Raw genomic sequence first — 72089 nt, forward strand, 5'->3', positions numbered from 1 at the left:
CAACGGGATTCAACAATAATTATAAAAGAAGCCGACAAAGGAGGCGCAGTAGTTATTATGGATAAACTCCATTATAGAGAAATGGTGTTGAACGAACTAACTAATTCAAGTTTTTATCGTAAATTATCAACAAACGAGGATCGACACACAATGCTGAGAGTGGAGAAACTTATTAAAAAACATGCCGAAAACCTGACTAAAAATGAAATTGATTACTTGACAAACTTTGAAGTAAAATCCAGTAACTTCTATGGATTGCCCAAAATTCACAAATCTAAGGAAATCCAAGACGCGGTAAAAAATTGTGCTGATATATATATTAAAATACCTCAACCAACCGACTTGAAAATTCGTCCTATTGTCGCTGGACCAGCATCAAGCACTCAAAGACTAAGTAACTTACTGGACATTATACTGAAACCTCTTTGTGAATTATTACCTAGTTACGTCAGAGATGATATGGATTTTCTGAACTATATTCCTAAAAGTGTTGATCCTAAAACAATTCTCGTCAGCTTCGATGTTATAAGTCTTTATACTAACATCCCACATACATTAGGACTAGAGGCCATAAATTACTGGATAGACAGACATCCAAACACTCTAAATACTCGGTTCTCAAAAGAATTCATACTTGAAGGACTAAAATTAGTTCTGGAAAATAACCACTTTCACTTTGACGAGGAATTCTTTTTACAAACAAAAGGTACCGCTATGGGGACTAAAGTTGCGCCCACATATGCTACGTTAGTAATGGGGTATTTAGAAAATACACTTTTTGAAAGAACATCAGAAGTGTTTGATGCCGAACTTAGTACCTATATAGGATCCAATTGGAAACGCTATCTTGACGACTGTTTCATTTTCTGGACTAAAGGGGAAGACGACTTAGAGAAATTTCATTCTTTACTAAATACTTTAAATGAATCAATACAATTTACGATGGAGAAGAGTGACAAGGAACTTCCATTTTTAGATCTACGTATTATAAAAAATGGGTCATGTATAACAACGGATTTATACTGTAAGCCCACGGACACACACCAATATCTGGATTTTAGATCATGCCACCCTTCCCACACAAAACGCAATATTCCGTTTAACTTAGCACGGAGAATTTGTACAATTATCACAGACAAAACCTTACGATCTAAACGTCTGGAAGAATTAAAAATATTTCTGCAACGTCAGAGATACCCGAAAAATTTAATCAACGCTGGAGTAAAAAGAGCGACACAAATTCCATTACATGTTCTACGTAATCCTCGCCGGTCTTCTAATAATCGCAACAACGACGGGAAACTTGCTTTTGTTGTGACCCACAATCCAAGGAACAGAAATATTCTAACAGACGCAAAACGACTTTACCCTATATTAGAACAGTCAAAAAATATGAAGAAATTATTACAATCCGAGGACATAATCAGTAGCCAACGACAAGCACCAAATCTTAAACACATATTGACCAAGGCCCGATTTACAATGCAGGAGGAAATTCCATCTGTGAAAAAATGCGGCGACCCGAGATGTGGTACATGTGCCTACATAGAAGAAGGAAATACAATTCTACTAAAATCTGGGATGGAAATTCGGGCCAATTCGTCGATGAACTGTAAATCGGAAAATGTTATTTATTGTGCTATTTGCCCAACATGCAAAGAATTTTATATTGGACAGACGGGGAAACTAAACGCGCGTGTTCGTGTCCACAAGCAACAGATTAAAGACCCGAGTGTTCGTAATACTCCATGCTGTGAACATTTTGCTGAATGCGGCCAGGGAAAATTTACCCTATTCCCATTTTATAAACTTCCAAATGAAAATGAAATACTGCGCTTAGCCAAGGAAGACCACTTTATTAAATTATTTAAACCAAAACTTAATCGCACCCAGTGAACAATTTATTATATGCATGTGATATAATTGAATCATTTGTTATATTTGCGATTATTATTTTTTTAGCGCCTTTTTGCTCTGTGACTCTAACTTTCCGCTACTTTAACGTTATTATGACGTCACAATGAACTTTTGCTTATTGACGTTACTACGTTACATATTAGTCATTTGTACACAACTGCCTGAAGAGCCAGGAATGGCGAAAACGTTTGCGGTTAATAGGATCAATTTGTGATTTTATTCTGGATATTTATCATTTTTAAATTATTTAAAACTGTGCCGATTTATTTTTTGTTGTATTGGGAAATTATATATATATATATATATATATATATATATATATATATATATATATATATATATATATATATATATATATATATATATAAAGCACTGAATAAAATCAGTAACACTAGGCATCTTTAAAGTGTCGGATACTAAGCCAGTAAACTGAATATATAAAGCACTAAAAATGGCTAACGACACGAACAATAGAAATTGTCAAATTTTCGGGACAACCCATCCCTTCTTCAGGACCAAAAAATAAAGTACATAAGTAAAAAAAAAAGAAAACAAAATCTTAAGCTACTACTAAACTACTTAAGGTAGGTCCCTACTCAGGATTTTTGTGGTTAAAGTAAGGATATTTTTCATTAATCAAGTAGAATAATACCTTATGTAATAAAAAAGCCCCAAAAATACACGCCTTAACTATTTACTTTTATCACTAGAGTCTCTTGAAGATGCATGCTCCCTTCTTCGATTACATGATTTCAACCAAAATCATAAATAAGCTCATATTAAAAAAATATCAAAACAAAATAAAGATTCAAATGTTTTTTAATTAATCATTAAATATGTAAGAAAGTAATAACAAGTGTGATTATCATTATTTGATTGATTAAAATTAAATTTTAAGATGAAATGTTACAAAAATGCTATTTCAATATTTTTACATAATTTCACATTTTTTAACTTATCTTAAAAATGTTTTGGTTAAACAACATTTTTTAAACTTTAAAATATTAGATTTATGTCTACTGTAACTAAAAAGCAAAAAAAATATAGTACTTCGCATGCTTATTTTTTTTCTACGACTTTTAAAACACATATACCCCCTTATCAAATGCAGTTAAAAAAGTGTTACGAACACAATTTAAAAAATACATCAGAAAACAACATTTTATTTCTTTGCTTTGATAAACCCTAAAAGTCTTCTTTCAAAACTACACGTATTTAGTACAAATTAATTCTTTGGATAAACAGTATCTTTCCTCTGCATATATAAACACAAACGTACTAAAATCTCTGTACAAAATTCACGATTTCCAACTATAAGACTCAATAAGATCAAAACCTATATATATATACTTGTCGATATTATTTACACTTGACTGCTTCTATCAAATCCAGAATTATCAATTAAACATTAAAAATTAGGGGAAAAAACGGTAAATCCGAACAAATATCGTTTTCGATTTTTAAGCTTTTCATATCTGCTAAATTGATGACGCGTCTGAGTAGGGACCCACCTTAAGAAACTATAAAAAGAACAGCTACATTATACACATCATTTGTTCACATTCTTAAAGAAGGTGTTGATACTGTCGCCGATCGCTCTAAAGTAATCAATCGACTGCCAACTTCACGCCTGATTAAGTTAATTAGCTAATTAAAATTTATGTCCGAGTTAATAAATGAAAATTTGAACCCCCGTTGTTAACTCGTACGGCACTTATGGTATAGACTCGAATTTTTGATTAGTAAGAGAAAAAATTTAATAATAAATAAATAAATAAATAAATAAATAAAATTAAGAAAAAAATAAAAGGTAGTAAAGGAACTAATAAATGAAAGAGGCGCATTTGACAGATTTGATGAAATTACTATGTGGGTGTCAGGTGATGTATGTATATATACATATGTATGTATATATATATATATATATATATATATATATATATATATATATATATATATATATATATATATATATATATAAATATATGCCTTCATAAACAGTGATTAACGTATTAAAAGGTTATGGGTTTCATCCATATTGTTAAGCTTGTTTTTGGACCCGAATCGTCAGAGATTCAGAGGCTGGATGAATATGGTAGACCTACATGAAGTTAAGGATATGTGAACCTGAAAAAAACAAAAGTCATTGCCCAACGCGAACTGTCGTCTGGCGATGAGCTGTCGTATTTCCACATCGACGGTTTGTTTGCTTAATTTAAGATTTAAAACAGTGATATAAAATGTGTAAGTTTATGAATTTGCATAAAATATCATTTATATCAACATTTACATCAAAAGGTTTTACTTTTTTAATCATTTACAAACTTAAAGTTTACGACCTACTTGCGCCGATTTCCGGTAATTTCCCAAATCTCGATGTAAACAACAAGTCGGAATGACAAAACCTGATAGATATTGTTAGTGTGTGACGAATATTGCGAACACAAACTGATGTCGGGTGTCATAAAAAGGGAATGGAAAAAAAGGACGAGCCCATACACCAGTTCCCTGTGATCTAAACCTGCTATTTGCAAAGCAGTAAGCATGGTAGGTGTCTTATCATGACATGTGCTATTGTATTATGTTCACATTACAGATTATTATGCTCGTATATTATCCACGTGAAAACAATATCGCCTAGCCTATATGCAGAATAGATACACAATAATCCTAATTTGTTCAAACATAAAAATTATTCATTGTTAATTCAGTCAGTGTTTGTAATTAAAATAATCACAATTTTAGTTCGAATTTTCTTAAATGAAATTAACCATCTGATGACAAATGGTAAGGTTAACCGCATAGAGGGCCCTGAGTTAACTCTAGCATATGACAAGCTTATTTACTAACATTTACTCACAAAATATTTTTAGTGTAACACTTTCATGCACATTAGCTTGAACAGTATATTTGTAAGGAATAGGTTATATGTTTGTATTGATGATTTTTTTTTCAGCACATATAGTTCATAACATGAAGAATTAATCTTTTATTCACTATCAGTAACTGATACATGTAATGTTGATTCTCTGAACTGTGAAAACATTTGAACAGCTGACTGATATTCACCTTTATTGAACTGTAAAAAATAGTTGAAAGAAAAATTAGTATATCATGGTTTATCGGTTGATAGAATTGCTCGTATCATATTTAGATTTCATGTGCTGGGTTCATTATTGTTACAAATTCTTATTTTTTCCCCATTATTCCCCATTATTTTCAAATCATTAAAACGCAAGATTTCTAAATACCCACAGTCATATAAGATATGAAATTGTCAAGTTAGGTAACATTAATTTAAATTTTCAAGATTAGAATAAAATGCTGACAAGTTTCACCTGATATCAAAAGGTGTTTATACTGACCAAGTGCAGTAATGAAGTTTGAAATGGCTATATACTGTTCATGTGGAGAAACTGGTTTTTAAAATATATGTCTTATGTTTATAATAATGTTTAATTTGATGATTGCATAGTATATCAAATCATCATTTCTGTCTATTAGTGTCTGTCTGTACATCCATTTATCTGTCTAAAGTCTGTTTTATTTTATAACCCTGATGAAGTTACTGATGTAGATCAAGTTGAGATCATCATTATGACACTTATTTACAACAAGCCTCACAGAAAATATCAGTCCTCTTAAATTACAGAGTTTTTGAATGAGTTATGAATGTATGGTTGAGTAAAATTTTTATTTTAATATTTTTTTAAATGATTTTTGTGAATAAGAATATTTTTGTTATAACTTATCCTTATCTATATTTTTATCATTTTTGCATGAAAAAAAATATACATATCCTAGTTAGGCCACACTAATATAATTTCTTGCTTATCGGACATTAAGTGGAAAAGGGTACAAGCGGGCGAGCGATAAAATAATAAGATGATTATTTTTTGTAGCCGAAATTTTTAGGCGGTCTGTAATGATATGATTTGTAAAGTTTTATTTAAACACGAGCATGCAGGATCCGATGAAAAAGAAATTTAATTGGTGTGGCCTTCCACATTTTTATATTTTTTAGTTCAAATTGAGGCTGAACCATTGTAATATATTACCCTGCATAATCAATTTGATAAAGTCTAAATCATACATTAGAAATAGCACCAAGACCAATATGGGGACCAAGGTAGGGTTCAAAGTTCAAAGGAATTATAGGATTGCATACAATCATGTATATACATAACGACAAATCATAAATCATTTCAGAATCTGCAGTGTTGTTAAGTCCAATATCAGATAATATGATTTAAAGAATTATTATGATTAAGTATCAAATTTCATTTTATACCTGTAATCATTTGAAATATTCTCCTATTTTCCGACACCCATTTTAATGCAATACCTTGCAAATCAGACAAAACTTTTAAAGATTGATAGAGGAAATTCAAATTAATTACAAGCAGTATATGATTTTTATGAAACCTGTGATTTATTTGGTTTGATTGTATTTTAAATCTTTCAACAAAGACTTAATAAAGATTGTGTGTATTAAAGTTTTCATGCTTGTTTTTCTTTTTTGTGTACAGAGACTAGAGTTTCTTGATTATATCAGATGCACAACTATGACACTCTGTTAATTACCATTAAAATAAACTCTTTAGGAAGTGAAAAAATGTTAAATGAAAGAATCATTTTCTCTTTATATGATTGGTTTTTAGAAATACAACCATTTATGGCAGTGTTGACTTTCATGAAGCGCGCAGGGTGATTTTTTGTAAAAGTCAGATCAGAGGAAATTCGGATTTTCAGCTTTTTTATTCAATTAATTGTAGTAATTGCAACACAACTCTGTGTTGTGTCTAATTCTGTTCTACAAGAACTTATGCAGGTTCACAGTATAACTAGTTGAAAGAAATTGCCATTTAAAACTGAATTATACGTCTTTTTTAACAGCATGTAGGGTTTTTAGCTTCTATTTCAATAGAGGTCAGAGGAAATTCAGACGATATTATCTTTTTTTCTAATTCACCAACATGCCAATTATTTATTATTAATTTTTTGCTATTTATCATTTCTTCAAAATTACATTAAAAAAATAAGAGTGTAATTATATGAAATAGTTTTTTTGCAATTTTTCTAGCTCTGCTCACGTCAGAAAATGTCACTTTTTTAGTGGTCAGAGGAAATTCAAACTTAAATAGCGGATTAAATAAAAGGAATTCTTATAATCCATTTTCAGATAAATAGAGTATTTTATTAACCTTTTTAATATTTTGGTGAGAAAAGTTTTCTAGTTAATTGTAAATATGTCTTTTATGACATTTTTAATTTGCATTGAAGGTTTTTTTTCTCGTTCTAATTTTTTGGACATGGGTAAGTTTGAAGGACTTTGCCATGGAAACGAACTCACGAACATATGCTTAAAATGTCTTTTTTGACAAAAACAAATTGATTAGAGTCTGTTTAAACAATTTTTTCAATTATTCAATTAGTTTCATGTCAGGTTCACATATCCTTAAGGGGGATGTCTCCACCAAATAAGTGTAGGAGATTTTTGTTGCATGCATTTGTTATAAATAATAGGCACAGTATTTACCAATAATAGACCTAAAAGTATAATACTCTATTTTTTAGAGAATTTTTAAAATATCAGTCTGCTTCCAGATAACCCCTTGTATGTCAAACTTTTAAACATTTCTATTTTAAAACTCTAATTAAAGTGAAATATTATAAAATTTGAAAATGAAAAACAAAATCATCATTAATAATGTTTGTATGATTTTTATCAGAATCCACATAAATATAAAACTGAAATATTTAATAATTCTTTAAAGGCAACTTGCTGGATAAAATCCCACAAAAATCTGAAAATAGAAACAATATTCGTTGGGTAATGAGATGAAAAAAGAAACTGAATAGAATTGAAAAATTAAAAGAAATACTGAATTATTGCAAAAATCTTGGTTTGAAAGATCCTGTTTAAGAGTTGTCTTTCTTGATTTTACTTGTCTCAAATATCTGCGAAAACGCAGTCGCGAATATATTGATTTCTCATTAACCGGTAATTTTAGAATTAATTTATATTCAAAACATTCAATATCAGATTAAGTACCGCAATGTAAATTGTTCCGGAATGTAAATTGTTCAATCGTGTCATTCTTTCCAATATGCATGTACACGTTTTGTTATGCCGATGATCAAGAATTATCTTTGTTCGTACGGAATCTACATTCGATCGTGAGTTATGAGTAAAATTAAAAAAATATAAATATGTTAATTTTATTTATTATAAATTAAAGATACTGCATTATAGGACCTTGCTATTAAGACACGTGCTCATAAACAAAGCTTTTTTGTCCTATCAAAGGACTTTTTTCTTTTACGTAACACGTCATTTCTTTATGACGTTATTTCTCTGTTTTATACAAAACGTCATAAGGACACTTTTCTCATGGGCACAATCATATATATATATATATATATATATATATATATATATATATATATATATATATATATATATATATATATATATATATATATATATATATATATATATATATATATATATATAAAGGCTTCAAGACTTAAAACAACACCCTAGACGACAGAATTACCCCGTGGAACTTATTAATGACGGAATTAACCGGACTATGGATATTCCTTTAGCACAGCATAGAAGGACCCGCCTTAAGGAGGAGAAACAAGATGAGAAAATTCCGTTTGTAACTTCACATAATCCCTGTAACCATAATATTTTTAAATCAGCAAAACTTTTTTTTCGACGTGATCATAAACAGCAGAAGACAAGCGGCAAGATCAGAGGAAAATTCTCTCCAAAGCAAAGTTCTCGTCCATCAATGTAATTTCCATCAACAAGTGTGGCACCCCCTGATGTGGAACATGTGACGTTATACAGTAGGGAGAAGGAATAATAATAAAAAGTGGCCAAATTTAAAACCTGATGCCCCAATGAACTGCAAATCGTCTAATTTGATATATTGTGCGACTTGTCCAACATGTGGAGAAAATAATATTTGCCAGACGAACCAGCTCAACGCCCGAGTGAGAGTCCACAAACAACAAATAAAGTACGAAACAGTGAGAAACACTCCATGTTCGGAACATTTTGCGAACTGTGGAAAGGGAACATTTAAAATATTTCCGTTTTACAAAATGTGGACTTCAAATGAAATCGCCCGAACTACAAAAAAGGACTATTTTTTAAAAATAATTTACCCGAAACTTAATCGAAAATAGATTTATGATATATCTGTATTTTAACGTGATGAACTTTAAAAACACGACATCATTGACAAACAACGTTTTTAATTTTGTATAACTGTCTGAAGAGCCGACATGGCTGAAAGCGCTAACAGTTAACAATTCATTTAATTTAGACTGTCGCATTCTGTTTTATTTATTTAAGTTTTTATTTGCTGTACCAAGGCTTTATATATATATATATATATATATATATATATATATATATATATATATATATATATATATATATATATATATATATATATATATATATATATACAGAGTTTCAACATTAGGGACACCGGCTGTAAATTTATATACATGTTAAGGGGACCTGTAGAATAAGGGGACACCAAACCGGGTTCCCTAATATTCATGCTTAATTTGTATGCCAAATCAACCTTGATTAATAGTAAATTGTTAATTGCCTTATAATTAAAGACATATCCTTACTGTAGCCTGTTAAAAAAATTTGTTCTGTTGCATTTTAAAGATTTAAAAGGTGCCACAATCATTGACCACATATATGTCAAAATACATAAAAATACGCAACAAGGGTACCGCGGAAATTCGACGATTTCTCCCAATTTTGCCATGTATGTAGTTAAAATTTTTAAATCATAAGTCACAGTGGTCATTTTGGAAGGTTTTTGGATGGTTTATTTCGTAATATGAAAACACATAAAAAATCGAATTTTTACCTCACCGTGAAGAATTCAATTTTGTCTACGGACATTATCATCCGGGTACTTCGTACATAATCCGGGGATTTCCAAAGAAAAATGGCATCTTGCATTTTCAATGTCACCGGTCACAAGGTGAGTAAATGTTGCTTTATTCTTTAAATTTGTTTATTCGTAGGGAAAACTACCTCAAACAACAATAAAGTTAATAGCAGACGATAATGTACATTGCACATCGCATCCAACGCCGCCACATGTACAATACACACAACCTTCTTACAAATTTCATACAGTGTTCTGTCTGTATAATAATTATTTCAACTTTCCAATGAGTGGGTTTTTTTTTTTATAAAATTTAATTTGCAATATAGAATATCTAACGTTGTATGACTCGCGGTGTGTGTGTTGGGGGGGGGGGGGGGGGGGGTCCGGAGTTCACAAGTTTACCAAGGGCTGCTGGGCTCAATTTGTCGTCGATAGATTTGATATTAATGAATTAAATCAAATTACTGATTCAAATAATTATTGTCGATCGATTAAGGTCTCGTACTCGCACAGTTTATATTGCTTGCTTGCATGTGTTTGGGTTTTAAAACAGAATTCGAATTCATTGATGTACGAGTTATTGAAATACCGTTAAAGAAATGGTAGACCACCATGAGCCTTTTAGTTTTGGGATCTTTCAACGGATCCTGGTAAGATATTTCAATTTATTTCATACCCTTTCAAACAATAACAAAGAGATAAAATGTTAACGCTGCGACCGGATATATGATTAAATTCACCCACAGGTTATTAATAAATAATGACTTTATCATAACGTCATCCGTCAATTTTTTACTTTAAAAAAAGTACTGGTACCAAGATTTCTATCATGGGAATCCATATATTGTTCCAAAATAAAGAGATTTTAAAGAGTTAGAATCCATAATAATGCCAAATCTTTAAAGAAAATTGACACCCGGTTACTATAGATGCGGTAGAACCATCCACCAGGCAATGCCATATTTTTCCCAGATCAAATGTCTACATCGGTGCACCACTTGCATTCTCTGTTAAGTCGGACCAAAACAACGTCGAACAATAACATAGAAGATCTCACACCGATGTTTAAAAATCTCGGTAGCAAATATTTGGGAATTTGTAAAAAAAAATATTAACACATTGCTTTCAGTGGTAGTATGGTATTTAAAATTTCAGTAGCCCCACAGTACAACCTTTATGACTTGTTTGGTAGCCTGACCACAAGTTTCAGTTGTCCCGGGCTAGCGGGCTACCGTTAGTTTCAAACCTGCTACATAGTATATAGATGGCAATAAATAACTTGAGCAAATAAAAATCTCACTACAGTACTGTGACATCCTCTAAAGAAATTTATGCATGTTAGATTATGTTGAAAAGCATATTTTAGCATGTTAAATTATAGGAAGGTCAGCCACTACTTGCGCCTTATGAAGTGTGTATATATGAAGTTAAACAACCATATATTGCGTCATAAACGATTTTTCATTGAGTTTTAGTTATTGTGACGTAATATTGTGAATTCGATGTTCGTAACAATCGCTCATTTTACATGCGAGATAAATTTGTGCGAAGATAATACGATCTGTTATCCCTAAGTACCACATTGGCTTATATATCAAATTACCACAGCATTTGCAAAAATTATACATACATATTATTTTTGTCGACATTTAAACTATGTTCATTCACCGGAAAACATTCATCAATGTAATACACGCAGTGGTGAAGTTTTCTGGTCAATTTTTGCATTGATATGTCGACCAAAGAAAGATTATTAAATAAATTTCTTAAAGGAAGAAAACCAGTGCATCAAAAAATAGGTGTTTTATTGACAATTTTCTATGGAAACCGTTACCCCCAGGTCGCCAAAAAGTTCATTTTCCCTGTTTATCAAATAAAGATGTCCCAACATAAAAACTGAACAAATATTAGCTTTATTTAGATTTCTACAACTATCTGTTCTTAGGCTTTTTTTCTAATAAAAAATACTAAATCTACTCACCAAATGTTAATTAAATGTCCAGAATATCCGTTAAGAAAGAGCAGTGTGAACAGTTTTCAATCTTTTAGTTTTACTATTACCAGAGTTGGCGAAATGTGCCGGATTGCAGGTGATCTGTGGTTGTTTTTATGTTTGTCCGATAAATGTTAGAACTCCGTTGGACATTGTGTCTGGTAAATTTTGAAACGCAGTATAGAAAACAAAATTCAATTGAGTAACTCAAAGATTGGTTGTTTGATATTTGGGGGTTTCCTCCATTTATCAATTTAATAAGACGTTCGTATCAAGTTCAGAGGAAGTTAAATGTAGTAAACATAAATGACCAACAACCATTTAATGATCGAGTTAACTTTGTTAAAAAAATGGCGTCCGATATGGCGGCGCCAATGAGATGCTTGAAACCCTAATTCAACTTCTATTTTTGAAAATGATTTTCTCATATAGGTACGTGTTACCTTTATATAAGCCTTGCTAGGCTCAGTATTTAAGGGTATTCTAACTTATTTTTAAACATCAGCAGTATATATGATTATGAAGCCTCTAGACTTTACCAAGATTCTACATAACATGAGAAGGCATTACAAAATTTGGACAAAACTGCAGCGAAACAAACACTGCAGAACCATTTTAGAACTGTTCATATTGAAGTATGGTAAACAGAATTCAAGCCGAGTGGCTTTAAATATAAACAATGAAAATGTTTTCACATATTAAACGTGTATTTTTGTCATTTTATTTCCTTGTCTGAATAATTTTCAAGATGTCTGGCAAATTTTGAAAATTTATAGGACACAATGTCTGGTGGATTTCTAGGCCATTTCTCCAACTCTGTATAACTATTAGATGGTGTAAATTAACATGTTAATGTTATTAAAAACACTTTTATATGGATTAAGATAATTAATAACTTAACTCGTCTTAAGTTTATAAAACTGAAATTGAATGTTGCAACTACTTTATTAACTTGTGAAAATTGTAACTTCCACGACAGCATAGTGAATGAGTGATTCAAACAAGAATTTATTTTAACAAATTGTCCTGATTGAGTCAAATGAATTAAAACTTCTTAAAGTAGAACATGAAACGTAGCCAGTACTCTTGGTTTGTCAACATGTTGTTTACAGTTCGCATTTCACTAAACGGGTCATTTCGGTTTGAGGAGAATCATGTACAGTCACTAATAACTGGAATTTAAGGAAATCAATGGAATCCTCAAAATCTTATTTCACCAAATGTAGTCATTCAAATAAAGGCAGGTTACAAACACCTATCCAACTCTGAAGAAATGTCCTCATTTGATAGCTGTTGTGAGATTCTTAGATTCGATAATTCAGAGAGATTTCGGTGTAAATTCAAATTACTGTCCATTACAGTTAGAGTTATTTCCTTTTATAAAAAGTTATTGAGTAGTCAGAGTTTATGTTGGTTTAGTGTCCTCTGGCGTTTTAAAAACTCTCCTGAGAATTGCCTACGAGAAGAATATTGTTGTATTTCCTTTAAAAGCATGATGTTGATGTTAAATCGCTTTCTGATGCTTTGTCAACATTTAAAGCATGAGAGAGAGAGAGAGAGAGAGAGAGAGAGAGTTTGTCAGTCATTACTGCACAATATGCATAATAACACATTTTTTTATTTATTAAACTAAATTGTGTAAAAAGAAAACAAATATGTCTTCCTGTCGATATCTATAAATTCCTGTTTAATGGTAATTAAATTGGAAAAGCATATTGTAGCGTAATAAGTGATATGAAATAACAGATGAATATAATATTGCAATAGAGTAAATATCACTAGACACAATATAAGCTTATTGGTTAATTTTTTTGTCTGGAGAACGTGCCGGATGAAATTTTTTACAAATAAATTTTTGACACATTGTTGAATTGAATTAAAAAGTAGCATCACAAAAAATGCCAATATTGAATATAGTATGAAAAGAAAAAAATATTTGCAGCAGAAGTAAAATTGCATTATTTCAGTAAAACATCATTCAACATAACATGACTGGCATATTAGGTGTTTCTATAGCTAAGATATTTTGACTAAGACAGATACAGAAAAGTCAGAAGATCCCCAGTGGTGTGGGTTTATAAACAACCACACCATAATCTTGATTCAAAATGGCAAATTCACAATTTTGTCTGAAATTAGCAATTCTTCTTTTAGCCAGCATCACAATATTTGTTCAAAAATTACTTAATAATGTTCTTCTACATAATTTTTTTTCTAGAGAAGGCGACTGTCACCAGAGGAGGATGCTAAAATTTTATATTCGGTCTGGTCTAGATAAAGACGGATTTCAAGTTAAATACATTTCTGATTTCGAAGGTAAATTTGAGGTTATACAATACATATTTAGTTCACCTGAATGAAGCTGTGTATTTAAGCATTTCATTGGTTCATAAGCAAATTACCAATATATACTTCTATCTAGAGACACTGTTGCTCAGGTGAGCTACCCGCAACGTTATTTTTTACAATCCTATTCTATCCTATTGTGCGTTAATCCTATCGTATCGTGTGTGTATATTGTTCTATCGTGCGTTAGTCCTATCCTATCGTGCATTAATCCTATCAGAATTATCGTTTATCCTATCCTGTTAATTGTATGCTGCCTTTTCGTGGGAAAGTGATTTTATATTCAAGTTAAAAGTCGTTCAGTAAGCCGCAAACGATAATTTATCGAATAATAATGCACAACTAGATAAAGCACTCAATCAGATAAACAATATTGAGTTATCTGTAGGCAATTACTTTATTTCAAAGATATTTTAAAAAGAAATAAACAAAATATAATCATCTCTACAAAATGGAGATAAATGAGTAATATGAGCAGTCAAAATTTAAAGGAACAAGGTAACATATTATTTACCCGTACATTTAATTTATTAAATCGTACGCGGAGAGTGTCTTACTGCTTCACACAACTTGTACGTTACACGATGTACATATTTTATGCAATAATCTTTAAAAAAATAATTATATTAATAATAGATTTTTTTATAATTCAGAACAAGATTGAATTTTATTCTAGGCCACTATTTTCCGTGCGAATTTTCATCAGGCTGAGCTGTTCCGCGATTGGCTGATAGGTAACGTAAACAACATTAGTGTATATGTACAATACAGATAATTTTAGCCCACCTCAATTATATTTTCAGTGTATTCATTTCAAATGAGGCATCTATATTTAGCAATACATTTTGTTTGAAAATAAAATAGAAATTCTGCTTATAACTTAATTGCTTCGTACCTTTTGTTTATCAAAGTATGCAAACATCGGGTTTAGTGTGAATATTGTATATACTCACTGGATAATGAGATTATCCTGAACATCGTTTATCCTTTCCTATCATGTATCAATCCTATCATACCATGCGTGTATCCTGCTCTATTGTGCGTTAATCCTATCCTATCGTGCGTGTATCCTATCGTTTATCTTGTAAAAAATAATGTTGCAGGTACTGTATGTGACACATATTGTTGAAAGTATAGAATGGTTTTCTGTTTAGGGGTGGGGCTTGGTTATAGACAAAGCATAACACATTTTCAATTGATATGCATAATTTACATTGGTGTAAATACTAGATTAACTTTATCACTTCATGGTATTTAAGAAAAGCCAAAATGACGCTAAATTGAAAGGAAGAAATTGAAACACTCAAAATATGTTATTCATTATCATCCTAAGGTTTTGGTGTTTTTGCAAAAGAACAGTTCAAAAAAGGAGAGTTTTTGCTGGAATATTTCGGTGAAAATATTTCACCAGAAGAAGCTGCTGTTTGTTCCAAGAAGCTGGATTGTAACATGATGTTTCTTTTTTTTATAAAGGAAAGCAATACTGGTAAGTTACTGTAGATTCATCAATATTCATTGAATACCAATATTTTAGTTTTCGTTGTTGAGTTGATCCATAAATTTATTAAAATCGAGAGTTCTTGTAATGCAATATCAAATAACAAGTTGAATTTAAAGGGTCATTACTCTACCCTTTAAACTGATTTTCACTTAAAACATGAAAATCAATATCGATGACTATTTACTTATCACAGTATCTTCATTTTTCATATCAATAAAAGTTGCCCAAAAAAGTTATACATGTATATAAGTAATTTACTACGTTAATGATGTATATAAATATATATATATAGTTATTATGATGCTTTCATTTTGCTCTTTATTTCAGCATTGATGCTGCATCTTGTGTTGAACATATTTGTCATTATGTGAACGACAACAATGTGAAGGACGCAAACGCCAGAATGAAACTACTGGATATCGATGGGAGGCCGAAACTATGTCTTTTTGCTACAAAGACATAGGAGTAGGTGAAGAATTGTCTTATCCATATGGAGATGACAAAAATCTTTGGTGGAGAAATAAGGCATGTTCTGTTTATTTTGAAACTTAATTTTAAAATGCATTATTTTTTATTTATTATGAAGAATTTTAATTAAGGTAATGCAATGTCTGTTAGTCAATATTTCAACTAGGAGTGTGATAAACGCCTGTTAAATTAAGATTAAAGGATAAAATCTTATTAGCTTAATGAATAGTATCATCTTATTTGATTTAGAGATGTTTTTGCTGGACAGGCACTATGCTTTTTTGGCTGGTTGTATTTTGTGCAAAATGTGCATTAACTGTTATAATTTTGGAGAAGGGATGTGATGTACAGCTGTACAGTTTAGATAGGGTATAATTACAGCTATTTACAAAAATTTTGGATGATGAAAGCATTCAAAGTTACATTATACACCCCATTTTCAGTGCAGAAATGGTTTATTATTAAAAAAAAAAAAAAGATTCTGTAAATATTTGAAACTTTTAGTTTAGAATATTAAGGCAAGAATTAACAAAATGCCAAAGCTCTCATATGCCAGTTTATGTTATTTTTCCCTTATGTTTGCATTGGAAATCTGTAACATTAAATTTTTGGGAGTTGATTTTAATCAACTCTCCTATGCACTTACTCGGGCAAAACGAAAGTGAAATAGTGTTTGGACCTAAGCACAAATCAGTACCGCTGACAACACTTAGTTCTTGAAAATAATCGAAATAAATTCGATGCTATGTATTCTGAAGCATTGTTTTTCAGGAAAACTTATTTATTAATACCATGAAAATAATAAGATTTATAAAAATTGTACAAACAATTTAGATATTTTTTATTTTAAAGTCGTATGTATTCCCACGCTAGAGTTCAATGTAGTCTCGTTCAACCAGACGCTTGGCTGTCTCCGTTAATATCCGACAAAACAGAGTCTCTCTTGTTTGTCGGAGATAAACGGAGACAGCCGAGCGTTTGGTTGAACAAGACAAGAGTTCAATCTTGCCTAAATCCATACAATTTCTCAGAAATATTTCGATTCCTGATACTACTTGCCATGCAAAATCACATATCGATGATTTTTAATAAATGATAATCGATAAAATCAACTCCCGTCAGTACTTCAGTACTTTGATTAATAATGTCAAATCTGACACGGCGTATGAGCACAAGTGAACGTTAAAAGTTTTGAATATATTTCTTATTGTAAGATTAAATGAAACATTCAAAGTTACATAACCAATTTGATACATACTTTTGAAAAATAATTGTTAAATCATAAAAATTCAATCTTAAAAAGAATTTTCTAGGCAATGTTTTTAGCAGCAGAAGCACACTGACACTGTTAACCATTTTTTTATTGCTGCTCCATTTGTTATTCATATTTCTGACAAGGAGCGTGTATAATGACTTTTTAGTGTGATACAAGAATATTTCATTACAAATAAACATAAAAATGAATGTAAATAAAAGCTTATTTTAGGATATCTTTGGTCCTACCCTATAACTCACCAGGCCATGCAGACAAATTATCATACCATGTCAATAATTAAGCAGTTTTTAATTTGTCTACATGGCCAGGTGTGTTATAGGACTTTAACAGTCTTAATATTTATCAATAAAATTAATGGTTAAGTCTTGCCAATTATCAATTAAATATTCATCCTTTTCTTTTAGGAAAAAATTATACCTGATTTGTATACCTATGGTAATTGGAAAATTCCTTGTTTTATTGTTGTATTATTTGAAGGTTTTACACCAACATTAATCTGCATTTAGTTGATAAAATAATTATCAGTTGCTCTATTTTTATGTTTTGATAACTTATTCCAGTTATTGTTTTATCTGCATTTAGTTGACAACATTATTATTTGTTGCTGTATTTCTATGTTTTGTTAACTTATTCCTGTTATTTTATCAATCTTTGATGGTCTTATTAAGTTATTACTAGTCATTACTTTACTAAACTTGCATGGATGACATCTTATGATACATTTACAGCTGACATGCTTGAATGCTGAATTTGACCCATCAATTTTAGATGCTGAAGGAGGTTAAAGTTTTTAGAGCAAGTGAAAGTTTTTTGGGCATGTGACCTTAAACAGAAACATCTAAATTATTGGTTTTAGCTTTACTATATACACTTAGATGGATGATACATCTTCTGATACTAAAGTACTTAATAGGCTTGAATGCTGAATCTGACCCATAGATTCCAGGTGCTTGAGTTGTTTAATGTTTTTGAACAGGTTATATTTTTAGGAGCAGGTGCCCTTTGATGGCCATTACTTAGTTATTAATTACTAGTCCTTATTACACTAAACTTGCATGAATGGTATATCTTATGATACTTTGAATGCAAATGACATGCTTGGATGCTTGGAATCTGAACAGTCAATTTCAGATGCTGGAGGAAGTTAAGGTTTTTGAAGCAGGTCAAATATTTGGGATCAGAAGCTTTTTGATGGCCATATCTAAGTAATTATTGGGTCTACCTTTGCCAAATTTTGCTGGATGATGCATCGTGTGGTAATTATGCACCACAAGAGAAAGGGGAATTGACCATTAATGAATTGCTGTTTTCCAAATAGTCTGTGGATTTTTATCATATTAATACCCCCCCAAAATACTTAATTTGTGCAATTTGGAGATTGAGTTATCAGGCTTTGAACTCAATATTATGCCAACTTAGATATATTCAAGATCTTTTACATAGAGTTTATGATATGAAAGATTGGTCATTGCAAATCATTTTTGTTACTAATCTTGTCAGTTGTGAAATCATAAGTTATTGTGAAAGAATGATTTGGGCCCACTTTTTTTCATTTTTTTTTTTATAACTGCTGCAAATCTATTTTTAGAAAAATGACATTAATGTATATATTTGTTACTTTCTTGCAGATAGTGACTCGGATCCATTTGACTTAAATGAGTCATCTTTGGTGGAAGAATCATATAGCGATAGTCTCTCCTCTGTAGGTAAGAATTCATCATACATTTCTTTATTCATCTTGAGTTTTTTTTAAGGGGACCAAATTAGAGACATTGGTATTGTGTATCTTCTGTGGGGTGATTAAGGAGACCAATAAAGTGATCTATGTGTACTTTATATTTTGTGTTTCTTCTTTGGGATGATTAAGGGGACCAGTTAAGTTAACTTTGTTATTAAAGAGTAGGTGATAATCATGTTGTTTATCCTAAATAGAATGATTATGGGACCTATTCATTAATGTGTTTTTTTTATCATATTAAATGTATCTTATTTGGGATGATAAAAAAACTAATTCAATAACTTATGTATATATACTCTACATTTTGAGTATCTTTGTTTGTATGATTATGGAGACCAATTTAGTATCTTTTGTTTTATACTTTACATTTTATGTATCTGTTGGAATGATTAAGGGGACCACTTTTGTATATCTTTGCTGGGATGATTAAGGGGACCAATTTCATATCTTTTGTTTGTGTACTTTAGATTTTGTGTATCTTTGTTAGGATGATTTAAGGGGCCATTTTGGGTAGCTTCCTTCCAAGTTGGGATAAATATAAGAGGACCAGCTCTTAGTCCTACGTACCCTATTCTTACTATACATAACTTAAAGGGAATTGGACATGATTTGAGGTCAACATTTTATCTTTAGCTCACCGAGACGAAGTCAAGGAGAGCTTATGCTATACCCTCGGCGGTGGCGTCGGCGTCGGCGTCCGGACCTGGTTAAAGTTTTTGTTGCAGGTCCTGTATCTAAGCTATTACTTGTCCTATCTTCACCAAACTTGCATGGATGATGCATCTGGACCTACTTATGGACTTGAAAGACTTGGATGCTGAATCTGGGTCCTAGATTTCAGATGCTGGAGGAGGTTAAGGTTGTTGGACCAGGTTAAAGTTTTTGTTGCAGGTGCCCTTTGATAGCAGTATCTTAGTTACTGCTGGTCTGTACTTCACCAAACTTGCATGGATGGTGTGCCTTATGATACTGATGCACCAGACAGGCTTGAGTGCTGAATCTGAGCTATAGGTTTCGGATGCTGGAGGAGGTTAAGGTTTTTGGAGCAGGTTAAAGTTTTTGTTGCGGGTGCCCATTGATAGCAATATCTAAGTTACTATGGTCCTAACTTCACCAAACTTGTATGGATGATGCGTCTTATGATACTGATGCACCTGACAAGCTTGAATGCTGAATCTGAGCAATAGGTTTCGGATGCTGGAAGAGGTTAAGGTTTTTAGAGCTGGTTAAAGTTTTTGTTGCAGGTGCCCTCTGAAGATTAATCTTAGTTACTACTGGTCCTAACTTCACCAAACTTGTATGGATGGTGCGTCTTATGATACTGATGCACCTGACAAGCTTGAATGCTGAATCTGAGCAATAGGTTTCGGATGCTGGAAGAGGTTAAGGTTTTTAGAGCTGGTTAAGTTTTTGTTGCAGGTGCCCTCTGATGATGATATCTTAGTTATTACTGGTCCTAACTTCACCAAACTTGTATGGATGATGCGTCTTATGATACTGATGCACCTGACAAGCTTGAATGCTGAATCTGAGCAATAGGTTTCGGATGCTGGAGGAGGTTAAGGTTTTAAGAGCTGGTTAGATAAAGTTTTTGAAACAGGTGCCCTCTGATGATGATATCTTAGTTATTACTTGTCCTTACTTCACCAGACTTCCATGGATGGTGTGTCTTATGATACTGATGCACCTGACAGGCTTGAATGCATAGTCTGGTTTCGGATGCTGGATAAAGTTAAGTTTTTAGGAACAGGTCACATGTTTAATAGATGATAGTACTATTTCAAACTTGCATAGTTGATTTAACTGTAATATGAATGAATCGCAGAGGTAGCTTCAGATGCAGAGCTTGATCTCCATTATCAAGGATGCTACAAAATAAATCTTAGTTATTACTGGTCCTAACTTCACCAAACTTGAATGGATGGTGTGTCTTATGATACAGATGCACCTGACAGGCATGGATGCTGAATCTGAGCCATAGGTTGCGGATGCTGGAGGAAGTTAAGGTTTTAATTGCTAGTGCCTCTGATGATGATATCTTAGTTATTACTGGTCCAAACTTCACCAAAATTGCATGGATGATGCGTCTTATGATACAAATGCACCTGATGGGCTTGAATGCTGAATCTGAGCCATAGGTTTCGGATGCTGGATGAGGTTTAGTTTTTTGGAACAGGTCACATGTTTTATAGATGATAGCTTGCCGTTGATTTAACTTTATTATAAATTAAATGCAGAGGTTGCTTCAGAAGCAGAGCCTGATCTCCATTATCAAGGATGCTAAAGAAATCTCCTACCTCATTCAAACCAGCTCGATAGATAGATGTGTTTGTTGTTAAATGATATAACATGATTCCTATGATAAAGTATTGTATGATATGAAACAATATTGTTTGATATGATACAATATGATATCATATGTTATATTATAAAAAGTTATACGATACGATATGATATTGTATCAATTTTTTTGATATTTTATGATATGATTATGTATCATGATATTGTTATGTTTAGTATTGTATATTATGATACAATATTGTATAATATTATATTATATTTTTAATTTATTATTTTATCACATGATACAATTACATAAGATATTGCAAAATATTATATTGTATCCTATGATACAATATTGTATATTCTATAATATTGTATCATACAATATTGTATAATATGATATTGGTTTCAGTAATATAGAATAATATCACATGGAATTGTATTATATGATATTGTAATATTATATAATATTGTATCATACGATATTGTATGATATGATATTGGTTAATATGATATATTATCATATCACATGAAATTGTATTATATGATATTGTAATATATTTTATTGTGTCATATGATGCAATATGTATAATATAATAATGTATTTTATAATATTTTACCATATCACATAATATTGTATCATTTGATAAGATACAATGTTGGAATCAAATTATATTGTATTATATGATATAATATCATATAATGTATCAAATATGTTTCAGTGTCATTCAATACAATATCATTCTATATTATACAATATAATATCATGTTTCAGTGTTATGATGTATTATGTAATATGATATTGTAATATGATACTATATTGTATTATATTTTATGATATTGTATTATGTGATCAAATACAATAAGGTATAACACAATACAATGTCATATCATACGTTACAATATCAAATCTCATTATTGTTTATTACAGTATTTTATTTATTATATGATATATATTATATTAGAAATATGACATGATGCAATATTTAATTTTATATCATTGTATTGATTAACATATGAACATATGATTATCCTAAAAAAGTTTATCAGATGATATACGATATTTTGTCAAAACAGAATCCATGAATATCCAAGATCATAAAGTATGATTTTCATATAAAATGATAAAGGTGGTCTTATGAAGGTGATGTCTCATAAGGGTGATGCTCCGTCTCGGTGAGCTTAGTAATCTATGATTACCTATGTTTTATGTATAAAATGGTTTGAATGTGCATTTCGAATGATCAGACAAAATTTGAATGTTAGGAGTCAAATTACAAGCTAAATACAGACATGAAAGCTCATTTTTACGTCAAAAAAAATCTCAAGTCTTGTGTTTGTTTACAGATAATGTAAAGTAAAGTTAGTCACAAATGACTTGTGGCAAACAAGATCATTTGATTTAATATGTTCATAAATAATATTGTCAGCAAAGAAAGCAACACTTGATCAAAATTTATACCACTACATCACACAAAGAATTCTAAACTCTTTCCATGGAGGTTACTCGATATTGACTTTCAAATTTAAATGAAGCCTTAAAGATAACCATATTTACAATTCTAAACATTAAAAATGGAGAACTAAATATGAAAAATTGTAGCTCATATCGCGTTTTGGTCCCTTTAAAGAAATACATGTATATGGCTTCTGATCATGTAATTTTTAAGGGCATTGGGTAATCAACAACTTGCCTATCAAATCTACTTGAAAACTACAGCAATTTTTTATTTTGGCCATAATAATCAGAAAAACACAAATCCAAATAGCTTAGCTTTTATATATATAGTTTTATACAGAGCTCTTTTTTTGAAGGAGACTGATATTGTCGAAAAACAGCAACGGCCATCTAGCCCTCTTTAACCGAAGTTATGCCTAATGATGGACATGAGGCAGTCAAGTGCATGCAATTCACTAAACTGATTTCCCTTTAAATAATATATAAAACCTCTGTTTCTAGGATGTAAAGACTCTTACTATTGCCTTGCATTAATCTTTCAACAAAATCTTTTTACAGTTCCTCTTTCTGAACTGAACACACTGTCTTGGTAAGTAAAGCAGAACTTAATGTTGAAAGAATTTAACTGATGTGTTATACTGTTTAGAATTAATGGAAAGAAATCTTAATAGTGTCACATTCTTAAATTACATGTAGGTTATTCAATGTTGAAAACAATGCTTTGCTTATTTATATAATAGTGTTGTGTTTTACAAGTACTATGCCTAAATAGTAGTTAGGGTTTGATACATAGTGCACGAGCCTGTATCAAACCCTGACCACTATTTAAGCATAGTACATGCACAACACTATTATTGTTATGCCGACTGCTGAATATACTGGTGTGTCTTTCTATAAGTAGCTGTGACGTTCGAATGTTGTCTAGTCACCAGAAAGGCAAACGTTTGTTCATTCAAATAAATCAATTGATTTGATTGATTATTTAATCAACAAGTTGCTGTTCATTAAATAAATTGACAAACGTTTATGTTCTTTTCAAGAAATAAGATGCGAGGGACTCTACCGGGAAACTTAAGTTGTTTAGCAGACAAAATCTCATTTAATTTTTATCCCATATATTCTTTATCAAGCATCATTTAATATAGGGTTTTCGGGATTCTCAAGTACAATTTTGATCACAAATGTTTAATCAATTTGTTCAAATGTTTATTTGAAACTTTAACTTTAGAATTCCCGTCAGTATTATGTGCTATTTATATTAATTGTTCGATGTCAATCGTATGTATCTACGTATCATATATGTAAAATCCACGGTTGTCATCCCTTTGTATACTATGCGAAAATAGATGAGTATTGAATATATATAGAGAAACTGACAGGAGGCATAATAATGGATTATTCAAGGCAGGTAAAAATACTACCTCGCTCTGAAAATCGTCGGGTTTATGTACCTGTATTAATTGGATCTTTTGAGCATAATATTAGTTGATAAAGTTATTAATTTCTTTTTTCGTTTCATTTATCTTTTATTCCTAAATATGGGATAGGATAGGATAGGATAGGATAGAGCTTGTTTGCAGGAAAGGATACAGGATATAGGATAGGATGGTTTTGTTTTGTCAACTTTCATGATATCAGCACTGTAAGAGGAAAACAAATATTTAATTTTCCGTCAACTTAAGTGCTCCTGTACATGTACCTGCAGTGTTTTATGAAAATCTAATCATTTGTTTTTATTTTAGGGGGCATCATAAAATATACATTAACTATCTTACTATATTACCAGATTTTAAAACACCCCAAATTGTTTTGATTGGTAATTTGTTATTTGGTTAAATATTGGTAAATGGCAAGCACAAAAGCATGTGCAATGAAATCCAAAGTTGGCCACCTTAGTTTTAAATTCTTAATGTTAATATTACTTATTTAAAAGCAACTTGAAACAGATGATGTGAAACCATATATTTAACATATCATATAGACTTATCATTAAATTTTTTTTCCTCCTTAGATGAAATTCTAGAGTCAAAAGAGAAGAAAAACCCAAGGACTGGTAAATATTTATGTATTATTAATGTCAATGTATTTTGGGGCAAAATAGAATTATTGTTTGTTTGGAATTGCCTCCAGCCTAATTGAAACTATACCCCCCCCATTCCCCACCCCTGCTAAAAAATAATGTGCATACTTGTCTTCATTGTTTACAAGTTAGTTCAGTTGAAATGTCAGATATTGTTTGAGGTGGAAAACTTTTCCTTTATGCATATATTTCCATTCAAGTAAATGTTGAAGTAAAAACACTCGACCAAATTTATCACCTTAAAATACCCAAAAAATGATTCTTTATTCGTTAAATATAGACAATATTATACAGTTGTTGACTGGGGTCGAGGGCAACAGTTGATCTGTCAGACCGGCTCGCAAACTGTTGCCCAAGGTCGAAGGCCGCGGGCAACATTTTGCGAGCCGGTCCGACAGATCAACTGTTGCCTGAGACACAGTCAACAACTGTTTTGTTATACCCCTTCTAATCAATAACACGTTTTCGCGGAATGTGACGTCACCGGTCAACAGTCTTTTTTAACAGTCGATTTTAACAGTTCCAGTCTAACAGTTCCAGTCCAACAGTCAAAATGCTGGACTTTTTTTTGTATAGAGTTATATAGTAACTGTTTTACAGGGGTATAACAATGTACTTTTTAGCTCACCGAGACGAATTCCAATGCTGATTCCATAATTGTTGATTGTTTAAATGACTGTTTATTATATTCAGTTTGTGTTTTTAGAACATTTCTAAATAGCTAGCACCAAGTGTTCTATTTACAAAATAGTCATTCACAAGTGCTAAACATCTCTACAGTAGCAGTATTTGTTACTTTTATAATTTATAATCAATAATTCTGGATGCATCCAGAATTATTGATTATAGATTATAAAAGCCTTTCAACATAATTTTTATTTTTGGTCGAACACGAAACAGTACAACAATTGTTAAGATGTGAAAAATAAAAGTGTTGTACATTTTAAATAATGCACCATTTGACATAAAAATAAATATTCTGTGAGAGTCTCTCGCATACATACATGTAAATTAATCAATATGTTCCGATCAAGTTAGACATACATCTATTTGTAAGGCAGGAAGTTTGGCCTCCTTTGCGACAGTATCTAAAACATTACCGCCTACTTTAATATTCGGCGTCGGCGTCGGTGTCGGCGTCGGCGTCCGGACCTGGTTAAAGTTTTTGTTGCAGGTCCTGTATCTAAGCTATTACTTGCCCTATCTTCACCAAACTTGCATGGATGATGCATCTGGACCTACTTATGGACTTGAAAGACTTGGATGCTGAATCTGAGTCCTAAATTTCAGATGCTGGAGGAGGTTAAGGTTGTTGGACCAGGTTAAAGTTTTTGTTGCAGGTGCCCTTTGATAGCAATATCTAAGTTACTGCAGGTCTGTACTTCACCAAACTTGCATGGATGGTGTGTCTTATGATACTGATGCATCAGAAAGGTTTGAGTGCTGAATATGAGCTATAGGTTTCGGATGCTGGAGGAGGATAAGGTTTTTGGAGCAGGTTAAAGTTTTTGTTGCAGGTGCCCTTTGATAGCAATATCTAAGTTACTGCAGGTCCATACTTCACCAAACTTGCATGGATAGTGTGTCTTATGATACTGATGCACCAGACAGGCTTGAGTGCTGAATCTGAGCTATAGGTTTTGGATGCTGAAGGAGGTTAAGGTTTTTAGAGCTGGTTAAAGTTTTTGTTGCAGGTGCCCTCTGATGATTATTTCTTAGTAACTACTTTTCCTAACTTCACCAGACTTCCATGGATGGTGCGTCTTATGATACTGATGCACCTGACAGGTTTGAATGCTGAGTCTGAGCCATAGGTTTCAGATGCTGGAGGACGTTAATGTTTTTGGAGCAGGTTAAAGTTTTTGTTGCAGGTGCCCGTTGATAGCAATATCTAAGTTACTGCTGGTCCGTACTTCACCAAACTTGCATTGATGGTGTGTCTTATGATACTGATGGACCAGCAGGCTTGGGTGCTGAATCTGAGCTATAGGTTTCAGATGCTGAAGGAGGTTTAGGTTTTTAGAGCTGGTTAAAGTTTTTGTTGCAGGTGCCCTCTGATGATTTTATCTTAGTTACTATTTTTCCTAACTTCACCAGACTTCTATGGATGGTGCGTCTTATGATACTGATGCACCTGACAGGTTTGAATGCTGAGTCTGAGCCATAGGTTTCAGATGCTGGATAAAGTTAAGTTTTTTGGAACAGGTCACATGTTTAATAGATAATAGGTCTATTTCAAACTTGCATAGTTGATTAAACTGTAGTATGAATGAATCACAGAGGAAGCATCAGATGCAGAGCTTGATCTCCATTATCAAGGATGCTAAAAAATATATCTTAGTTATTACAGGTCCTAACTTCACCAAACTTGAATGGATGGTGTGTCTTATGAAACAGATGCACCTGACAGGCATGGATGTTGAATCTGAGCCATAGGTTGTGGATGCTGGAGCAGGTTAAGGTTTTAATTGCTAGTGCCCTTTGATGATGATATCTTAGTTATTACTGGTCTGAATTTCACCAAACTTGCATGGAGATGCTTCTTATGTATACTGATGCACCTGACAGGCTTGAATGCTGAATCTGAGCCATAGGTTTCGGATGCTGGATGAGGTTTAGTTTTTTTGGAACATGTCACATGTTTTATAGATGATAGCTTGCGTAGTTGATTTAACTATATTATGAATGAAACGCAAAGGTTTCTTCAGATGCAGAGCCTGGTCTCCATTATCAAGGATGCTAAAGAATGTTTGTTGATTAATGATATAACATGATTCCTATGATATAGTATTGTTTGGTATGAAACAATATTGTTTGATATGACACAATATAATATCATATGTAATATTATAAAAAAGTTGTATGATATGATATGATATTGTATCAATTTTTTTTTATATTTTATGTTATGATATTGTACAGACCCTGAAACGTGCTACTACACCTCTAAAACGAACCGTACCGTTCCGTGCAAGAAACGAACCGTACCGTTCACCGTACCGTTCACAAAGCGAACCGTAACGTGCAAAAAGCGTGCAAGAGAATTTATGCAAGACCCGCCTCCAAACGGACAAAAAAGCGTACCGTACCGTGCAATAAGCGTGCAACTTCCATATACGGCTTATTGACCTAATGTCTTTCGATGATTACGGACGGATATTATCGCTGACCAGATAAGTTCAATATTTTGCTAGATTTTTTATACGGATTAGATAACACATACAAAGATTTAAAACTGTTATTCTTATTAAAACAGTCACAAAAATATTTCCTTTCTTAGACCGTAATCATTTCTTTGTTTTTCGACAAAACTTGCATCGCCGATTTCTTAAACACTGTAAACTATGAACGTTCACACAAGTCGTGGTTATACTATTTTGATTGTTTTTATGAAATGTTTGAAACATTGGGTACAGACTGTAATTCTCAGGAGAGAGAGAGAGATCGTTACCGAGACGTTTAAAAAGTAGCGTATGTTTAGAAATAAATACACTATGACTAAACAAAGGTTGAAATATATATAATTTTATATCCTTTTTAAATAAAAAAAAAAAAAAGAATGTCGACTTAAGTTACGCAGACCCAGAAAATTGTTGAGGCTTTCAACGTGAAGTTGTGATCTGTAATCGTAAATGGGTATCTTTTAATTAATTTGTTCTTAGATAAATTCAAATTAATTTACCAAATATGTTTATTAGTCAATTGATATATTATCAAAATTCAAATCAATTTAAGTCATGCGCTTTTTTTCTAAACAAATTAAATATATGTGCTGTAGTGAATGACGACCACATATTACCGGTGACTCGAGTGATTTGTTCTTGAGCTATTTATGTACCAATAAATAAACAAAAAATCACTCATATGATAAATTGTAAATAAATACATGTACAAAATCTTAGTAAATTAAATGCAAGCATTGAACGGAAAAAAGTACACGCGTTCTATATTATTGATTTCAACTTTATTTCCTGCATAGCTGGTAATGGCGTCGTGATTTCACATGAACAAAAATCACTCGTGCGAAACACGTGTACAGAAGCTGATCTTTGGTTCTATACACAATAGGTGTTATTGTCTTTCTTTGTTTTTTAGCAGTTATTGTACTTCACAAGTAACTCTGTATATTTGGACACTTAAACAGGTGTACACGAGATGCCGGTATTCCCACCTTTCCACGGACACGTGTTAGGTAGCTCATCACAATCTGTCGTGTGTATAGTCTGAATATATCTTACTTCTACTTTGTTAGTTTCATGGCTTTTCTTAATCTCTATAAAACAAAAGAACTGTCTGTAGAAATGGACACAAACAACTACACTTAAGACTATCGGCGCGTGGATCCGTAGAACAATTCAGCGACTCTATACATGCGGGATTTTCACATATTAACTTGCGATAAAAAATATCATTTACTGGGTACATTAATGTACCAAAAAATGATTAATTACATCATAAATAGTTGAATGATATAACAAGTACATGTAAGCACAAACACAGCTCTTTTAAAATTTATTTTCAATCTAATATGCTGTGATGTGAAATAGCGTCGAAATTTTAACCGTCGAGATCAATCTATATGTACATCGTCCACTGTACAAACTAGTCATTTTGTTGAAATCGTTGTGAAAACCATGTGTCTAAAATAAATAAATTCAATTCATACAAATAAAAATCTAATAATTCCAAATGGTTTGCACACAATCACATACACCCTCAGATTGAGAGAGAGAGAGAGAGAGAGAGAGAGAGAGAGAGAGAGAGAGAGAGAGAGAGAGAGAGAGAGAGAGAGAGAGAGAGAGCTTGTGTTGTGTTTTGATTATAATACAATGTACTTAAATTAAAGTTTTATCACTGAACTTAATTATTTCGCTTTAGGTTGCTATAGTTGGTCACTTGACCGGGATTTTATCTCAGGACTCCACGTGCTTCGCCTGTCAATCAGTTTAAGTGTAACAGTACAGGTCACGTCATGTTCCGCGTGCTACTTGGCTCCTCCTATATGGCTAGAAGAAATTTGTTTTATGTTATCTTAAATCCCTATTTAAAAGAGTGTTCTTATTTTAAATTATTCAAAATAATTTCTTTCCGATTTCATGATTATAATTCATGTACTGGCGATCAGAGTCGTTTTCCTTCGCTGTCGTATTATTTTTTTTACTACATAAATTCTTATATATCTATCACTTTTAACATTCATTTGTTGATTACCGGGTGTTTTTTCGTGTCCTGTTTACAACAAGTATGTGTGTAAAAAGGTAAATAAAATATGAACAGGTGAGTCAGCATTTGTAAAACGTTAGCTAAATCGCATGCACACAGTGAAGAGCGGACACTTGTTCAACAGAATGATAAATATCGCCATTATATATATAAAAGTTATTGACTTGTTGTGTATATCCAGTTGTGTACATATCGTAAGAGATATGTTACATGTACATGTATAGTTTAACGGAAAATCAAAAACTAATAGTCATATTTTGACTATACACGCGATCTTGGTTCAGATAAGAGAAGCGATAACGGTTACATGTAGATATGATCTGTGTATACGAACAAGTGCAAAAAATCATAGAATCAATATTTAAATGAATAAAAATTCGTGTCAAAAAACTATATAACAGTTGAATTCAAGATTTCTTATCTGAAATTCATTGTTTGTCTTATCATTAATTTTACATCGTCTATTCACTAGAGCAATCGGCGATCGACAATAGTACTACAGTAATACGCAATAAAGAATGATTATACGAATTATGAATAATAACAACTAGCCGAGAATCAAGACAACGATAAAGGAAACTAAAGAAATATCGGAATAAAGTCGGGGCAATTTTTCATAGCAATTTTAAATTGATTAGAAATATTTATTGACTTCAACTCAAATACATGTATAGAAATAAAAACTTAAGATGCTTTGTAAAATTATCGACAGCTCGCTGAATTAACAAAAATATATCGGATTAAAGTCAAACAGTTCTTTTAATCTATCTTAAAGATTACATTTATCTAAATTAAAAACTTATAATAACAGACTGATCAAAAATTAAAATTACCTCCGCTTCCCGGTTGTCACTGAGTATACGTTTCACGCAACGTATAAAAAACGGGGAATAGGATGGAAGTTTTGATTTTAAATAGATCATTTGAAAAATTTTTGTAATACTAGTATATCATATAAATAAAGAAAAATTCTTGTCATAATTACATGTACTACATTTCTGAAGTAGATCGGGCAAAATTTAAACAAAATTATATCGAGAAAAATCAAAGCGTTCAGGCCACGCCTACCTCATTAATAAAGCGCGCAAACCGTTCACAAAGCGTGCAGCTATTTTTAGCAAAGCGTACCGTGCAGGAAGCGAACCGTTCCGTTCACAAAGCGTACCGTACCGTTCACAAAGCGAACCGTACCGTTCACAAAACGAACCGTACCGTTCACAAAGCGAACCGTACAGTTCAAAAAGCGTAACGAACCGAACCGTGCAACTGGTGTAGTAGCACGTTTCAGGGTCTGTATCATGATATCGTTATGTGTAGTACAGTGGGGCCTCAGATATCCGGACGCCAGATAACCGGACGCTTCAGTTTACGGACGATTTCATTTGGGAACAGATTTTTATATACATTATTTTGTCTCATTTATCTGGAAATCCGCGTTCCGGATCCGGACGGTCTGTTTTTACCACAAAACACTTATTCACAACTAATTTTGCTTCATTTAACCGGACGGTAAAATTTGATGATACCCTTCTCAGTACAAATAATTACCCCTGTCAATTAAGTTTCAGACCTTTTTTACATGCTAGACCCTAATGATTAGCGTGTATAAACACACTGACTTCCCAAATCACTATCAAAAATTGAAAAATTGCAAATAGTGTATCACACACATATCACACTTGGACACAAAGAATTTAGCTAGATTCGGTCATCATTGTTGTCCGGTTAATATTTCATGACAAAATAATAAAATGAAGCAGAGTTCTTTATATCTAAAAACGTTCATATCAACATACAACTCTAGCATGTGTTGCTATATGGTATGAAAGGCAAAAAAAAAACTAGTATCAACACTGGGAGCCATTGTATACAAATACATTATTATTCATGACAACAATTAATAAACACATTTCAGATATCCGGACGCTTCACCTATCCGGAAGATTGGACTTGGGAACGAAAGCGTCCGGATAACTGAGGCTCCACTGTATTGTATATTATGGTACAATATTGTATAATATTATATTGTATTATTAATTTATCACATGATACTATTAGATAAGATATTGCAAAATATAATATTGTATCCTATGATACAATATTGTATATTCTATAATATTGTATCATACGATATTGTATAATATGATATTAGTTTCTGTAATATAGAATTATATCACATAAAATTGTATAATATGATACTGTAATATTATATAATATTGTATCATACGATATTGTATAATATGATATTGGTTTATAATATGATATATTATCACATCACATATTATTGTATTGTATGATATTGTAAAACATATTATTGTATAATATAATATTGTATTATAAAATTTTTTACTTTATCACATAATATTGTATCATTTGATATGATACAATGTTGTATCAAATTATATTGTATCATATGATACAATATCATATTATGTATTAAAAATGATACAGTATCATACAATATCATACAATATAATATCATATGTTTCAATGTTATGATGTATTATGTAATATGATATTGTAATATACTACTATATTGTTATATATATTATATAATGATATTGTATTATTTGATCAAATACAATAACGTATAACACAAATACAATGTCATATCATACGTTACAATATCATATCTCATTATTGTTTATGATGGTGTTTTATTGTATTATATGATATATGTTGTAAATATGATAGGATGCAATATTTAATGTTATTTTATTGTATTGATTAACAAATGAACATATGATTATCATACAATTTTTTAACAGATGATATACGATATTGTGTCAAAACAGAATCCATGAATATCCAAGATCATAAAGTATGATTTTCATTTAATATGATAATGGGGGTCTCTTAAAGGTGAAGACTTATAAATGTGATGTCTCGTCTCGGTGAGCTTTGTAATCTGTGATTACCTATGTTTTTATAGATTATAAAGTGCCTCAATTTTCTGGATTGGATATCAATTTAGGATTGACAAATGTATAATGGATACTGTTCACACAAAAGAAAACCTGGTTTGCTGTCATTTTGACAGCTTTTTTCTTGTTTAAGTATGGCCCTGAATTTTTTGGGGGGAGGAGGGGGCGGGTTGTGTTGATGACAATTTCATTAGGTATGTGCTTTTGGAACTCAAGATGGCTAATGAATATATAAAAAAGCCCTCCCGCATCTACTTATTTACTACTTTAAAAAAAATTGCCACCCTCCTCCATCTTTTTAGGAGAAATTTGGCCCGAGAAACGTAATGATAATTTTATGTCACCTAACCCATGCAAATTTTAATTATCAATGTTTTTTTCGGTATTTTAACAGTGAAGTGGTCAAAGGAAGATACAGCAGATTTGAAATCTCATTTTAGAAAGTACATATTTACTCAGAAAGACAATAACACAGGGAATCTACCATGTAAGTAACAATTTATTTAGCTCATGAACTGTTAATTAAAGGTGATCATTTGAATTGTTACTTCAAGCGAGCCTGGCTAATGACATGAAGTTGGCTGTTAGCCCTCCTGTCTGTTGACTATTTTGTCACAAGACCACTAACTGCATGAGAATAGACTTAAGTTAAAGTTTTTATTTCAACGTGATTCCTGCAGAATATGATTGTAGCGACATGCCGAAAAATACATAACCTGCATTAGATGTTAAATATTTATCATATAATATTTTATATTATAATTTGAATTTTACATTATAAAGTAATTAAGAATGGCAAAATTTTGAGACCTTTTGTAATAAATATCCCCCATCATAAATGTTGAAATATTCAGAAATTAATGACTTCTTGTATAGTATGAAATTATGAAAAATAATTACAACAAACAGCTAACAACCTTGAAAATCCATTTTAAAAATACATATTCGAAGCGAAGCAGACACAGTCGATGTTGAAATTAAATACAAAGTGGGTAAACTAATACTCTTTATTTTATCTCCTATAATTTTGCCAAGTCAATTAAGTGTTCGCTGCTAGAAGTATTCCCTGTTTTATACACAATATCATTAAAGTCTTCTGTACCCTGAACCTCAAACCAAACTTTAATATTTAACAGCCCAGACACGATAACACTGGATTGTTATACTACAAACAAAAACTGCCGATAAAATGTACAGCACGATACTTGACATATTTTACAAAACTTTTTTGTTTGTAAGAAATGATAAAAGTAATGATACAAGTAATACATATTATTACTGACCACATACTGGCCTCATTTATTGAGTACATACACCGAATCCAGTCATTAAAAAAATTGGAATGTAAAAATCAAAATCAATTCTCTCAAAAATATGACGACCAGAGGCTACTAAAATGTAAACTTGATCTGTTGTTTGACATTTTGAAGCAAGTTAATATTATTCTTCAAACCCATAATGAAAAAAATTGTGAAAAACTGAAGTGGGATAGACAAATGGAGAAAAAATCTCTAGTTCCCTTCAGTGAAGTCGGTTGGGGAATTTGTTACCTAATTTAGGATTATTTCATTGAGATTGATTAAAATATTAATGTTTAAAATGATGACTTTATGCCTATTTATGTGGTGTTCATGAACATGTTTTTAAAAATATAATCAATGACAAATCATTCAATCCTCTTTATTTTTTACAGGTAAGAAAGAAATTGAGGACTTCCTGAAGACAAATAATATATCATCATTGTTTTGCCTCGGACTAGAATGTCGCGACGTCATTGGATGAAACGCGTCACGTGGCTGCCTTACAAATTTCTTTAAAAGGCAAGCGTCAAAATTTATAGGGCAACATGGCAGACGTAACGTTATTTGAACTGATTTTCTACACAAACGTTTGTTTACATATCAAACTTTAGGTCCTCGACAAAACAAAACACGTATTAGGTTTGTTACTGACTGTTTAAAGAAATTTGTGGGGTCGGTAAAGTCCATAGAAGGCTCGGCGAATTACTGACTGTTTAAAGAAATTTGTGGGGTCGGTAAAGTCCATAGAAGGCGAGGCGAAGCCTCGCCTTCTATGGACTTTACCGACCCCACAAATTTCTTTAAACAGTCAGTAACAAACCTAATAAGTAATATTAGATGGTCTTCATATGAAGACAACAATTTCCAAAGCCAGAACAAAGATTTTTAATGAGAGAAAAACAGCGAGGCTAAGAACTTCCAAAAAACTCGCAGAGTTGGAGTTGGTGGCTATATGAACAATTTAGAAATGAACATGACTTGTGAATATGCATATGAATAGTATGTAGTTTTCTAGTCAGATATTAGCAATTAGTACATCTCATGGGGGAGTGGTCACGATTTTGGTCAGATTTTTATTTTTGTATTTTTTATTGTTTATAATGCATAAGTATAATGCATTTCTAATGACCAACCACAATTTGAGTGTTAGTTGTAGTGTTATAAGCCAGATGCAGAGCTTCAATTCTTTGTTTTGTAAGAAGGCTTGTGTCTTATTTTTTTGACTTACATTGGTTCAATATACCGGTAAAAGTTCTTTTTCAAGCAGATTTTTTTTTATCTGCTAATTTGTTTTGTACATCAATAAACAGCTCCTTGTATTTGTCAAATTCATTTCATGTCTTAACCTGGAATTTCAAAATGTAAACAAACACATGGCACAAGTCTTGTTTACATTACTTATGTTACCCTTAATCAAATGTCAACTTTTTGTTTAATGACGACTGTTTATTTTTAGCTTAAATTTTCAAACAAATTTTTGTCAAAAATTTCTCGGCACCTATTAATAGCAGAGGCTTAAAATTTTAACCTCTTTGTGTAGGCATGCCATATGATGGGATCCATTTAAAAAAAATGATGTCAACTCCCTGTGAAATATCGACTGCATATTTTGTATATTCAGATCAGAGCAGGGGTATCACTTTTGAGTATTGGCTCACAGATATCTTGTTTGTTTGTAATGAATTGACCTTTAGAATTTTGTTTCTTTTAAAAAAAAATTGATATTTGTTGTTACCAAGAATAATTGCAGATGTAACCTGTACATCCCTATAGAAAAGATCTGTGTTGCAAAATGTTACATACTGCAAATAACTTGATGCCTTTTATGTTAAAGGGGCATGGTCACGATTTGGCTCAAAATTAATTTTTCTCTTTTTAATGTTTACAATGACTTAAATAGGCATTTCTAATAATCAACCAAAAATTTGAGTGTCAGTCGTGAAGTTATAAGCGAGATATAGAGCTCACAATTTTGATTATGTAACCAAAGCTGAGGTCATGATTTTGATTACCGGTTCATTTTAAATGTTGAGGAAAAATGTCAGGTTTAGACCAAAAATGAATGTTACAAACGCTAGGAACTGTTTCTTTAAGTTAAAAACGAATCAGTAATTAGAAAACTCAGCTAGAAAAAGAACCTTTGCCGGTATATTGAACTTATGTAAACAAAAACATGGCATGAGCCTTATTTCCATTATATTTTATTGAAAATGACAGTTTGAAACATGAGTTTTCATAGTGTTCATAGCCCCACCACACCGAATCAAACAAAGCTGTTTTTATGAAGCATCAATAAAAATATTTATATCTTGAATTTCATAATCCTGTAGGCACCTTGCATGTACAAGATCTTGATCTTAAAGAAGCTTTGTTTAATTTTCTTTTAAAGTAAGTTATGATAATGTCGTGTGTTGGAAAAGGTGCATATATAGAATAAATTTAAACAAAAACATTGAATTATTGTGAAATTGTCTACTGAAGAATTGAATGAAATAACTCTGATTAAAAGGACATTGATTTAAGTAATGATGTAAACTTATGTATTAGATTACTAGTTTGATGAAACAACAATTTTCTGAATTTGATCCTATGAAATATTGAAAAAAAGTTAAAGTTACTGTATTAAACATTAATGATGCACTGAAGATGAATTACATTTTTGTTCTGAACTTGCTTTTAAGAATTTAAGTCTTAATTTGTTCAATGAGTAAATAAATTAGATTGTAATGATATTTGCATTACATTTATATATAGTAGATTATGCAATAATGAATTACTTTTATGATCATTTGATTCTTAACTTTAAATGGATGTTTAATTTAAAACTTGATTGTCTTCTGAACATCATATTATTTAGTTTTAACAGTCTTGCTCAACTAAAAGTGCAAAGTGTTGAAAAAAAAGTTTGGTTAAGAATCACTTTGTAACTGACAGACTGCATTATATTTGCTGAATTAAAAGTTCAGCTTTGAGCTATGATTGAATGTAGACTGGTCATTCAAGGGAGAAATGAAAGACATTGACTAAAATGCTCCACATTGTTGTAATTCGCTTTGACTTTTGCTCAAGAATTTTTGAAAACAGTACAATTGATGTTTTAATTTTTATGTTGTTTTTAAAGAAATGAATAATAAGTTGGAACAAATTGAATTTTTCCTATAAAATTGTTTGAATATGTTATAAAAGAATTTTAGAAAGCCCAATTTTGTTTTTCTGATATTTTTTTAAAGTTCCCAATTGTTGTATTTTGAGATGCAGATAATGAAAGATTATTTCATCATTTTATTTCTAGTGTTTTTGATTCATTAATTTGGAACTTTGGTATTGTTTGAGACACTTATGTAGGCACTGAAATATTTCATACATTTGTGTAGTTATTTTTTATTTGTCACTCGCTTCTCAAAGTCAGAAAATACCTACACCTTTTCACCTTTTGACATGCCTTTAACTGAAGTTAAACCTCTGTAATATTAGAGATTAAAAAAATATATAATAAAAAGTAGGAATCATCGCAAATTTAGAAATTAAAGAACTAAAGAACTGATAAGAAAAGAAGTTTATTTATTGTAAGAATAACTTGATGATATTATAAATTTAACCTAATGGCGGGCCTTCAGCCATGTAAGGAATGTTTCACTAAGCTATTTAAAATTATCTCATTATAAATACAAAAAGAACACAATGTAACACTTTAAATGAGATACATTAAAATATTGGGCACCTTAAGCTGGAATATATCAATATACATCTGGTCTACTTAAAGTGCCCATTGTAAATAAATATACAAATGTCCCCGTAAACAGTGCGACATGGTTTCTAAATTTTAAGGGGACACGAAAATTGTATATTTTTTATCTTTACGAGTTTTATGATTTCCTATAGAAAATTGGCCTTTGGTAACCATACAATTAATTTTCATATAACTCATATAGTGTTGAGAGTAACATATCAAATTATACGAAATGTCCCCTTAAGGTTCAAGAAAATATATAGTCACCCTAAGGTTGAAAGCAGATATATATATATATATATATATATATATATATAATTCCAAGAAAAACCTCAGTGGTCGGTGAAATATATATAAAACTTAAATAAATGAAAACCCAAAGATCGAGTAAAACATGTTTTACTCGATCTTTGTGTTTTCATTTATTTAAGTTATATATATATATATATATATATATATATATATATATATATATATATATATATATATATACATATCTTATGAAATCAAAAAAGATTATAAGCTTAGCGAAAATATTAGACGGACCGAAATCTATAGAGGCTGTATTGACCTGCAGCCGATGCGTTAAATGATCACATGAGTCTTTACTATAGAAGGCGTATTTATCATGTGACAAGTTAAACACCTGCAGACGATAGCGGGGCTGGTTGGATGTCTAATGGAATGCTGACTTGTTATAAGGTCAAGGTTTGTTTTTTGATTATTTGTCAAGGAGTTTTGCATGGTTTTTATCGCTACTGTACTTGCAAGTGCTCTAGGGTTGTCTAGAAGAGGCACATATCACAGTTTTTCAGAGCGTGGGGTAGGGTTGGGTGCCAACACAAAATATTATTGAAATAAATTGAATTATATAACCAATATAAGCATTTACACTTCTGATATACGTAACCTCGCCAAACTTCATTAGAATCAACAAATTAACAATATTTGCCTAAATTTTAAGATAGGCTACAAAGTTAATGCTATATATCATATATCAAGATATGTCCTAATTAACATATCATTTATATTCCTTCTGCCTGTTTAGAATGCATTTTAACAGCAGTCATATTGAACCGAACTCCTCCATAAACCTACCAACTTTCTATCACTTATGCGCGGATCCAGAAATGTTTCCAAGGTGGGGGGGGGGGGGGGGGGGGGGGGGGGTCAGAGAAATATTGAAATTAATAAGATTGCCAGGGGTCCATTAATTGAATAAATCTGATTAAATTTAGAGGTTAGATCCGCTCGCATACTTGCTACACAACAATTCTTCCAAAGGGGACAGCCACTCTCTCCCCACGCTAGATTAAGAACTGCAAATGTTTCATCCATATGTTGATTGGTGTTATGAGATAACCTGGTCCATCTTAAACTCTACAAATATTTTATTCCTTGAGGACACAAAAAATTCAAATCTTGCTCTAACGTTAACCTAAAAAAAATGTAGAAAATTTATCCATTGAATCATTAAAATTTAAACCAGGTAATAATACCTTCTTGGACACCACATAGAAAATACAATAATTATTATTTTATGTGTTTGTAAGACATATGTTTAACTTTTATGTGCTTTTTAAAACATTAATTTAAGGTATCCACTCATATTTCAATTATTTGTACAAGGCGGGTTATTTTAATGAATAAAAGAAAAACAACTCTATTGAAAATCTTGGTTTTTGATTTTCACATTATAAAAACATAAACTTGTATGGCATGCTCCATTGTGATTGAAAGTAATGATATAAATGTATATTTCAGACTCTACCAAGGACTTGACTATGGACCCCCAACGCAGTGTCCAGGATGTGGTGCGCTGTGATGTGTGTGATACTCCAGTCCCTCCACTACACTGTGACTTCTGTCAGACCAATCTCTGCGGAGCTTGTGTTGGGAACCATATGTTGGATCTATCCAAAAAACATCAGGTGGTACCGTTCCAAGATCGAGGATCTACTGTTATTTCTCCAAATTGCCAAAAACATTCTCTCAAACAATGTGAACTGTATTGTGAACAGTGTGACATTCCTATCTGTGTCCTCTGTGTTTCCTCTGAAAGTCACGAAAACCACAAAAAACTTGATATGACAAGTTATTTAAGAAAAAAAAAACAAGACCTGCAAACAGATTTGCAAGAATTAGATAAAACAGTTATTGCAAAATATCAAACGATTTCAAACAATATCACAGCTCAGAAATCTGATCTAAATAAAAACTCACAGAAATTAACAGCAGAAATTGACAGATATGGAGAAATCTGGCACAGAGAAATAGACACCATTATACAGAAACTGAAATCTGATCTTGATGAAATGGACTCCAAACAACTGGCTGTCTTAAACAAACATGAAGATGAAATCACACGCACCATTTCTGAAATCACACAGAGCATTGCTGATCTGATAAAGTTACTGGACTCCAATGATGTCAGCCGCGTTTCTGCCTACAAATCCAGGATTGCTGAATTCAGAAAATTGCCTCCTAAACTCATAGTTTCTCTACCAAACTTCACCCCTCAGAAAATTAACCCAGAACAACTTTACCAACAATTTGGTTCCCTGTCAGCATTCTCCATTATAAAAGAGGAACATGGCTACTTTATGGAAAATTCGAAAGCTGGGTCCTATCCTCTCAAACCACTGCTTGATGAGCCACGGGTCATCTCCTCCATACAGACACAGTGTAAATACTTATCCAGTGTCACTTGTGACGGTGATGAAGGAATCTGGACGGGTAGTTATATTAATAATAAGATGAGTCTCTACAACATGCATGGGAAACTAGTGAAATCAGTCCAAACCAAGTCCGGGTACTATCCAAGTGACATAGCAGTGACAAAGAGTGGGGATCTACTTTTTACTGATTACAGTGATAGAAGTGTGAACATAGTAAAAAATACACAAATACAGACAGTGATCAGACTACAGGGGTGGGGACCTCTCGGTGTCTGTAGTACCTCCTCTGATGACCTCCTGGTTGTCATGGGCAGTGATGATAAGCCATCAAAAGTTGTGTGTTACTCTGGCTCCACAGAGAAACAAAGTATTCAGTACGACGACGAAGGACAGCCTCTCTATTCATCTGGTGACACTAAATACATCAGTGAGAATAGGAACCTAGATATCTGTGTGTCAGACTATTGGGCCCGTGCAGTAGTGGTGGTCAATCAGGCTGGGAAACTCCGGTTTACCTACACTGGTCCTCCCTCTACTACCAAGGGATCATTTATTCCATACGGCATCACAACAGACAGCCAGGGTCGGATCCTAACAGCAGACCGTGACAACGGCTGTATCCACATCCTGGATCAGGACGGACAGTTTTTCCGCTACATTGACAACTGTAATTTACAGAATCCACGGGGTTTATGTGTGGACACCAGTGACAACCTTTTTATGGCTGAATACACAGGTAAAGTGAAGAAAATACAATATATGTTGTAAACAAACTGTTGTGTTTGTTTGTAAACAACTGCATTCAAATATTATATATTGCAAGCTTAAATCAATGTACGTGTAAACTAAATTGATGTTTTGACTGTATTGATATGTAACGAACTATGTAGAAGCGTTTGATAGGCGTTAACTCCGAAAAATTTCTACGTAGTTTTGCCTACCTGAGAGAGAGAGAGATAGAGAGAGAGAGAGAGAGAGAGAGAGAGAGAGAGAAATTGATTAATTTATAGGTGATGCAGATGAAGAAATCATCATTAGTTATGAATTGGGAAACAAATTAATTAAGCTCTATATATTACACGTATATCCTTCGTGGCATTGAGTCCGAGAAAACGGGCATTATATAATTTGAAATGCAAACAAATGATCAGTTATAAATTTAGATACAGTGAAATGGAAAGGCAACGCAGGCGGATGCCTAGTGGAATAATGAAACAATGGCGAACAAATACGTCCTTAGGTTAAGAATGTTGAACACTGACACCCCTGCAAATGTGTTCGGAATGTTTTCTTTATCCTGCTAATTATATAATAAATCCAGAGGTGCTCGAATGGAAGTTCACGAGACTTCACCGAAATTTGTTCAGTTCCTGTGAAAAAATCGAGCGGAAGTAAATTTGTTCGGATAATATTTTCAAAATAAGTAAGAACTGATCGTTTTTCATATCATATCCAACTTTGATTTATTTTAAAACATGAAAATTATTTAAAATGTATGTTTTATTTCACCATCTCACGGTTATTTATATTGAACGATGATATTCAGAACAAAGTTATCGTTCGTGTTCAACCACTTGTAGAGTGGTTGAAAATATAAACATTCGGGTGCTTAATAAAATCATAGCCATGTTTGCTGCTTGTTGTGTGCAATACCAGGTTTTTAAAAAAAATAATTGGTGTCTTTTTTTCATAAAAACTTAGTATATCGAGCCATTTTCAAGGAACATTGTGCATAAAATAGTATAGTCTGTTTCACTATCGATGCTATAACTAGGTCAGGCTCGGAACGAAAATAAACTCTTAGGAGGGATCTCTACTAAGCATGTAAATTGTTGCAACAGCAGAAAAAACTATTTTTTTGCATTGTTACATTTATTTCTAGACCACATTTTATCCACCAATTCATGAAGAACAAATTTAAATGACAATGACATTCGCAGGGGTGACTGAATAACCATGACGAAAGATTTTATAGAAAGTAAAGTTACAACCTTTGTTTAATTCTAGAAAGATTCAGCAAACTTTGATTAGAATACTAACGGTAACACTTGTAATAAAAACAGTTTCTTAAATATTCGTACAGTCTTCGATGTTTGACATTACCTCATCCCATTATCTATATATAGACATCATTGTTCCCTGGATTAAGAATTTTTTAAAAAGTTCAAATATAAATTTTGTTAGATATTCTAGACCTTGATTTGTCACTTTTTAACTAATGATAGATATAGTTCGTTCATCTACGTCATCTATAATTCTCTCTCTCTCTCTCTCTCTCTCTCTCTCTCTCTCTCTCTCTCTCTCTCTCTCTCGTCACGAGCGGTAATGTCTCAACTCCGCCTATTACGATCTGATTGGACAAATGTCAGTCAGAACATTACGTAGAAATTTTTCTTGATTTAACGCCCATTAAACGCTTCTACGTAGTTTGCTTTATTTGTTGCATGAAAACAAACTGGCAGTTGATTTGATGTTTTACATGAAAACGATACACATGTGGATAGGTCAATAAAAACTGCATAAACTTTTGAATTCATTGTTTAGAAATCATATCAAGAGGAACATAGTTACAATTACAGTTAAGTAATGTTTTATTACGCAGACAATTACCACATAATGATAATTAGCATTGGATTATGAAGTGATTCTTCTCATCAAAGAAAGGCCCCGGTTGATCAAAAAGTGTGTTCAGGTTTATCCATAAGTGACCATATCCACTGTAAAATATATTGTATTTAACAAACATACAGCATGTTACACAAAAATCAACCACGACATTTTGATGTCTAATTAATATTTAAAACATAAACAAAAAATACCAGCAATAATTTCCCTCTTTTTTCTTGATTTTTTAAATATGAAAGTAATTAGTTTAGTTTGTTATTTCTGATATACACAACCATTCAATTAAGTCACAAAAAAATCTGAGCCAATATTACCGTTTCTTCTCTTCTGCTATGTACTGTTTTTAATTTATTTATTTTTATGTTTTACGAATTATTTTTTGTCATTTAATTCCGGAATATTTAGTTCCACGTTGTTTTATTATAATTCCGGAATATCTTGTTCTACATTGATGTGTCGTAATAATGTTTCGTCTCCTATTTCCGGTGCTGTAACTCATGGCTCAACTGTAAACAAAAATGTATGTTATACGAGGGTCAATCAAAAAATACGAAGACAATGTGCCTGTCTATCATATATTTTTCATGAAAGTTAATCAGCCATTCTCCAGAAATGGTTCCAATTATGATATAATGTTGTCGCCAGCATTCATCACAAAATTATTATTTGCCGTTTAATGTATTTGGCTGATACTTTTCTCAGGAGATATCTACAGTAAAAATTACAAATTTTGATACCAAACAATATGCATTTGAAGTGTCAAATGATGTCAAATTATTTCAATAAAAAATCGGTTTGTGTATTTTTCAGCATGTCGCACGTGAATATTTCAATTTTACTACAATACTAAATAGCATTACGGTGATGAAAGAGACAATTAAAACTCATTTTTTATTTCAGCATCACATAGCGTGTTTTGTCAGTAAACACCTGTTGATAAAAATCTTTTCTTTCTTTTTTCCCCCCGATTTATATATTGTCGCTGAAACAGTCCTGATTTCCGTAACACGTGTTTGACTTAAAAGTAAGCGATGATATTCAAAACAATATCTATTGATATTATAGTAATTGAATGTCATAGGCATATTAAAAGAAAAATATATACAATTTACAGTCGAAAATCTATGTGATTTTTTCATCATCGATTATAAAATTGAAAATTGAGTTTGACGCATTTCAAGGCCTGACTTCCGTAACGCCATTTTCAACTAAATTCATGGCATTTGAAAAACTTATTCATGATGCCTTTGGAGAACACAGTGTTCCAAAGCTATCTATCATCATCAGTAGAAAAATAATGTAATAGCATGGTACAGTGAGAGAAAAATTTACTAAAACCCCTGACCGGCGTAACGTATGACATCCGTAACAGTATTTTCAATCAGTGATATATGGCTCGATTTTCCATCGATAATAATTTGGATTGTTCAGCGAAACAGAACATGAGTTTAGAAAGTAAAGGAACTTTGATATTCTTAACTGAAGCAATTAATATTTTGATACAAAGTGCATTTTTAAGAAAAATATGATGAGAGTGTACTAAACTATCGAAAAAATATGAATCATTATGTGTGGATTTATCTGTTTTAGTTTATTTTTATTTGCAAGAGATATATCAGTTGCAGATTAAAACCAATTCACCTAAGACAATTTATCATTTGACAATATTTTCTAAATATTTGCTGCAGCGTTACGGATATCAGGGGGAAAAACAGATTTGGCATCTGTTCATTCCAGTGCTTCTTATGTATATTTTCCACGACGGATAATCTATTCTTATGTTTTAAAATCAACAAAGTGGTCATTTTTTATGTAATATTAGCATAATATGCTATTTAAAGTTTACTCTATTGAAATATAGTGCATCAAGCTTATTGTTTTCTACAACATGTGATTTGATAAAAAAAAATATCAGGTGACCAAAATATATTTGGCTTTTCAACGTTGTATTAATATGCATGCATGTTTATATCGAAATGGTATTATTCCCGGATCAGAATATTTGATAAATACTCTGTTCATGATTTTTTTTTAAACATGATTAGTTACGGATGTCAGTATTTCAAAGAACTAATACCCGAAACTAAAACTAGTAAGAGTTTATATATACTTGCGAAAAACAGACCTTATTTAGTTGACTTATTAGTAACAATACATATACATATGTATATATATATGCATTAATGCATTATATGCGTATATACATTAATGCAAAGCAGGAAAACATGGAGAAACATAAGTGAAAATCCGAAAAAGGTGAGATGTGGATTCAGTCAACCCATATTTAAAGGGGATAAGACCCCACTTCCTCCACATAAAAAAGGAAGTTTAGGAAGATATAACCATTAAATTTCATGACTATTTAAAACATCATAGGAGTAGATATTTGTGAAATGATAATCTCTGACATCCGTAACGAACCATCCAAGCTTTTTATCAAATATAAAAAGACAACTGATTTATATGTTTGACTTTTTACCGGTATATTTCATAAATGTGTTTGGGACATCAATCAGAGCATGCAATTTTAATACAATTAGGTATTTCACTATTTTAGACAGATATTTCATGTCAACATTTTTAAATCTATGTAATTTTGATTACATACTAATTAAATGAAAGAAATTTTATAAAAAGCGTGATTATTAAGTTAAAAATGTATTTTCTACAATGAATAACCTGTATTTGATTTTTATTCTCTAATATTTGGTTGTAAAATGTATTGGAAAAAATAATTCTCCATGAAAAAGGTCATTTGCTAACTTCCGTATCTTTAAAAATCCTTCTGACATCAATTTGTGATGTACAATTTCTCAACATCTCTATATTAATGTTCTGTTGTTTCAATATTTAAATTAAAATAATTGAACATATGAAATTGTTCCTAGTTTACATTTGAATTTGAATGAAAGATGATGCATTATTTTCTTTTTTATTATTGAAAATAAAGATTTTCTTAAAATAAAGATATTTTTGAAAATATGTTCCCCTTAAATTTAAATTCTTCATGATTCTGTCAAATATGTCATTCGTATTCAATATGATATCAAACAAAGTGGCTAGTGATGTTTACTGTTATTGTACAGGCCGAGGATTAGTTGCATTAATTCACTTCTGACTTCCGTAACAGGGTTTTTAATATGGTCTTCAAAATCAAATATTTCGTGAACGAAGAAATTTTGGTGAGTCAAATTTCATAATTATATCGGCGAATAGTTGTACTTCAATATTATTACAATTAAAACACGAATATCAAAAGTTCATTTTTCACTGAAAGCAATCCCATATTTGGAACCATTTCTGGAGAATGGCTGTAATATGTTTTACGGTGCGACCGTTGGGGCGAGCGCAGGTGATCAAAAATGAATTATGATAAATCAAAAAAAAAAAAGTTGTGACGTTAAGTAAATGAAGAATGCAAAATAAAATAAATATACCTATTTTCCAGTAAATTTTTATTATTCATAATTCAAAAGAATTTTTATTTATTTATATACCAATCTGATTAAAATCAGATCTTAATAACGCTCCGAAATTCTGATAGTCGCTGAACAAAGTGTAGCGACATCAGAATTTGTCGGAGCGGATCAAAAATGTGATTTTAATCAGATTGTTTATTTACTGGTCGCACGCCAGTATAGAATTTATCTCAGATAAAATGTTGTTGAATAATAAAGATTTTATCATAATGTACATTGCAGTTTATTTCCTCTTTTCTTGCAGCAGACATTTTTCTAAAACTTACAAATAAAAATTGACTTATCATAGAATCCCCCCTCCACCGTTTAAAATAAATCAAATTTACGTATAAAAATGTGTTGATCACATAAGGAAAATGGATCCCCCCGGAGCATGTAATACCGTAAATAGCCTAGTAGTGAAAATAAAGACACTTTTGAGCAGCTAAAGAGCTAAAGGCATACCACGCACTCCCCATTCCTCACCCCGATTAGAATTTTCCTGATTTTGAGAATTTTATTTTTCTTTTTGCTTGTGAAGATTGAATGATGTTGCCACGCATCATTTAAAAAAACGTTCCTGGAAATTACCGTAAATATAGTGAATAAAATAAATGTGAGCATTCATCTAAATGAGATCAAGTTACATTTGTTTCCTATCTCTGAAGAAATGTCCCGATTCGTTACCTCTGCAAGATTTTGAGAAGATTTTGGTATTTATATTTCAGCAGATTTACAATAACTACTTAGAGTAGTTTCCCCTTATTGTGACGTCAAAGTTCACGTCGATCAAGTGTAGTCTGTCTCTTTGAAAACACACTAGAAAAAACTACGCGAAAAATATTGTTTTGTTTACTTAAAAAGCATGATGTTCTGGAAATTACACAATTTATCTGTTTCTCGAAGTTTTACTTTGATTCTCGCAGGATGGTATCCAGTCTAGTGAGATCGGCCGACATTGAGGAATTGCATTGTGGGTCGAAATTTACTGACGCCGAAAAATTCTGTCGGATCAATGTGCAAGAAATCCATTGTGACGTCACTCGAAAGGACGATAACTCCGTTAGTCTTAAAAGTTATGGAAATTGGCGTTGTGTAATTTACAATGCATGTACATAGTCTTTTATCTTGTTCTCGTGAGATTGTGAAATGGGAAACCATAATAACAGGGAACTACTGGGGGGATTAAAACAAGGCATTACTGGTCCGATTAACTGACGCCAAAAAAATCCGTTGAATGAATGTGCAAATAGTCCTAATTTTCTATTCACACACGCCTTGCCGGTAGAGCTCGCTTCGCGCCGGCGCGCAAGAGTTGCGCTCGCTATAATTAACAATTTAAACTGTGCACCAACACTTATGTTATTGATATGCGAAGTTTAGTCCAGTTGATGAAACGGTATTTTTGTTAACCATTCTAAAAGCCACATGTTTTGTCACAACGGCGCACGGTAACGTTCAAAACATGACGTCAAGATTAAACGCGCACAGCTTATAGATATACCCCATCTTTATATCACGCTTAGTCTCTTGTGCCTTTCTCCTTACAATTTAAAATGGCACTGAACCACTCAACATCTTATTTGCACACTTTTGTTCGAGAATCATATGTTAGTTCTTCAAAGTTTTCATGTTCTAATCGTGTATCTCTTAGTTTACAGTAAGGATAACCCTGAACGTCGGTTGATGTTACTTTTTATCTGACCAAATATTTACAGATATTCTACTTCTTTCGGACTGTTTTATATTCAAAGTACAATTACCAACACCACCACAAAATTAATACAGCTAAACACAAAATTGCAAATAATTGTCTTATTTTGACTTATTTTTTTAACCATTGAACATTTTCACAGCTAGTATCGGCTTTTTTCTGAGTTAAATCCATTCTGTTTGTAATTCTAGTTGCGCCGTGACGTCCGGCGACGTCGATGTTTTTAGTCACTTCTAAAGAGGACTATCTGTCTTTAGTTACTAATATCTGTTCGACAAAACAATATATTTCGTCATTATTTAGTACATAGAATCCCATGACTATACTTAATTTAAGATTTCAATATTATTTGGTTTTTAGCCCAGTTTATAGAGATATTACTATCAACAAAATATCGTTTATTGTTGACGTAACACAAATTTTGACCGTGTGCCGTGACCTCATTTTTGCAGGATTAGATTCTAAATAATTCTTAGAAATAAAGAAATTTATTAACTTTTTTCTTCCAAATTGTTTAAACTATTGCTAAATTATGTCTACCAAATAATTAAATTTAGTAATGATATGACGTTAAGTAACACACCAATGACAAAAGTCCTCGTAGTTTTTTATTGACCCTCGTATGTGTTAATGGATTATTTCATGTTACCATTTACACAGGGACATTTTGAAGGTAAAATTTTTATTATGAAACCAAGCTCTATTTATGCAGAATCAAGATTATGACTGTATTACAATATATTCTAATGCTTAACGCATTTTTTATAGAGACTTTAATTACATGTATGAAACATAAGAGACAGGGCTTTACCTCTTGAATTTATCAGAACCGCATCAATATCTTTTTCATGAAAGAATATAATAATATTACGTATTTTTGAAAACATTTTTCCGGTCCCCCCCCCCACCCGCCCCCCTACCCTACTAGTATGATTTCATTACATATGCCATCATGCGTTTTACATACTTTTGTTTATCCTACTTTTTGTATATACGTTTATGCACTTTCCTTCTCTATCAAAACAACGTCTGCATAATTATGTTGGAGCGCAATGTCCACCGTGTACCAATTTGATAATGGATAGTTTCTTTCAATTAAATGTACATACTGTTTCTATCAAGATTTAATTTTCCAATAGCTGTTGATACGATAGGTGTATTATTCGGTAAATTTAACAACAATAATGTTTACAAAGTTCATAACTTATTGACACTTGTTGAGAAACAGTTTATTTTTGCCTGTAAATACCAAATGGTACCCAAACTGGATATGAGTGCATTGTTTACCATCATAACCGATAGATTACTTATTGAAAAAATATTTACTTTTAAAAAATTGTAATTTCACACAGTATGAACAACACTTGAAAAAGATTTGTGATCTTCTCTAAATGATGAAATTTTCAATGAAAAATCGACTTTGATAAATTAAGGTATGTCAATAGATTGACAATTTTACTTATCTTAGTGTTCCAATACAATGATTCTGTACATAATACTATCAGTCTTACTTTCTTTTCTCCCCTATAACTTTCACTAACTATATATATATATATATATATATATATATATATATATATATATATATATATATATATATATATATATATATATATATATTATAGACACTAGCTAATTCGAAAAATTTTGTTTTTGATATTGTAATTTCACTTGCTATTATACCAATGACACGTTTATATGCAATTGTGAATTGAAAATGTCATAATAAAAAAATATATAAAAAAAGTCGTTACGTAATGTTTTGACTGACATTTGTCCAATCAGATCGTAGTAGGCGGAGTTGAAACATTACGTTCGTGACTTAATTTTTGAGAGAGAGAGAGAGAGAGAGAGAGAGAGAGAGAGAGAGAGAGAGAGAGAGAGAGAGTAAATAATTGATGACGCAAATGAGCGAACTATCTATCAATTGTTATAAAGTGACAAATAAAAATCTAGTATATCTTATAAATTTATGTAACTTTGAAGTGTTTTGAAATTCTTTCACCGGGGAATATCGATGTCTATATATAGATATTGGGATGAAGTATTGTCGAATATCGAAGATTGCACGAATATATAAGAAACTGATTCTCATCACAAGTAATACTCTAGTATTCTAATCAAAGTATGCCGAATTTTCCCAGAAATATACATAAGTCATAATTTTACCATGTATAGGCCTGCACAGTCTCGTAAAGTCTCACTTCCGGAGACAATCGTAGTTCGTGTTTCCTCTGACTCTAACCGAAACGTAATAATAGACCAGTGCATAACGCGTGAACCGACAATGACAACTTGTTTTCTGTTTGGATGTAATCACCAGGGATGACGGCGAACATGCAAGATGTTAAGATTCCAATCCAGTGCCGGGTTGTCAACAACATGGGAAAAACTTTGCAGGTAAACATTATTATAATGTAATCGCAAAACAAGATAGAATCAGGGAAGAATATTTAGTCCCTTGTAGAATAAACAATGTTTTAAATGTAATATATGTGTATCAAAATGCTAATGTTAAATAAATACGTTATTACATGTATGTATGCAGACGTTAGGACAGAGCCGTAGTGCTGCAGAGTGACAGGATCTGCAGCTGTCATTTTGTGGATGGGGACAAAAATAATGGCCCAACCATTTACCCGTGGAGTTGTGGGAAACTGTTTGATTTTCCTGATCCAACCAAAATAAATAAGTAGGGGATGTGTCATATTTACAAAAGGCATAAATTAGTCTTTGTTTTCTATAGTAATATGTAATTTAAAAAATGTTACTAAATAAATTGTATGCTGCCTATGACCTTTACAACGAGATCTATTGCCATAGTTTAACCTTTATTGACGTGAGTGTGGTTTAATCTGAAAACATAACAAAGCGTTCATTAACATACAAAAATACAACTAAAAAAAAGTGCAGATGTACTGTGCAATACAAGAAAGATTGCATGACTAGATATTTGACTATTTTGGTTTAAAACAAATGAACCTGATCTATTTGATAAGGAAAATCCACATTTTACAACATGCCATTTGCACTACATTTTTGCGCGGTTTCTGAATGTAAAAAACAGCCTAATACACAGGTGTACTTGTCATACAGCATTTAATTTTGTGTTAAATCTAAATACTTTAAAGAGTTACAAAAAAGTTAGGTCTAATGATGAACCTGATTAAGCTTGAATACACTAAACATTGCTATAGAGAGTTTCTAAAAATAGCACACTGCATGGTGGCACGATAAACGAACTCAAAACCTGCAAAAAAATAGCGCCTTGTAAATCAGAAAACATATATATGCATTCATAGAAATTAGACATATTACAAGTTCTACTCACTCCATTGTGCTCTAATACTTGTCAAACAAATGAGTACCAGTATGCAAAATAAAAATGCAGCCCTGCTTGGCTACCCGTTGCATGTACCATGTGTACACCGTAAAACTTATCCGGAACATGTGGGTCAAACATAAAATAAAAAAAATACAAACAGTGCAGATAGAATATTTCCAAAATAAGGAAGTAGGTAACGCTACAAAATTTATTCATAAATGTTTTTTATTTTATTTAGAACTGAGAGAAAAGAAAATCAAAAGATGGCTGTTTCTAGCACATCCACATCTGCATTGTCAGCCATGCATTGTGCATCATCTATGGATTCAACATCTGCACACATAAATCTGGATCACAGTTACCAGACTTCCTATCATCATTTAAAGGAAGAGAATCAGGTACATAGTTAGACACTTAAAGCTCAACGATGACAATGAAATTAGTGTAAAGATTACTTAATATTACCCGTTAATTATAAATATATATTTGTATTTATCAGAACCTGAGGCGCGAGGTTGAATAATTAAGAATACAAATCAGAATGATGTCCATGAAGCGAGCGTTCAGAATTGGCGATATCATAGGTGATGAGAGAAAGGTACATTTCAGATATCATGAGTAGTTTTAAAATGGACGTTCGTCATTATCAGATTATTGATACATGTACAATAATATTAAATGTTTGAAGTTATGAACACTCGTAAGAATGCATAGTTCAATGCTATATTTAGGTTTTATATACCTTGATGAGATATTATTTACAGATCATCTGATTTTATCATTGAACACGATACTTTGTGAGGCATTTCTTTTCAGTTTATATTTTGATATCGGGCCTACTGCTGGACACTTCATAAGCCTGTGAAAAATGATCGAAATGGTAGAACAAATGCATTGACAGGAAAGAATATGATACTGCTTATATTTTGTACAATGGTTTATTAAAATGCTGCTGGACTGCATTTTCGTTTATCAAAGACAAGTCTGTTTTCAAAACAAAATGTAAAAAATAAAAAATAAATATATTTTCAACACAATGTGTTTCACTGTCATCTTTTAATATGGATGCTGATGTATACAAGTCTACACCCAGACATGTTACATACCATTGACGAAATGATGCAGAGATTCCACATTAAGTACATTGATGGATGGCGACCATCTTTCAATTCTTTGACAGACCAACTGTTGATGACATTAATGAAAATAACTATGAACACCCCTCTTTTGGACCTTGCAGAGAGGTTCAACACAAGTGCCTCATCAGTTATTAACATTGTAACTTCTCAGATTTGTACTATGCATGAGGTTTTATATGCAAAGAAAGTCGCATTCCATCTGTACAAAAATGCAAGGGATCTATGCCTACCAGTTTTGGCGATTTTATCTCATGCAGGATAGTACACGACACCACTGAAATCAACCAAGATGTTCATGGGAATGACATGAGATTGCAGGCCAGCACATACAATGGCTACAAAAATTCCCACACTGTAAAAAGTGTAACAGGTGTTGCACCGAATGCTGCCTTGGTGTTTATTAGTAAATTGTATCCTGGGAGCACATCTGATGTTGCAATTGTAGAGCACGGCAAAATTCTAGAGCAATTAGCGCCCGATGACATGATATTAGCAGATAAAGAGTTTACTATTCACAAGTTGTTGCCCCAAGGAGTACACCTTAATATTCCTCCTTTCCTTACATCTAAATCGCAATACACCCCCAGTGAAGTCCAGCTTTGTAGAAAAAATGCAAAATCACGTATACATGTTGAGCGTGCAAATGAACGCATAAAAATTATGAAATTCTGAGACATATTCCTCATCAGTTTAGACACATCAGTACCTATGTGTTTCAGTTATGCTGTGTACTTGTCAATATTTAGGATCCTCTTTTTGCAGGAAATTGCTCAAAACTTTGTAAGTCAAGATTGAAATGTTAGAAATCAACAGTATGGATATGTTGCTATCATATTTAATATTTTTATAGCTGTTGCAGATGGGGAACAAATTTATCAAAGTAAAAGTCTGCCAAAGCGGAAATATTATCCTCCCAACTGAGTTGTTTTGTGATTCTAACAATCACACAGTCCTTTGGTGTCCAAACCATAAAGTCACACAAAGACTTTCCAGTAATGTGAAGCTGTCCTTGGACCTGATCATGATATTGATGGTTTTCTCTTAACTTGTAAGATTTCATTCCATGGAATTCTTGAAATTCTGTAAGTTAAACAAAATTTACAATGGTCATGTTTCCAGTCACTTCTACAGCATAAATTAAATATCTTCTTTTTGTGGTTGATCATGCGAAAAACTTTTTTTCTTTTTGAATATAATAAATATTGTATCTGTCTTGTTTTATATTTCAAAATCAAAACATATTGCTCAGATAATTTGGGATAATTAACTCTGTGAGTCTTTGAAATATATAAAAAAAACATTAATCATAATTGTAACTAGATTGCAAAAGCAACAAAAAGGTCTTCTGTTTTGAAATACATCAATCAATTTAACCGTAGACATTGCTTCTCTTACATAGAGAAAATAGTTAATATGATAAGTATGGTAAACGATACATCCAGACGTAAAACAAAGAGATTGAAAAAGAAATCAATTTTTGAAGTACTCTCTGTGACGACCGGAAGTAATGCCGAACTAAACAAAACAGGTTACAAAGTTTGGTTGTTAAAAATATGATTAATTTGAATCCTTCCAGTGAAAACCGGAAGTGGCAGTTGACAAAATAAAACCCATTAAACATATCATCAATCAAATGTCTATCATTCATGAAAGCTTTGTATCTCATTCACTTACAGTGACAAAAATCTTGCGGGCATCAAATTTGTAAAAGGGAAAGCTACATAGAGATATTTGAGATATCTCACCGGAAGGGACAGGTTTTTGAAAATTTAACATTATAAAGATGACACATCTAAAATTGTATACTGATATATTCATTCCATGTAAAAGAAATAAATAAAGGAAAAACATATTATTTGTAGTGCTTCCGGTGACAGCCGGAAGTTATGCCGAACAAAATAAAATAGTTTAAAAAAATGTACATATATAGGTCTATCATCCCACAAAGTTTGATTGTTCAAGTCGACATCGTTTATGAGATCTCGTCGAAATAAGGTTTTTTGTCTCGGGACAGGAAACGGACAAACGGAAGTGTTAAATGTAAATTGTATTAAATATTTCTTGTGTAGTTGTCCTTTGTACATTATTGTTCATCGAGCTCACTACAAATATCAAAGAAAAACAGTTAAACTGATAAAAAGTTCGATTTGTTTGAACTCCTCTTGTGTGGACCGGAAGTGACGGAAGACAAAATGAAACCGGTTAAACATATCTTCAATAAAATGTCTATCATCCATGAACGTTTTGCGCTTTGATCACTTATAGTTTCTGAGAACTCGTTTGTACAAAATGTGTTTCAAAAAAGCTACCTGAGATATTTGAGATATCTCAACGGAAGTAGAATTGTTTCGTTGATATAACAATGCATTGATAACTTATGTATAGATTTATACTTATATATCTATTCTATGGCAAAAGAATTAAATGCGTAAACATAGTTATTTTTGAAGAGCTTCCGGTGACGACCGGAAGTTACGCCGAACAAAACAGAATAGTGTAAACACATGTACATACATAGGTCTATCATCCTACAAAGTTTTATTGTTCAAGTTGTCACCGTTTATGAGATCTCATCGAAATAAGGCTTTTTGTCTCGGGACAGGAAACGGACAAACGGAAGTGCTTAATGTAAATTTTATTAATAATTTTTTGTATACTTGCCTTTGCATTTTATTGTTCATCGAGCACACTACAGATATCAAAGACAAAAAGTTAAATTGATACACAGCTCGATTTGTTTGAACTCTTCCTGTGTGGACCGGAAGTGACGGAAGACAAAATGTAACCGGTTAAACACATCCTCAATCAAATGTCTATCATCCATAAAAGTCTTGTGCTTTGATCACTAATAGTTTTTGAGATCTCGCGTGAACAAAATGTGTTTCAAAAAAGCTACCTGAGATATTTGAGATATCTCACTGGAAGTGGAATTTTGTTGTTGATATAACATCGCAAAGATTACTTTTGTGTATATTTATGCTTAGATATTCATTCTATTGAAAAAGAATTTAATGCGTAAAAGTTGTTTATTTTGAAGTACTTCCGGTGACGACCGGAAGTTACGACGAACAAAACAAAATAGTTTAAACACATGTACAACTATAGGTCTATCATCCCACAAAGTTTGGATGTTTAAGTCTTTACCGTTTTTGAGATCTCGAATGTACAAGCTTTTTCAACGCGGGACAGGAAACTGACGACCGGAAATGATTTTTGACAAAATGAAAAAAACGCCTCGAGATATTAACACATTCTATTAGTCCTGAAAATTTCAAGAAAATCTATCCAGCCATCTCTGAGAAATCTTGTGGACAAAAAAAGGGGGAAAAAAAAAATAATAACTAGAGCAGAGCTCGTGGCAAAGCCACGAGTAGGTCTTCCGTTGTTGCTGCGAGATGAAAATTTATCGTGTCATCGTGTCGTGTCATCGTGTCAAACGATTATAATGACTAATGACTAAAATTTCACTTCTGCTTTTGTTATAAAAACGCGCTGTGATTGAAAGCCTGTATAAAGACAGGAAGAAAATGTTTTAGGAAAACTATTTGTCGAACACAGTTTGTGTTATTGTTTTGAAAACTCTTTAAGGCCCTGTCACAGAAATTTGCGTTCCCAGGGCGTGTTCACAGCGTTGTAAAATTCATGGAATCGCCGTAGGATCGCAAGGAAAATTCAGAAAGGCGTTCTTACAGAGCTCCCAACTACGTTTCCACAGAGTTCTACTTGGCGATTAACTGCCCTTTCGCTGGGTATCCGCCGAGCGCTCATGACGTGCTAGGAGTTTTTACCGCGCATCCACAGCGTGCTCTGCGCGCTGACTGCGTGCACATGCGCTGTTGGAGACTTTATGGCGCTGTCATGGCGACCTTACTCCACTTCTACGGCGTGTTTATCGGAACGCAGATCCACGGCGCGTTCTTTGTGCATGTTCAAAGTGCGCGCCGTCGCATGGCGTTCTAAAATGTTCTAGGCTAGGATATCCCACCGCGGCGAACGAAGATGCCGTTGAGTTGTTAGAAGTTGTTAGTTGTTAGTTGCGCTGTAGAAGACTCTAGTTCGTTTACCATGGCGTTTTACATTATTCAATTACGCAGCGGGATCGCTGTGAGGACGCAGCTCCAGTGTGACAGGGTTAAACAATGAGAAGTTTAATAGCGAGTTAAATTTTTCAGGGTAGCATGGATTGTTATATATTACATGTACTCATGATTCATGTAAGGAAATGTACGTAAAAACGTGCATAAAAAACACGTAACTTCTGTAAATAAATCTTTCTAATTTTTTTAAGACTATGTGCAAGTTTGAATTTGTTTCGTGCTGTCAAAATTTGGTAAATAGCCAAAATTGATGGCATCTCTGAAAATTTATTCAGGGCTGATATTATTACTTATTAGGTTAGTTACTCAGTAACTAACCTAATAAGTGTTTTGTTTTCCTGAGGACTATCAAGCGACATATTTATTCACAAATAGCGATGATCATGGCACAGCCATGACCAAGATGTCTAACATCTCGTCCAATTTAACTCATTGAAACTCTTCAAAATTTTCAATCTCACCTTTCAAATACTCTTTAAAAATCTTTGCTTCACCCATGTTTACCTCAATGTTTTGTTGCTATTCAATTTTAAATGTTTTCTCCCTTTTCTCTGCATAGATTTGAGCAAATTTCGACGCTGCCATTTTGTTCTGCTCCAGACAAACAATGTGACGTCAATATTCTAAGGGCAACTACTCTAATTTTAAAGAATTTCAAAGGGCAACTACTCCAAATACTTTAAGAACTTACGGCATGCAGTTTATGTATTGAATACTATGAAATGTCGAAATGAGTAAGCAAAGCGTCGAACAATGACGGCCATATTGCCTAATATTATTTCTCGCTGAACAAATACAGAGATATATGAGGCAATCACGTGCTATGTTTAAACCAATGAAAATGTGACATTTCAGTCCAAGGGAAAACAATATTTGATAATACGAGTAGACTTGAACATTTAAAATAATAATCAGCTATCAAAGATCATCGGGAGAATTTATGCATAAGTGAGCGTCTAAATTTTACTCCTGATATACAGACACCGCTATGTAACGTAAAATTTAATAACATTATTTACAGAAATGAATATTACTTCTCTCTACGATGCAATATTATTCAAAATCCCTATTTTTAAGTCAGTTTTTTCTCCTTTATCGGATCAACAGTTATTCTCTCGGAGAAAGTTTACGTATGTATTTTTTTTAAAAAAGGGAGGAACTTCAATAAAAATAAGCGAAAAATAATGGTGTTACGGTTTTTATTTTCAGTTAATTTAATTAAATGTGACAAAGGCGCATATTCGGTCGGATTTTTGGTAACATGTACATGAAGTAAATTTGATGCAAGTTCCATGTTTGTTTTTGTTGTGGGCAATATTTGCCTTCTCTATTTATCTTGTATTTTAATAGATTGGGTAATCATTGTTGACCTAAAATTAGTATTCCACTGGCTGTAGCTAACCTTGTAAGTAAATTAAGTTGCATGACATCCTCATACCACACAACTTCAATAAAACTTTTTTTTTAAATCAATTTTCATATAATTAGTAATAAAGAAAATCCCCAAGAACACATGTCCATCTAACTGAAGTGTAGCTTTGAGAAGCGCATATAATTTTTGGAGGCAGATATGTCGCTATATTATAGTCTGTAAGTCAAGTAAACTAATCTGTCCTAACTTGCAATACTTTGATGATTTCTATGGCGACCACCTGCATAGCATAATGTAGTCGTATTTCAAAACATCTTATCTAAAAATAAAATAACATTTGACTTAAAACTTTTAATTATAATTATATATTATTCTGTTCATAACTATATACAATAGAAGTTTAGCATGTTCGACATGTTAATTTATTATAGCCACGTTCTCAGATTACGATCTCGCACCTTTAATGTGAAAATGAAAGTCTTGTTGTTTGATAATTGACCACTTTGAAGAAAGCACCCTTCGAACTGCTGATCAATTACATAACAATTGATGATCTGCAGCCATAAATAAGCTGGGGCTATATATGTTCTGAGCTGTTTGCGCTGTTCAAAGTGACAAGGGTTTCGGTAGCACGTGGCGATTGAATTTACGCAATAAAGAAAGTTGAAATTTACAAAGACAGACCGAATAAAAAAACGGGTGGGAAAGAGAAACACGCTCAGGAGAAAATGTTACACATAAGAAGAAGTCACTATCAAATGATTATCGACAGATCTGGAATTTAAAAAAAAAGAGCACATGGCAGTGGGGCGGTGGGAGGGCAACACAGAAATAAGTTCGTTTTCACAATGAAACTAACGACCATGTAGAAACACTACAGAAGTTATTAATATGTGACCGATAAAATCTAAACAAAACTTGTTTCAAAACTCATGTGAATATTCTTTAAAATAATCACCGAATGCCTTAATTCAGGGCATTCTTTTATCGTGTCAGCACCTAACGCAAACATGGCACTTTGATCATAATTTGATTTGATTTTTTAAATTACCTTGTACGCTGTCGTATAAATCAATGATAAATCAACTGTACGAGTAAAATAAATTTATTTGTTCATCTGAAACCAATAAAATAGTTTAAAGCAAAATAAAAATAGTTGCGTTCGTACAAAATACCAAACATGCACGCGTGATAAGGTACATGTAGAGGTCACTTGCGCGGGATCTCCTCGGCCATGTGCGAGGGATGATCATTATTTAAAGGTTTTAATATTTGTGTTGTTGTTTTTTTGTTGTTGATTGAAAACATTATTTGTACAGTTTTTAAAACATTTAAGACTTACAAACCAACCATTCAAATATATCTCACGAGTATTTCCGATTTGGAGTAATATCGTTTTTATTAATTTTCAGAACGACTTTTTAATTTACTCTCAAATGTTTAATTTAACTAAATACAAAATGAACAAACTTTTATAACATAAAATTAAAACAGTGTACAGTGTATTAACTACGGAAGCCCCTTGGTGCCACGTAGGAAAAATATTTTATCTGGCGGCCGCCAGATAATTATTTGGCGGCCGCCACTTATTATCTGGCGGCCGCCGCATAATTTTCTGGCGGCCGCCATATAATTTTCTGGCGGCCGCCATATAATTATCTGGCGGCCGCCACATAATTATTTGGCGGCCGCCACATAATTATTTGGCGGCCGCCAGATAAAATCTGGCTTCCTGATGCGCGCGCATGTTTTAATGGGAGCTTTTTAGGAAGTTGTGGATACACACTAATTAATTAGTTTTATTAATTATTTCTGAAACTTTACATTAAATATCAATTGCAGAGCTTAGGATTTTAAAAAACTGGTTGAGTTGAATGTATAGAAGACTTTGTTGATAGAATCTAGAATGAATTTTAGATTATTTTGTGCCTTGTATTATACATGTATGTTATATAAAACATGGTATTTTAGAGTTGATTCTGAACTTTTAAAACTGAACTAAACATCCGTTCAGGAAATCTTAACATTAAAAAACCTTAACTTGAGAGGAATTGTATGTAAACATGTATAAGTAAAGGAACGCACTGCCTTCTATACGTTTTAATTTTGGTATAAGAATTTACCAACGCAGATTAAAGTCAGCTTTATTGACCACGACAGCTAGTACAGGCAATATTATCACGAGAGCAGATCCATCTATGACTTTATAAGGATAAACAAGGATAAGTGTGTACTAGCATTCGTGGCCATAAAAATGAAAGTATTTAACTGACTGTGTTGTTAAACTTTTATTCCAAATCACATGAAAGGCAGTACAATAAAAAGACCGCGAACGGCCACAGTCTCTCTGGGTAAATCAAAGTACTGAGAGTACTGAAAGGCGGGATCTTGAAAGTTTGAATGTGTAATTGTTCACGTTTTCCTCCGGTATGTTCCAAAAATTATGAGTTTGAATTAGTTGTTTCAATCTACATGTAGTATGCTAAAGTTCAGCTTTTTGCAATTGCCTGATACTTTGTCATAATTTTGCTAAATCCCGACCGGGACTGTTCTTCATAATTGTAGAAAATTGACACAACGGTATACATGTATTATGTAAAATAAGATAAAATAAAACAACTATATTTAGGTATATAATTTAAATCGTTATATTTATTTATTTTGTGATCAAAGGGAAAATCTATAAGTCGGACGGTATCTGTAGTAAAGGTTTATGGGAACTCCGAAAACTCTCAAACTGTTGAATTACCGAACAAAATTAACATTTGTATACCGATAACAAACACAGGCATCTAACGTTAGAAATATTTCTTTTTTACAATAAGATTATTCCAAGTACTATAACAATAAAAAAAAATTGTCGCAGTAGCCATTTTGATTTTTTAGACCTTCTTACATTGTACCTGTCATGATTTTTTTGGCAGCGATTCATATAAAATTAATAGGAAAAAAATAAATTCGTTCGCCACTTACTACTTTTTTGTGTAAACTCGTGCATCATTTACACGAATCACGATACAACCGATTCTGAAATTTCATTAAAAATCATACTCCAAATTCAGTCATCTGCTTTTCAAATCGATAAAACAAGAAAAAGTGAATGAATCACGTCATATTTTTGTAAGCAAAATCTATATAGATTATACATTTTGGGTGACCAATAGATTAATTGATATATACAATCTTATCGATTGAAGAACCAAGTTAAATGTTAATGTTCATGTTGTCCGGTGTAATGAAGAATAATGACCCCCGTAGAATAATGACCGGGGGTCATTTTTCGACGTAGAATAATGACCCCCCGGTCATTATTCTACTTAGAAAAATGACCCCCGGTCATTATTCTACGTAGAAAAATGACCCCTTTGCCTGAAGAATAAGTGTTATTTTCATAAAAATGAGCACACTCCACATGAAGAAAAGTGACCCCTGTAGAATAATGACCCCCTTGTAGATTTAAGTTTTTAGTATATTTTTAAGTATTTGTGAAATAGTCTTTACACTATTGTAACTTTTACTGCTGCAGTTTACCGAAAGTAACAGAAATTATAATTCATATTCAAATAAACTTAAAGTGAAAGAAGGGGTTTAGCTTAGAAAATTAAAATCCTTCCGTTATAACAAGACATTGACGTATTGCATCGGGGTATGGTTGTCATCTTAAAGGGGCATGGTCACGATTTTAGTAAAAAAAAAAATTCCCATCTTAATGTTCACAATGCTTTAGTAAGGCATTTTAATAGGCAACCAGAATTTGAGTGTCATTCGTTACATTTTGAATTTTGAAGTGAAAATTCTAATTTTAGACCTTATGAATGTGTTAAACGTAAGGAACTGTTTATCTATGCTTAAAATGAATAAAAAGATAGACAAATCAGCTTGAAAAATATTTACTGGTATATTAAACCTATGTAAACAACAACAGGGCACGATCCTTGTTTACATGACAAAGAATTGTGAGCCCTGTATCTTGCTTATAACTTTACAACTGACCCTCAAATTTCAAAATTTCATTTGATCAGTAGAAATGCTTTCCTTCAGCATTGTAAATAATGAAAACTGAAATATAGAATTTGACCAAAATCGTGACCATGCCCCTTTAACAATTACATTTACATATATCTATGGTGTTCCGATAGGGCCACTCCAACCTTAATATAGGGCGAAGATGCGAAGTTGCAAAGGCAACAGTGCGAAGGCGAAGGGGCAAAAGTGCGAAGATGTGACGACGAATCGCGAATATGTGATGCCTAAAGTGCGAAGGCGAAGGAGCGATACTACTATCGCTCCTTCCCAACTTCGCACTCTGGCCGTCGCATTTTCGCACTTTCGCCTTCGCCTTTTTTATTGCATTCAGCAAGTCTCGGTCGATTACATAGAATTTAATGCAGGCACCGTACCCGCCAAGGGTTTTCGATTAATCCAGGCTATTATTGGTACGCATGCGATAGGCCATCGCGCTTACTATGAATGTTTATAAATATTTTCATGTGTACATGTGACATATATGTTTACCAGTGCTGGCTATGCCTAATCATTATATACTCCACTCAAAATTTAATGTCCACCATAATGTGTACATACATGTATACATCCTATCACTTACCAGCCGTCGGTTTACCGTGGATCAAACACAGTAACATTCTAATTTCATTATGCGACATTCATTCCTTATGCCTGGATCTAGAGGGGGAGAGGGGGTCCGTCCCCCGGTAAAATTCAATATTAATAATTTCACGCAGTAAAAGGGGATAGGGGGTCTGGACCCTATCCCCCTGAATATTTAATTTTATTAATTTTATAAAAATAAAATTTCTAAAATATGCCTCGGAACCCTTAAACGATAGAGAGATCCGCAATTATAAAACATAGGTAATCACAGATTACAAAGCTCACCGGGACGAGGCATCACCTTTATGAGGCATCACCTTTATGAGACCACCTTTATCATATTATATGAAAACCATCAGTTATGATCTATAATCATATGATCATATGTTAATCAATACAATAATATAAAATAAAAAATTGCATCCTATCATACTTACAATATACATGTATATCATATAATACCATAAAATACCGTACAAAAATTGCAAGATATGATATTGTAACGTATAATATGACATTGTATTGTGTTATACATTATTGTATTTGATCAAATAATACAATATCATAAAACATAATACGATATAGTATTATATGAAACAATATCATATTGCAATAATACATCATAACATTAAAACATGTATTATTATATTGTATAATATAGTATAATATGTATGATCCTGTATCATATTTGATAAATAATATGATATTATTTATTATAATATGATATTGTATTATATGATACAATATAATTTGATATAACATTGTATCATACCAAATGATACAATATTATGAGATAAAATAAAATATTATATAAAACAATTATTTTATACATATTGTATCATATGATACAATATACAAATATTGACTGGGGTTGAGGGCAACATTGATTATATTAGCCCCGAGGGACGAAATATTCTCGTCCCAAGGGGGCTAATATAATCAATGTTGCCCGAAATCACAGTCAACATTTGTTTTGTTATATGAAAAAACAAACCAAAATTTAAGAAATTAATTGAAAACAGATCGTCGTAATTTTCTCAGCTAAACAAGGAATTCACGAATTCAATTTTGTGCAAAGTTCATTTCCAAAATATCCTCAGCATCAAACGACCACTGGTAATATTCCGCGGACCGTAAGAATTAACATACAGATGTTCTACCTGATTTTACTTAACAGTAATTCGCAAATCCTAATATATCCGTTATGATAGCAAACCGTCGCATTGCGCGTCCGATGTTTACTTGCCTTGACTGACTGTCTATTATGACGTCACCTTGTTTTGGAGTCGCGAAGAATTATTTACGTCATCGTTTACCAATCAACAAATCAGAGGCGATTATTTGAAATACAGGGAATGTTCTCTAGATATTATTCCTAGCCGGTCAATATCAAAAAAATATTGACCGGTCGATATTTTTCGGACGAGCTAATATTACAATTATTGACTATTCGTCTATATAGAGTTATATAGTGAGAAAATACTACTGAATATAACAATTATATATATTACAACATCATAAAATACAATTTCATGTAATATGATAATATCTCATATAAACCAATATCATATTATACAATACGATATTTTATAATGTTACAATATCATACATACAATTTCATTTGACATAATTCTATTTTACAGAAACAAATATCATATTATACAATACTGTATGATACAATATCATAGAATATACACTATTATATCATAGGATGCAATATTATATATTGAAATATCATATGTTATAGTGTTATGTGATTTAATAATTAATTAATAAAACAAAATAATATTATACAATATTGTATCATAATATACAATACTATACAGAACAATATCATGATACAATATTATATCATAAAATATTCTAAAAAATGATACTATTATTTATTAGGTTAGTTACTGACTCACTACGGAAATATATCAGGTTGATCAATATCATAGATGGCGAGGCGAAGCCGAGCCGTCTATGAGATTGATCAACCCAATATATTTCCGTAGTGAGTCAGTAACTAACCTAATAAGTGTTTTGTTTTCCCGAGGACTATCAAGCGACATATTTATTTAAAAATAACGATGATCTACACAAAGCCATGTACACGATGCCTAACATTTCGTCCAATTTAACTCATTTAAACTCTTTAAAATTTTCATCTCTCACTTTTCAAATGCTCTTTAAAAATCTTTCCTTCACCCATGTTTACTTACAATGTTTTGTTGCTATTCATTTTTAAATGTTTTCTCCCTTTACTCAGCAGAGAATTGAGCAAATTTCGACGCTGCCATTTTGTTTTGCTACAGACAAAACAATGTGACGTCAATATGCTAAGGGAAACTACTCTAATTTTAAAGAATTTCAAAGGGCAACTACTCCAAATACTTTAAGAACTTACGGCATGCGGTTTATGTATTAAATACTATGAAATGTCGAAATGAGTAAGCGAAGCGTCGGCCAATGACGGCCATATTGCCTAATATTATTTCTCACCGAACAAATATAGAGATATATGAGGCAATGACGATGAGAGAAGTGACGTAACTGTTAACAATCAATTTTTGGCAATATAAGAGTGTTTTGTGTGTGCCTGCTACGGATATAAAAACTGTATACAGCGATTTTTTTTTACAAATTCGGTATTTATAACTTCAAAATCAGTTGAACAGAGTGAAAAATTAAGTAAATTTCAAAGTCATATCTTGGATACGGTGTAACCAATTTCTATTCATGTTTACGGGGGGGGGGGGGGGGGTCATTTTTCTATGGGGGTCATTTTTCTTCATGTTTAACATGAAGAAAAATAACCCCTGGGTCTTTTTTCTTCAGAAAAATCCAATTATTCTTCAGCTAGGGGGGTCATTATTCTACGCCGAAAAATGACCCCCGGTCATTATTCTACGGGGGTCATTATTCTTCATTACACCGGCTTAGTTGGAATATACAATCATGTAATTTGTTATAAGACATTTTTAATACTTTTTGTACTTTATAACGGGCAAAACCAGTCATATTCATGATTTAAAAGATTTCTTCATCAATATCTTAATGCCTCTCATCAGAAACTCAGCTGATCTTTCTCCCATTGATAAATATCTCGCACCAATATTAGACCTATGAATTCAGAGATAACGCATGGTTGTTATGTTTTAAATCTTTAATTTATTGTGTGGTAGTACATGTAATTGAATAGGACTTATTTCAATTTTAAGAAGATAATCAAAGTACTGAAGTACTGTCGGGAGTTGATTTATCGATTATTATCAATTCTAAAATCAACGTTATGTTATTTTGCATGTCAAGTAGTTTCTAATCTGTATTTGAATTACGCACGTGTATTTAAATTACGCACAGTTTTATAATATGAATGATATGTTTACATGTGAGATTAATTTGTTGACATGCATCTTATAAGTTGCATGTCAACATATTTATCTTGCATGTTAACATAACTAAATTGCATGTTGACATAAAGAAGTTGCATGTTAACATAAAGAAGTTGCATGTTGACATCAATAGGTAGCATATCTAGCATCTTGGATGTCACATGCTGGCGATATTTGAGATTTTTTATAACTCTTATTTGATTGCAGTTTTCTTGCATGTCAACATAGTTATGTTGCATGTTGACATAACTATCTTGCATGTCAACATATTTATCTTGTATGTCAACAAATTAAGAGAAAACTAACTTGCACACAGGGGGCAGAGATATGCCACCATATACTACCGCGCGTTACTCAATTTGTATGCACACACCGCTGTAGTTATGAGAGTGTATACTTTAAAAAATCATGATTAAATGCTATAGTAATTATCGTGACCAAGCACCTGTTACCTAGCTTTCTCATCTTTGGCTGTCTTCGACCCTTATTTTTTGGCTTACTTTAATGATTTGTTTTCACTGAACATTGTCGTTTATATAGTCTATTATATAAATTAGATAGCCCACAGTAGAGAAATTGAACAGACCTAAACTTCAAAGGTCTGGAAATATTTTAAAAGAACTGAAGATTCAAAAATCGTAAAATATCAGCTGTGCGAGTACACTAGCTTATTCTATACGGGGGGGGGGGGGGGGGGGGACGACAAACATGTTAAATCACATTTGTCTTAAACATACATTGTAAGGAGGAATTTCTACAAAAGTGACCAAGTTTTTACAGTTCTCAATGTATTTGTTCAGGTTTATTTACACTCTTAACGAGTACCCGGGTACTCGATCGGAAAAACGTCCAAGTAACCGAGTACTAAAAATTAACCAATTTGTCATCCCTACTAAATATGGTTGTTTTGATTTTCCCGGTTAGTTGTAGTTTTCTAAAAAATTTCTTGGGGTCTTATTTTACATAATATACCGTTGTGTCAATTTTCTACAATTATGAAGAACAGTCCCGGTCGGGATTTAGCAAAATTATGACAAAGTATCAGGCAATTGCAAAAGGCCGAACTTTAGCATACTACATGTAGATTGAAACAACTAATTCAAACTCATAATTTTTGGAACATAACGGAGGAAAACGTGAACAATTACACATTCAAACTTTCAAGACCCCGCCTTTCAGTACTCTCAGTACTTTGATTTACCCAGAGAGACTGTGGCCGATCAGGGTCTTTTTATTGTACTGCCTTTCATGTGATTTGGAATAAAAGTTTAACAACACAGTCAGTTAAATACTTTCATTTTTATGGCCACGAATGCTAACACACACTTATCCTTGTTTATCCTTATAAAGTCATAGATGGATCTGCTCTCGTGATAATATTGCCTGTACTAGCTGTCGTGGTCAATAAAGCTGACTTTAATCTGCGTTGGTAAATTATTATACCAAAATTAAAAGGTACACATGTAGAAGGCAGTGCGTTCCTTTACTTATACATGTTTACATAAAATTCCTCTCAAGTAAAGGTTTTTTAATGTTAAGATTTCCTGAACGGGTGTTTACTTCAGTTTTAAAAGTTCAGAATCAACTCTAAAATACCATGTTTTACAACATACATGTATAATACAAGGCACAAAGTAATATAAAATTCATTCAAGATTCTAACAACAAAGTCTTCTATACATTCAACTCAACCAGTTTTTCAAAATCCTAAGCTCTGCAATTGATATTTAATGTCAAGTTTCAGAAATAATTAATAAAACTAATAAATTAGAGTGTATCCACAACTCCCTAAAAAGCTCCCATTAAAACATGCGCGCGCTTCAGGAAGCCAGGTTTTATCTGGCGGCCGCCAAATAATTATGTGGCGGCCGCCAGAAAATTATATGGCGGCCGCCAGATAATTATGTGGCGGCCGCCAGATAATAAGTGGCGGCCGCCAGAAAATTATATGGCGGCCGCCAGAAAATTATGTGGCGGCCGCCAGATAATATATTTTTCATACGTGGCACCAACGGGCTTCCGTAATTAACGGCTATATAAACTCAAACACGTTCATATTCATGTAAGTGTGCGGGTGCGAATCTTGTGTATTAGATAACCGTTTACCGCTAGGTAGTGCAGCCGTGGATGATTCCCTCGGCCGCGGGCGAAGGATAGATTACATAAAGGTTTAACGCATACACACGCACAGCTCAGAACCTAGGAAGATTTGAAAAGTTTGCAATTTAATGACTAAATTCTATCAAATAGAAATTCTTTTTTTACTTAAAACCCACAATTGATATATATGTCTGATATTGCATTAGATTGAGAATGGCATTGCTTCTATTAATTAACTGAACGATTTCTGAATTGACACCCTATCGTTTAATCCAATTGAAGAATAAACCTTTATATGTAATCAAAACTGATAATTCTTCAGTTCGCAGCTAAATTAACTCATATATGAGAGACGCAACTCTCGTGTATTAGATAACCGCTGACCGCTAGGTAGTCCAGCCGCGACCATGGTGACCGATTTTCTCGGCCGTGGGCGAGGGATAGCTTACGTAATAATACACATCTCTGATTCAAGGTGGATTTTAAATGCATGCAGTATGATAACTAAAATGTAATGCATAGAATTTTTTTTCAATAATTATTTTGTGTTTTACTAGAAAAGAAAAAGAATGTTTTGTTTTTCGAATCTCGTCTTTAAGGATTGTGCACTATAAGAACTAAACAACAATGACTTTAACTTCTAAAAAAAAGCATGTGTTCTAATTTTTTTCTCATGAATTAAAGCCTCCTGTATAAATCATCATACTTTCTGTGGTAACTTTTTGCCAGTTTTACGCGCAAAGACTTTCGTTAACTTGCCAAATGAAAGCAGGTACATGTTAACATGTAAAGCTTTTTACACTCATACTACACAAATCACTTACAAAATAACATTGTAACGACCTTTATGAGATCCCAACAAACAACTTTTCCAGCGACAGCAATATCGAAATCCTAACCGTTTTTGAGTTATAAAGCAAAATCTTTTGAGGGCTACTGGCCCTTAATTTAAGGGGCCAGCCCTTTTTTATTGGTGTCAAATGAAAGCCCTTAACATTATGCACAACATTTGTTCTATATGTATTTAGGAAATATTTCAAACTAAAAGTTACGAAGCTAAAACATTAGAAAAATTTTGCTATTTTTAAAACATAGATTTCGACTGATTAATTCGAGTGGAAAAATTGGAAGAAACTAAAATCCAAAAATCAGAGGACAATATTCAAAGTGTCAATAATAAAGATTTATTACTATAAATTATTTGCTACGGACGATTTCTGAGCCTTTGTCTGGAAACTAACACCCATAAAATTTTAGAAAAAAGGGAATAACTCAAAACCAGAAGGTGCGATTTCAATTTTTTTTGTGCTCTAGAAACCTAATTCAATTTACAATATACGCAGGACAGTTAAGGCAACATTTTGCTTTCAAACAGCAGTAAAAGGAGGTCGTTTTGCTTTTGTCTATTCATTTCTGCATAATGAATAGTTCTAAACTATTTTGGGTGTTATTGTAAATATATGGGTCTCCTTTACTTGACCATGTCTAAATTAAATTTGTCGGTCACGTGACTTTTTAGGGTCACGTGGGCGTCTTTTAGACAAAAATCGTCAATGCTAAAATGAGACAAAAAGTTCAAGGGCAAAGCAAAGAAATTTAAGAATAAGTAATATGGCAACATATTCAAAATTATCCATACATCATAGAAATCAATGCTCATTCAGTTGTAAAGTTTACTAGTTATGTAAATTTCTTTAAAAACTGGCTACTTGTTCCTAAAATAGTGCATTTTTGTATATTTTCATTACAATTACAAAGTAAACCTTCATCTCTCAACAAATGAGCATCAGTTTTTATAAAGAACTCGTAAAAGGGAAGAAAATCATACCAAGTTTAATAATATCTATAGCCGTCTTGCACTTGAACTTTTGCATTTAATTTCTCAATCTAAAAGTCCTCTCAAATCAATACACATTTCAAACGCACAAGTGATCCCAAAAGGGGAGGTAACTCTTTGAGCGATAACTCTTTTGATATAGGCGCGATGTCATTTATCACATAATCCGAATTAATTTTAGGATATGTTTCAACAGTACATTATGTAAATGGTTATTTACACATAGTGCTTCTGTTTTATTTATTTTAAAAGAGACAAGATGGTTACGATGAATCGTCCGCATTTCCTCAGTTGTATCATGGATGTAAACAAAAAACCGCTGTGTATCAGTTCTCTTGGTTAACCGCATTCACGGAGTTATTGGTTTCTTAATATTTTTTTAGTAATGGGAGAAAAATATATAAGAGCTAATTGTACACAATTATTTGAGGGATTAGATGTCAACAGAGACAAATGAAGCCCTTGATATTAATAAACTAACTAAATTGTTCTCATAATATATATTAAAAAATAAGATATGGAGTATTTTTTTCATTATTTATGTGCAGCCTTTGCCTAATGACTGCATATTCTATAGCACTGCTTGGGTCTGTTAATATTATTCTGGGGAGGGGGTTCAAAGGGGTAACTTTATTCTGTTTGCCAGGGGCCAGGTACCATGGTGTTTTACTATGTAAATTGTGAATTAAATTAGAATTTGCCACGGGAACTATACATGTAGATCTGCCCATGTATGAGGCCTTTTCCCATCCCCCATACGCAATCAACAGTATTCACCTTTGTATTACACATGTTACACTTGTAATTTAAACACTCATTAAAATTGACTTTTATTTTTATTCAACACATGCAGAATGATTAAGATTATATAAGGAGAGGGGGGAGGGTTAGCATATCTATTCATTTACAAAATAAATTCTAAACGCTCATTTCTCATTACCGAGAAAGGAAAGAGAGTGTGTAAATCCTGCAACAAGGCGATCAAAAGCCATTTTTGGTTCACATCAATATATTGAATTTAAATAAGTCTGAATTCTCCTATGTGAGAGACTCTCTCTCCCGCCCATTTACATACCATCCCCTTTCCACTTCTCAAACAAAATTATATATATATAGAAACAATTATAGTTGGTTCATTTGTTTTATTAATGCAAGAAGATAAAGGGACTTTCTGAAAAAAAATTCTGTGACAACATTTAAACCTGACATATGCATTCAAACTCAAAATTGCAATTTCTTTTTATGATGTCAATGTGTTTATTGTATGACTTCTTAGTTCTGGTCCTCTTCTCTCTTCAAAAACACAGTCTTCCTGTTTCTAAAGTTCAGGTTTTTCTTTCCATCATTACATCTTGTATATGACACCAGGATAAGGGTGCGGGTAAATGATCACCAATAAGAACATCATTTATGTAAATCTCAAGACAAAGCAGGTACCAGCTAAAATGAAAATTATATATATTTCAGTAAGTTTAACTTGTTATCAAAATGGCTGAAAGACTGAAATGGAGGATTTTCTACAATTTGATAGTCAATGGAATTTATTTATCTTAATAAACATTTCATTTTGTTTAGATGTG

The 72089-nt window shown here is 32.3% G+C and overlaps 2 protein-coding genes, 1 long non-coding RNA gene and 1 pseudogene across 11 annotated transcripts in view; 3 read left to right on the forward strand and 1 right to left on the reverse strand.

Annotated features, from left to right (window-relative positions):
- Positions 1-9392: 9392 nt before the first annotated feature.
- LOC117681084 (uncharacterized) lies at positions 9393-37649 on the forward strand. 9 transcript variants are annotated; one of them, XM_066071028.1, is made up of 7 exons: positions 9393-9944; positions 14066-14163; positions 19067-19144; positions 24930-24971; positions 33540-33632; positions 34839-34884; positions 35279-37649. In XM_066071028.1, the coding sequence occupies exons 1-7, from the start codon at positions 9928-9930 to the stop codon at positions 35400-35402; spliced, it is 498 nt and encodes a 165-aa protein (XP_065927100.1). In that variant the 5' UTR covers positions 9393-9927; the 3' UTR covers positions 35403-37649. The 9 variants fall into 9 exon arrangements, 3 of the variants coding, with proteins under 3 accessions (XP_065927100.1, XP_065927101.1, XP_065927099.1); XR_010709223.1 differs by lacking the exons at positions 9393-9944; positions 35279-37649 and adding exons at positions 10232-10504; positions 23477-23507 and having other exon boundaries at positions 34839-35118; XM_066071029.1 differs by lacking the exon at positions 9393-9944 and adding an exon at positions 10232-10504.
- Positions 37650-38048: 399 nt separating this feature from the next.
- On the forward strand, positions 38049-41622 carry LOC136271926 (tripartite motif-containing protein 2-like). The gene is made up of 4 exons (XM_066072521.1): positions 38049-38067; positions 39941-40110; positions 40402-41221; positions 41333-41622. The coding sequence occupies exons 1-4, from the start codon at positions 38049-38051 to the stop codon at positions 41620-41622; spliced, it is 1299 nt and encodes a 432-aa protein (XP_065928593.1).
- An 11419-nt stretch (positions 41623-53041) lies between these two features.
- On the forward strand, positions 53042-53918 carry LOC136271927 (uncharacterized; annotated as a pseudogene).
- A 16917-nt stretch (positions 53919-70835) lies between these two features.
- Positions 70836-72089, reverse strand: part of LOC109620358 (uncharacterized) — a 2953-nt gene continuing 1699 nt past the window's right edge. The window contains exon 3 of the long non-coding RNA XR_010708958.1: positions 70836-71949. This is a non-coding gene — a long non-coding RNA (uncharacterized lncRNA). The remainder of the gene's footprint in view (positions 71950-72089) is intronic.

Source organism: Magallana gigas, chromosome 9, assembly GCF_963853765.1.
Source record: "Magallana gigas chromosome 9, xbMagGiga1.1, whole genome shotgun sequence".
Lineage (NCBI taxonomy): Eukaryota > Metazoa > Mollusca > Bivalvia > Ostreida > Ostreidae > Magallana > Magallana gigas.

Bases quoted from the DNA above. Each gene is read 5' to 3' on its own strand.
- LOC136271926 (XM_066072521.1), top strand. The intron at 40,111-40,401 runs GTACCGTTCCAA...AAAAACTCACAG, and splicing joins TATCCAAAAAACATCAGGTG to AAATTAACAGCAGAAATTGA. The intron at 41,222-41,332 runs GTATTCAGTACG...GGGCCCGTGCAG, and splicing joins TGGCTCCACAGAGAAACAAA to TAGTGGTGGTCAATCAGGCT.
- LOC117681084 (XM_066071027.1), top strand. From the start codon at position 13,956: ATGGCAAATTCACAATTTTGTCTGAAATTAGCAATTCTTCTTTTAGCC. The intron at 19,145-24,929 runs GTAAGAATTCAT...TTTCCTCCTTAG, and splicing joins CGATAGTCTCTCCTCTGTAG to ATGAAATTCTAGAGTCAAAA. The intron at 33,633-34,838 runs GTAAGTAACAAT...TATTTTTTACAG, and splicing joins TAACACAGGGAATCTACCAT to GTAAGAAAGAAATTGAGGAC.